Raw genomic sequence first — 72089 nt, 5'->3', positions numbered from 1 at the left:
AGATTTTGTTGTAGGAAATTTCTGCGAACTCTATTCAAATGAATGGAACAGATTTTCTCAGCAATTTCTAGGCACCCAAATTGTACTCTTTTGAATTGCACCCCTGGAGGACTGCAAGCCTCTGTGCAAAACATGTGTGCTCCAGTACTGCGCTTGACAGTGACCTGCATTGAATCTGCTGCTACGGATAGTTGTCCTTTCTTAAAGGGGTCGTCTCACTTCAGCAAATGGCATTTATCATGTAGAGAAAGTTAACAGAAGGCACTTACTAATGTATTGTGATTGTCCATATTACCTCCTTTGCTTGCTTGATTCATTTTTCCATCACATTATACACTGCTCGTTTTCGTGGTTACGACCACCCTGCAATCCAGCAGTGGTGGTCGTGCTTGCACACTATAGTAAAAAGCGTAGGCCTCTCTGGTGGCTGGGAGTGCGCATAAGTTAGTGCTTTTTCCTGTAGTGTGCAAACACGACCACCACTGCTGGATTACAGGGTGGTCATAACTATGGAAACGAGCAGTGTATAAAAGTGATGGAAAAATGAATCCAGCCAGCAAAGGAGGCAATATGGACAATCACAATACATTAGTAAGTGCCTTGTATTAACTTTCTCTACATGATAAATGCCATCTGCTGAAGTGAGACAACCCCTTCAAGAAAGGACAACTATCTGTAGCAGCAGATTCAATTCGAGTAAAGGATATTAGATGACCGCACAAAGTGAAAGTAAAAAGTACGTTTCACACAGCTAGATAAACACCTAACCCTTTGTGACAGAACTGCTCAATATTTTTAGGGTACTTTCACACTAGCGTTATTCTTTTCCGGCATTAAGTTCCGTCCTAGGAGCTCAATACCGGAAAAGAACTGATCAGTTTTATCCTAATGCATTCTGAATGGAGAGCAATCCGTTCAGGATGCATCAGGATGTCTTCAGTTCAGTCTTTTTGACTTTTCAGGATGGAGATAATACGGTTTTATCTCCGTCCAAAATTCCAAAACACCTGCTGGAATGCTGGATCTGGCATTTTTTCCCATTGAAATGCATTAATGCTGGATCCGGCCCCGGCAAAACGGATCCGGCATTGCGGTCTGCGCATGCTCAGACCGCAAAAAATGTGAAAATAAATAAATGCCGGATCCGTTTTTCCGTATGACACGGATCCGGCATTTCAATGCATTTGTCATACGGATCAGGATCCTGATCCGTCTGACAAATGCCATCAGTTTGCATGCGTTTTGACGGATCGGGTAGGCAGTTCCGGCGACAGAACTGCCTGCCGGAAACCTCTGTCACAAATGTGAAAGTACCCTTAATTAAGACGAAATGAAAAGAGATTTTTAGGCGAAAATGAGTAAAATGAAATCATCATTAAAAAAAAATGGCCTCCGAAGGTGTACAATGCCTTGCAAAAGTATTCACCCCCCTTGACTTTTTTCATATTTTGGTGCCTCACAACCTGGAATTAACCTGGATTGTTTGAGAATTTGCATCATGTAATTTACAGAACATGCCCACAACATATATATATATATATTTATTTTTTTATTTATTGTAAAGCAAAAAACAAATAGGAAAAAATAACAGAAAAAGTCAATGTGCAGAACTATTCACCCCCCTAAAGTCAATACTTTGTAGAGCCGCCTTTTGCGGCAATCACAGCTCCAAGTCGCTTTGGATAAGTCTCTAGGAGCAGTTGCCACATCTTACCACTGGGATTTGTGCCCATTCCTCCTTGCAGAACTGCTCCAGCTCCTTCAGGTTGGATGGTTTGCGCTTGTGAACAGCAATCTTTAAAGGGGTTCTACAGTTTGTTTTAACTGATGATCTATCCTCTGGATCGATCATCAGCATCTGATCGGCGGGGTTCCATTCAAGTTAACAGAGTTTAGCCCCGCCCAGGCAAGTTGATACTAGTCGTGACGTCACTGGGCCTGCGGTAAACAGTGAGAAGGCCGCGGCGCTGCTGGAGCGCCGCTGCCTTCTCAAACAGTTGATCGGCGGGGTCTCGGGTGTCGGAACCCCACCGATTAGATGCTGGTGATCTATCCAGAGGATAGATCATCAGTTAAAACAAACTGTAGAACCCCTTAAAGTCTGACCACAGATTTTCTATTGGATTGAGATCTGGGCTGTGACTCGGCCATTCCAACACATTTACATGTTTCCCCTTAAACCACCCAAGTGTTTCTTTAGCCGTGTGTTTGGGGTCATTGTCCTTCTGGAAGGTGAACCTCCGTCCTAGCCTCAGATCACACACAGAGTGGTACAGGTTTTGCTCAAGAATATCCCTGTATTTAGCACCATCCATCTTTCCCTCAACTCTGACCAGTTTCCCAGTCCCTGTAACAGTACAGCCTGGATCACAGCGGCTCCCTGTGATGATACGCTGGCTTGCGCTCCAGCGTGGAACGCAGTGGCTGCTGGGCCCTCCTGTGACTCCGCCCACTTACCGTCCGGCCCTTAAATAGAAGACAGGTGCTAAGCAGGGTGTTCCACTAATGGAGTGCGCACCCTGCTAGCTCCACTGCATCTGAGGACTCTGTCCACATATCCAGACCTGGATCCCTAACAACAGCGTGAAGGACTGTCTACCTTCTTGCCACTGGCTTCCCCACTGCTGGCTTCCTAGCCAGGACCAACTAACCGCAAGTATATGCCTGTTACCTGCTCTGATTAATGTCCTGGAACTCTGAGTGGGGTGGTTCCTGACTGGTGTGAGACGATACTCCCAAACCAACTCTGAACCTACTGCATAATATATACTAAACTGTGGACATGCTCTGAACCTACTGCATACTATATACTAAACTGTGGACATGCTATACTAACTCTGAACCTACTGCATACTATATACTAAACTGTGGACATGCTCTGAACCTACTGCATACTATATACTAAACTGTGGACATGCTCTGAACCTACTGCATACTATATACTAAACTGTGGACATGCTCTGAACCTACTGCATACTATATACTAAACTGTGGACATGCTCTGAACCTACTGCATACTATATACTAAACTGTGGACATGCTCTGAACCTATGGCATACAATATACTAAACTGAGGACATGCTATATACTAACCCATGAACCTATTGCATACTAGATACTAACTCTGAACTGTGCACAAGCTTATACTAACTTGTGACTCCTGTAATACTGGGAGACCTTCCTCTCCAGCAGTAATACTAAATAGATGGATAGCGGTAAATGATTTTGTTACCCCAAACTCTCCGCCCAAGACTGAGAGAGACGCCTGGGGTACATACTGAGTAACCGCGAATCCCACAGCCAAGAACAAGGGCAGTGGGATAATAGTGCATGTCCATTGCTTCCGCAGTTGAGATCCTAACTGATCAACTAGGTGCGTTACAGTCCCGTCCCCCCAGCATGATGCTGCCCCCACCATGTCTCACTGTGGGGATGGTGTTCTTTGGTTGATGTGATGTGTTGGGTTTGCGCCAGACATAGCGTTTTCTTTGGCCGAAAAGTTCAATTTTAGTCTCTTCAGACCAGAGCACCTTCCTCCATACATTTTGGGAGTCTCCCACATGCCTTTTATCAAACTCACAGCGTGCCTTTTTATTTTTTGCTGAAAGTAATGGCTTTCTTCTGGCCACTCTCCCATAAAGCCCAGCTCTATGGAGCGTACGGCTTATTGTCGTCCTATGTACAGATACTCCAGTCTCTGCTGTGGAACTCTGCAGCTCCTCCAGGGTTATCTTATGTCTCTGTGCTGCCTCTCTGATTAATGCCCTCCTTGCCCGGTCTGTGAGTTTTGGTGGGCGGCTGGCTCTTAGCAGGTGTTGTGCCATGTTCTTTCCATTTGGTTATGATAGATTTGATGGTGCTCCTGGGGATCATCAAAGATTTGGATATTCTTTTTATAACCTAACCCTGACTTTTACTTCTCAACAACATTGTTCCTTACTTGTTTGGAGAGTTCCTTGGTCTTGATGGCAGTGTTTGGTTAGTGATGCCTCTTGCTTAGGTGTTGCAGCCTCTGGTGTGTATATGTAATGACAAATCATGTGACATTTAGATTACACACAGGTGACATCAGTTCACGAATTATGTGACTTCTGAAGGTAATTGGTTGCACCAGAGCTTTTTATGGGCTTCCTAACAAAGGGGGTGAATACATCCACACATGACAATTTTCTATTTCTAAACAATAGTTTTATTTATATATTTTTCTCATTTCACGTCATCAACTTAGACTATTGTGTTCTGATCCATCACATGAAATTCAGATTAACAAAACATTGAACTTAAGGCTGTAATGTACCAAAATATGAAAAAAAAAGTCAAGGGGGGGGGGGGGGGGTGAATACTTTTGCAAGGCACTGTATATAGCTTTTAAATCTTGGAGAAATTTAAAGTGTTACTCTGGTGAAAATATTTTGAATGTATTGTTTACATTGATTTACTACTGGAAATAAGACAGGTTGACTGTGAAACAACTCTATGCAGCTACCTGGGCAAACTAGAGACCCCATTGCAGTACCCCAGGTAGGTAAGATTGTATGTGGCAAAAACAAATTAGGATATACATTTTGCTCAGAGATATATATCTGCATAAACTAGAGATGAGAGAATCGATTCTAAATTAATCGGATTTGTTACGAATCTCACAAAAATTTGTCTGCCAAACGAAACCAAAGTTTTGGGGGTTCGTTTCAATTGAATCGTATAAAAATGGCGCCCAACACCACTTTACTGAGCAAAATTGATGAGGAAAACAAGAGGAAGGAAGACGATGAAGGATCACATGAGTTTGGTGGTGGGGGGGGGCTTGCCCTGGTTGACTCAGATGCTGACAGACAATCAGGGCAATATTCAGGTCCTTCTGTACAGAAAGAAGAAACTCCATTCTGTGTGCAGCTGGGGGTGTGATTGGGTGTGTTGTAGCTGTGTCTAACAAAAAAAAAGTTTTTGCTGGGTCCGTCATGGATCAGCAAAAACACTTCCATTAGGATAATACAACTAGCTGCATCCATTATGAACGGGTCCGGTTGTATTGAGTCTAAAATGACCATGTCGGATCCAGTGCTAAAACCATTATAAGTCCATGGTTGGCGGATCCGTTTTCTTTTGTGTCCGAGAAAACTGATCCGGCACTTGCTCCGTATTCTATCATGCTCTCAAAAACTTTTGTGTGCGTCATGGGAATGCATTCTGGTGCCCTTCCGTTCCGTTCACTTCAGTTTTATCCCCATTGACAATGAATGGGGACAAAACTGAAGCGTTTTCCTCTCAATACCGGAAAGGAAATCGCAGATGTGAAAGCTGCCTGAGTGAAGGACTGGTCAATGTCTTAGTAGTTTCATGCTGCTTGCTAGCAAGTTCTGTATTAGGCTACTTTCACATCTGCGCTTTGGTTTCCGGTTTTGAGATCTGGCAGAGGATCTCAAAACCAGACCAAAATGGTTCAGTTTTGATTTAACACATCAGAATGCGTCCCTTCCTTTAGGATGTGGTCGTGTTAAATCAAAATGGAACAATCCGGATCTGTCACTAAAAACAATGTAAGTCAATGGGTGATGGATCCGGATTTTTTAGGATCTGAAAACAACGGATCTGGCACCATTGACTTAAATTGTTTTTAGTGACGGATCCACTTAGTTCCGTTTCGATGACCGGACACAAAACCGCAGCTTGCAGCGGTCACAAAACGGAATGCTGCCGGAACGGAAGGCATACTGATGCATCCTGAACAGAGCATACCTGTCACATCTGTGACAGGTCCCAGAAGGTCTGAAAGATTATCTACCCATTAGTGATCTGACAGCCTCCTTTGGTTTCACTTTGTCTGTGTGTTGCTGGTATGTCCACACCTCTTGTTCAGGTGTGGATCATGTGACCTTTACCTCGCCCTATTTAGTCTGACTTTTCCCATCACTCCTTGCTTGGGATAGCTTCATTTGGTCTTGGAAGAGCTGGAGTGTGGTTCGTATTGAAGTCCTGTTCATCCTTCATCCTCTGAAGTTAAGTGTTCCACTTGTCGTGTTTTGTATTCCCCCCTCCCCCGGTTGTTTACTAGGCCTCAGTGAGACGCTAGTTCCTTCACCAAGGAAGGAACAGGTGGTCTCTGCCCTGTCATTATCTTTAGGGCATCTGAGGGTCACCAGGGTTTTCTAGGTTCCCGTGTATGGGTATTTCTACCATCGAGAGGTGCCCATACAGATAGGAGTTAGGGCCAGGAGCAGGGTTTTATAGGTGGTGACCCTTTTTCCTTCCCTAGCGGTGAGGCCTAGTGTCTTTCCCCTTCCTTCTTGATTGTCTTTTGGTGTTCTCCCCTACTACATCCGTGACAATACCCCATTCAGAGTACATTGGCCCTAAAAAGAACAGTTTTGCCCTGGTTTTGAGATCCTCTGCATCTCAAAACCAGATTGTCAAAAACACTGATGTGAAAGTAGCCTTAAAAATTCCTGTATTTTTCTGTATGAACAACCAGCCAGCATTTTTTTTATTTTTTTTATATAATTCTACAGTTTATAGGCCTATTGCCAGCACCCCAATAGCATACATTATGCAGCATACTCCGGAATTTACCCCTTTTTTTTTTTAATAAAAGTTTCTATTTACTATGTTTATGAATGCTTTGTTTTATTACTTCAAGAAACTGTTCACTGTTATAGCAAAGGCAGTGCAACAATAACGCTATTATTTTACCCGTGTTAGTGAACATGTTGTATATTATTTCAAGAAACCACTCAGCAAACACATTTTACTGCAAAAACTGCATTATTACCCTTGTAACTTGTCAATACCTGTGTGCTTGTAGAGGGAAAAAAGCACTTGCAATTTTGTTAGTGCCGTTTAATAATCTGTGTACCAAACCCGTGGCTTTTTATTTATAGACCTCATAATAAAATGTGTAGTAAAGGAAAAGTACAAAACATCCGAGCTTCAGGATGTAGGTAGTAGAGCAAACTGCAGTAGCAGCACCAGCCATCCGGTCAGCAGTAGCAGGCCACAGTTCTCCCTGGCCTCCGACTGGCACCAAATTATTATTGAGGACAAAGAGGAGGAGATTGTGGATTGGATGGTTCACTCCTCCTCTCTGTCACATCAGAATGATGTGAAGGTCACCTCTCAGTTTGACACCGTCAAAGTGGTCACAGTATTCCTCCTGCTCCTGTTCCTCCTCCTTGCAGCCCCAGAGAAGCCTTCCAGTGGCATCCTCTCTGTCTTCACTGCCCCCTCCTAGTGGGGAACCTAAGAAGAGGTAACAAAACCCTACACGCTGTGGAAGATACTCGAGAGTCTTCCTGTTGTTGAAGACTTATGGGAGAAGCATCAGCATTTGGACTGCCATGAGGAGTAGGTTCAGGTAAAGGTAGGGGACCCCATATATAGCTATGTTGATGGTAGTGGTAGTAGTGGAACTTATACTTGTGGTGGTGGTAGGTGCAGTTGTAGAGACAGTGGCACTCAGGGCAAATACAGAGCAGGAAATTGGGCAGGGAGCCCACAATGACATATCACAGTCTGATAAAAGTGACGGCTAGCGTGAGGACTGTCATGATGATTGTGTGTTGGACAGGACTTGATTGGGATGCTGAGGAGAAAGAGGAGATATCAGAAGAGAAGGGTGGCTGCAGCGGAAATAAAGAGTATAGGCAACATACATTCAAAACCTCCAAAATAGCTGCCAGGGTCAGATCTGCTTCTATTGTGGTCAGCTCGGGTGGCGCAGCTGATAATGTGGGCACAGGCTTAAAACGTGCCAAACCTAGGCCAAGCTTAGCTGCCTCTAGCTCTGTGCGAGCAACTTCTGTAAGGCGGTCTTTCTCCTGGCACACAAAACCACTGCCGTGTGCAAGATCTGCTGGATTAAAATAAGCTGGAAATTTACCAGTGGGCTGATGCCCCAGGGGGCCACCCAAGTCCTCCTCTCTGCCACTGACCTGGTACATAATGCGCTCTCAACAGTAATTAACGCTGTGAGAACCACAGCCTGCAACACATGTCCTCTTGAATTCAACAGCTGTGGCCCACTTCTCACCTCCTGAACCCAAAGCTCCATAGACAACTGGAGGAGGAGGACAGAAGATGGTAGCTGCTGATGGCCACCACAGAAGACCAGCTTTTGGGGCAGTATATTGTGTTATTTGGTTCTTCTGGGATAGTATTTTGCCCTATGGTATTGTTGACCTCGCCTACGTTTGTTGCCCCGCCTTCTGTTAATTTGGACCTGCCTACAAAATGGGGCTACTTTTAGTTTTGTTTTTTCCAGGCCCAGGGCCACTATAAGTTCCCAGTCTGCCCCTGGCGTTCAAACACAAACAAACATAGGTACCAGGACTCCACTGCAGCACATGAGAATTCTGAATTGGAACAAGTCTGTCCTCCTTCTGGGCTTCTTTGTGGCAGTCAGTCCGCAACCCCAAGCAATACAGTGTCCTTGACATCATCATCACCTGCTTCTTCTCCTGCTCAGACACCTTCTCCTCCTGGTCCTCTGCACCATTGTGAGACATCCATAATGGAATGTGAGGCCATGAAAAATGTATTCTCGATCAGCAATTAGCTTGTGTGTAAGCTGAACTCCCACCTGGCCAAGTTGCTGGGGGTACAGCTGCCATACCATTTAGTTGTGGTAATTATGGCACAGTTCCACATCTTCCCCAAAGTGTAATTCTTTTCTAAAATTGATTTAATCTTTATGTCATCTGCCACAGTTTTTGCCAAATCTCGTCAGTTGGAATTTTGGCCAGATGTCAGTGGTGGCACAGTTCGGCACCTTCCCTAAAATTTAATTATTCTGTGTGCCATCAGTTGGACCTTTTACTATTACTAGGTATTGGTCCTTAAATATTGTGTGCCATCAGTTGAACTTTTTGACAGGCTGGTGTCTGTAAAAATTCCATTGTCATTATGGAAATGTGGCGCAGTTCCGCGTCTTCAACAAAATGTAATTCTGCTGTACACTGCGTGCAGAATTATTAGGCAAATGAGTATTTTGACCACATCATCCTCTTTATGCATGTTGTCTTACTCCAAGCTGTATAGGCTCGAAAGCCTACTACCAATTAAGCATATTAGGTGATGTGCATCTCTGTAATGAGAAGGGGTGTGGTCTAATGACATCAACACCCTATATTAGGTGTGCATAATTATTAGGCAACTTCCTTTCCTTTGGCAAAATGGGTCAAAAGAAGGACTTGACAGGCTCAGAAAAGTCAAAAATAGTGAGATATCTTGCAGAGGGATGCAGCACTCTTAAAATTGCAAAGCTTCTGAAGCGTGATCATCGAACAATCAAGCGTTTCATTCAAAATAGTCAACAGGGTCGCAAGAAGCATGTGGAAAAACCAAGGCGCAAAATAACTGCCCATGAACTGAGAAAAGTCAAGCGTGCAGCTGCCAAGATGCCACTTGCCACCAGTTTGGCCATATTTCAGAGCTGCAACATCACTGGAGTGCCCAAAAGCACAAGGTGTGCAATACTCAGAGACATGGCCAAGGTAAGAAAGGCTGAAAGACGACCACCACTGAACAAGACACACAAGCTGAAACGTCAAGACTGGGCCAAGAAATATCTCAAGACTGATTTTTCTAAGGTTTTATGGACTGATGAAATGAGAGTGAGTCTTGATGGGCCAGATGGATGGGCCCGTGGCTGGATTGGTAAAGGGCAGAGAGCTCCAGTCCGACTCAGACGCCAGCAAGGTGGAGGTGGAGTACTGGTTTGGGCTGGTATCATCAAAGATGAGCTTGTGGGGCCTTTTCGGGATGAGGATGGAGTCAAGCTCAACTCCCAGTCCTACTGCCAGTTTCTGGAAGACACCTTCTTCAAGCAGTGGTACAGGAAGAAGTCTGCATCCTTCAAGAAAAACATGATTTTCATGCAGGACAATGCTCCATCACACGCGTCCAAGTACTCCACAGCGTGGCTGGCAAGAAAGGGTGTAAAAGAAGAAAATCTAATGACATGGCCTCCTTGTTCACCTGATCTGAACCCCATTGAGAACCTGTGGTCCATCATCAAATGTGAGATTTACAAGGAGGGAAAACAGTACACCTCTCTGAACAGTGTCTGGGAGGCTGTGGTTGCTGCTGCACGCAATGTTGATGGTGAACAGATCAAAACACTGACAGAATCCATGGATGGCAGGCTTTTGAGTGTCCTTGCAAAGAAAGGTGGCTATATTGGTCACTGATTTGTTTTTGTTTTGTTTTTGAATGTCAGAAATGTATATTTGTGAATGTTGAGATGTTATATTGGTTTCACTGGTAAAAATAAATAATTGAAATGGGTATATATTTGTTTTTTGTTAAGTTGCCTAATAATTATGCACAGTAATAGTCACCTGCACACACAGATATCCCCCTAAAATAGCTAAAACTAAAAACAAACTAAAAACTACTTCCAAAAATATTCAGCTTTGATATTAATGAGTTTTTTTGGGTTCATTGAGAACATGGTTGTTGTTCAATAATAAAATTAATCCTCAAAAATACAACTTGCCTAATAATTCTGCACTCCCTGTATGATATTTGTACTTCTGCCCAGCTTTCTATTTTTTTTCCATAAAAATTGTTTAAGATTGTCTAGTTTTCTTGTTTTTCTGACTTGCCTTTGCCAGGCACATACCGTGTTCCCTGACCCCATGAACTTCTGGGGTGTAAGATTGGAACAGTGGCTCAAACTGGCCCGGTTTGCTCTGTCTGTACTATCTTGTCCAGCTTCCAGTGTCATCTCAGAGAGGGTTTTCAGGGTGGCAAGTGGCATCGCCACTACTGTGACTACAACCCCAACACATCTGTGCACACATCTGCTTGCTGCCCCTACACACTATTGCCCCTACACACTTTACCCTTTTCACATCCACCCTGTACTGCTGCTGCTCCCAAATAAAATAAATGATTTTTCTAGGCTCATTCAGAACAAGACACTGTTTCTTTTGACAATTAACACTTGTTTGTGTGTGTAAATACTGGCAGGCATTCTGCCCCTGTTAACACATAATTTCTGGAGGCTTGTTTAGAACAAGCTACTGTTTCTTATGACATTAAGAATTGTTTGTGTGTGTGTGTGTGTATAAACAAAGGCAGTGATCTACCCCATTGAGGAATAATTTTGGATGCTTGGTCCTAACAAGCCACAGTTTTTTCTGATAGCATCATCTGACAACAAGCTACACTGGAAGTGTTCATAAGAAGGGATAAGTAGATTATATTTCCTGTGGAAGCTCAGGTCCTTTAACATGTATGGAAAGATGTTGGAGATGTTTTACCACATTGTTATGGCCAGTGTTCTGTTTTTTGCAGTGTTGGTATGAGGTACTGGTATGAGAGTCTGTGATTGGAATAGAATACATAAGTTCAATAAAAAGGCAGGAAAGGTAGTGGATTTTCGCTTGGAAACTTTGGAAGATGCTGCTCAACGAAGGATGCTTAAAAAGCATGTAGATCATCCACTACATCAGATTTTAGTTGGACAGTGTAGCACTTTAAGTAAGAGATATATACAGGTTCATTGTAATATGGACCAGTATAGGCATTCTTTTTTGCCTATGGCAATTGTCCTGTATAACAAGGAGTGGGGTGGTTTTATATGGGTTTTTTTTTCTACTGTTGTATTTTATGTGTATTATATTGTATGTAAGCTGTTGTAACTGCACTTTAATTTCCCTTTGGGATTAATAAAGTTGTATAGTGTTGGTATCATTATTGTGTTTAAAAACACCATCTGCTCCCGATAAGGGACAATTTTTGGAAGGTTTCTAATATGAAAAAGTATAATACATGGGACAGCGTTAACGCGCTGTTTGTTAACCCATAGCTATATATGTCATTGTCACTCTGACATTATTTGCTATTCCTTTCATTGCTTTAAAGAACTTAAAAGGGGGTGGGGGGAGAGGGGAAAAAAAAGATAATAAAAACATCTGAGTCCTAGGAGACCTTAGAGTGTCATATACCAATTTTCAGGCCAATTGGACTATATTTGATTTGTGTAGAATCAATTTCAATTTCGGACATGAAATGAATTTCAAGACGTTCGCTCATCTCTAGCATAAGCCTTTTGGATTAGTCAGACCTGTTTAAATGCTGATCACAATAGTATGATTTACATCTTTGGGCATGTTGCTAAGGCTGGTGTAAGACCCCATTGCAGGACCCCAAATAAGATTTTATATGGTGAAATACTGAGCCTCACTAGTCTCACAACAACTCTTGCCCTGAGTCACATATTTGTATCAACCCTTTGGATTAGTCAGACGTTAGTCAATTTAAGAAGTAATAAATATGAATCATAATCGCCCGGCATGTTGGCACACTTACAACTACTACAGGGTACATGAATCTCAGGGAGGAATATGATTCAGACTTACAGATACCACATCTCACATGAAGGTGTATTGGCAGATATATACCTCGCACAATTTGGAACGTGAAATTGGTCAGGAATAGGCTGCACCAATATCTGATAAGCCTTGCCCAAATCAGATGCCATCATTTTTGAAAAATCATTACCAACGTGGAGTTGCTAGGTGTTCAGATGCATCTGGGTTAGATGTATACAGGACAGAAAACTGTGGTAATCACAACCATCGCCAGGACAGTACGGATTACCAGGAGCGAATTAAGTCCATCATAGCCCAGGGCTGTCTACCCAACTTGGGCCCCCTCCCTCCATTTTCTCCTGACACCCACCCTTCTATGTACTGCCCAGTAGTTATTTTTTTTCCAGTATGAAGAGGCTGCAGTTCTCTGTGAATACGTATGCCTCTTCCTAGTCCAGTGACATCACATTCATCAGTTATGTGGTCTAGGCACGGCTCAGTCTTATTCAAGTGAATAGGGCTGAGCTGCAATACCAAGTACAGCCACTATCAAATGGACAGTGCTGTGCTTGGTAGGATGTGAGGAGGCTGCGGTGCTCCTCAAACAGCTGACCAGCAGGGGAGCTAGCAGTTGGACCCCTGCCAATCTCATATTGATGACCTATCCTGAGGATAGGCCAACAGTAAGTAAATACAGGAAAACCCATCACTTTATCTTTCAGTACATAAGAATATTTCCAAACCTATACCATACTAAGTAACGGCGATCTCTGCTGATGACAATCCCCGCTTGTTAGAAGCTCATTATAAAGTGTCCTATTTGTGGGACCGTCATAGTCAGCTGTAATCTGTGTAGAAACATTGCGTAAGGGATCAGATCCCCTGTAGCGCCACCACCAGACTTCATAGCAGGGGATAATATTTTTTTTGTGTGGACTCTTTAGTGAGTTTATTTGAACACCATGATCTACCTAAGTCTAAAATTCTGTGATTGATTATTTTTTATTTTTTTTTATATCTTTTTATCGTATGCTAACCTGTTCCTGGGCTGGTGGGAAAACAATAGTGTATTTGGAGATCCACCGATCCCCTAGACATTGGCCGTCGTCATGTGGGCAAGGTACATAGATGACGTCTTTGTGATTTGGAGAGGGACTAAGAGTGGCTTTGAAAAGTTTGTACAGGTGATTAATCAAAATGACCTTGGTTTGCGGTTTACATTTGAATTAGGTGAGAACACTCTACCCTTTCCTTGACATTGAAATTACAAAGGCACCAGGAGGTGAAGTACATACAAAAACGTATAGAAAACCCACAGCAACCAATTCCCTCTTGGAGTGGGACAGTCACCACCCCGAGCCACTGAAGAGGGGGATACCAGTGGGTCAATACTTGAGGATAAGGAGGAATTGCTCATCCCTTGCCGATTTTAAACTACAGGCAAGGGATTTGGAGCAAAGATTCCTAGACAGAGGATATCCCAGTGCAGCCCTGAGAAAGGCCTATCAAAGGGCACTGAAATGTACAGAACAGAGCTCTTACATCCCCCGCCGCAACAGGTGATTACCAATCCAATACGCCTTATTGGCACATATGACGGAGCAGCCAATGAGATAAAAAAGGTGATCTCGAAATACTGGGAGATATTGCAACTAGACCCCGATATTAAGAATGTGATGACAAGCAGGCCACAGATTACATATCGTAGAGGACGTAGCTTGCGGGATCGGCTGGTACACAGCCATTTCTTAGATTCAACCAGAAACAAAGAGCTGTACTGGCTGAGACCGGTGTGGGGCTGCTACCGCTGTAGTGGATGCGTGGCATGCGAGTATTCCAGTAAGTCTCCATACAGGACTGGTCTCTAAAGAGATTCACCACCCAGTGTAAGCTACTAGGGGTTTCACAAAGACAGGATCATCCTCACTGCTCTAGACCACCCTTTTATTACCTTGCCCTTTACTACCCTAGACTACCACAGAGACTGAAATTGCGATAGAAACGGTCTAAAAGTGGTGGGCTGGATTGGGTGGGTGCTTTATTGACGAGGGGCTCAAATTCTATAAAACTGGCCCAGACTGTAGTATTACAAGACAGCAACAGTGTCAACAAGTCATCTTCTAAGGAATGTCCTATACAGGTACTACATAGAGAGCGGTGTAATAAAGATCGATACCTGCATAGGTGAATAGACCGATATGGAGGCTGAAGTCACCTAGGACTACCTGGTAGATAGTGTGGGTGGAAAAGGCCAAGTTATGTGACCCCTCTAGTCCTCCAGGTCTCTTTGCTGCTGGGGTTATATCAGCCATGTAGCGCATGCCACGATTATTATTTGCATCTATCATAAGAAAGAGATATCAGCGGGAATTCTATCCAGTGTGATGCTCAGTCTCACTGTGTGACTCCATTACTGGCTGGTATGTTCTTGCCTGACCGGATTTTTCGGGAATCTCCAGTCAACTGGATAAACATGTGCATCAGCAAACAATGGGGAGCCCATTACCGCATTGCCGGGGTGTAGATTCTGGACTCTAATTCATATTGCCGATGCAATTAACAGCAGCTCCCTGTGGAGTCCCGCATTCTTTGTGTTACCACTAATTACTGTAATTGCTCCACAACTATTGCAAACAATGCTGTTGCTCTCAGCGGCCAGTGGTTTCATTTCAGAGGAGACGTACAGTACAGACCAAAAGTTTGGACACACCTTCTCATTCAAAGAGTTTTCTTTATTTTCATGACTATGTAAATTGTAGATTCACACTGAAGGCATCAAAACTATGAATTAACACATGTGGAATTATATACATAACAAACAAGTGTGAAACAACTGAAAATATGTCATATTCTAGGTTCTTCAAAGTAGCCACCTTTTGCTTTGATTACTGCTTTGCACACTCTTGGCATTCTCTTGATGAGCTTCAAGAGGTAGTCCCCTGAAATGGTTTTCACTTCACAGGTGTGTCCTGTCAGGTTTAATAAGTGGGATTTCTTGCCTTATAAATGGGGTTGGGACCATCAGTGGTGTTGAGGAGAAGTCAGGTGGATACACAGCTGATAGTCCTACTGAATAGACTGTTAGCTGCCTTTTTCTTGCCATAATACAAATTCTAACAGTCTATTCAGTAGGACTATCAGCTGTGTATCCACCTGACTTCTCCTCAACACCACTGATGGTCCCAACCCCATTTATAAGGCAAGAAATCCCACTTATTAAACCTGACAGGACACACCTGTGAAGTGAAAACCATTTCAGGGGACTACCTCTTGAAGCTCATCAAGAGAATGCCAAGAGTGTGCAAAGCAGTAATCAAAGCAAAAGGTGGCTACTTTGAAGAACCTAGAATATGACATATTTTCAGTTGTTTCACACTTGTTTGTTATGTATATAATTCCACATGTGTTAATTCATAGTTTTGATGCCTTCATAGTCATGAAAATAAAGAAAACTCTTTGAATGAGAAGGTGTGTCCAAACTTTTGGTCTGTACTGTATATTGATAATGGGAGTGCTATGTATCATGCACATTAGTAGAAATTTCCATTGATGTGCCCATGTCCGGCCTTGGGCTGGATGCTACTCTGTGCAGTACTTCTATTGATGCCCCATCACCTTTATGGAGTTCCTTATAGTGCTGAAATAATACAATGATATAGTGTCCATATAAGAGTGCCAGGTAGTTGTCTAATTGTCACTGCCCAATCAATAAATGAGGGAATGGCGCTTGTCCCAGTAGAGACTCCTTCCCATGGTTTCATGGGCGCGAGGCCAGGTTGCCCCTTTCTGTAAAAGTCCATTATGCGCCTTGTGTTACTGCCTGCTCCAGACATGTTGGTACATAATATACTGTATGGATAATGAGTGAACCTGTACCTCACCTGACAAAAGCGATCTGATACAGACTTCTTCCACCAAGAGTTCCCCCTCCTGTGCAGAAGGATGCTGTGACTGGCACTGTATGAAGGACACAGTGGTTGGCACTGTATGGAGAAGGACACAGTGGTTGGCACTTTATGGAGAAGGCCACTATCACTGGCACTGTATGGAGAAGGACACAGTGGTTGGCACTGTATGGAGAAGGACACAGTGGTTGGCACTGTATGGAGAAGGACACAATGGCTGGCACTATATGGAGAAGGACACTATCACTGGCACTGTATGGAGAAGGACACAATGGTTGGCACTGTATGGAGAAGGCCACTATTGCTGGCACTGTATGAAGAAGGACACTGTGGCTGGCACTGTATGGAGAAGGACAATATAGCTGGCACTGTATGGAGAAGGACGTTGTGACTGGCACTATATGGAGAAGGACACAGTGGTTGGCACTGTATGGAAAAGGCCACTATCACTGGCACTGTATGGAGAAGGACACAATGGCTGGCACTGTATGGAGAAGGACACAATGGCTGGCACTGTATGGATAAGGACACTGTGGCTGGCACTGTATGGAGAAGGACACAATGGCTGGCACTGTATGGATAAGGACACTGTGGCTGGCACTGTATGGAGGAGGCCACTATTGCTGGCACTGTATGGAGAAGGACATTATAGCTGGCACTGTATGGAGAAGGACACCGTGGCTGGCACTGTATGGAGAAGGACATTATAGCTGGCACTGTATGGAGAAGGACATTGTGACTGGCGCTATATGGAGAAGGCCACTATCACTGGCACTGTATGGAAAAGGACACAATGGCTGGCACTGTATGGAGAAGGACACAATGGCTGGCACTGTATGGAGAAGGCCACTATTGCTGGCACTGTATGGAGAAGGCCACTATTGCTGGCACTGTATGGAGAAGGACATCTTAGCTGGCACTGTATGGAGAAGGACGTTGTAACTGGCACTGTATGGAGAAGCACACCGTGGCTGGCACTGTATGGAGAAGGACATTATAGCTGGCACTGTATGGAGAAGGACATTATAGCTGGCACTGTATGGAGAAAGACGTTGTGACTGGCACTGTATGGAGAAGGACACTATGGCTGGCACTGTATGGAGAAGGATGTTGTGGCTGGCACTAAATTGAGACAAATACTGAGGCTAGCACTGTATGGCAAAGTTTGCTGTGCTGTGACTGGTACTGTACAGAGAAGGATTTGAGACATGGCAGGTAGCAGTGAGAAGCAAGGGTCACACTGTGCCTGGCACTGTATTTGGCATACACTGGCTGGGACTGTAATGCACACTGTAGCTTCTGCAAACCCTCATTGTGAAGACTGGGTTCATGGTATCCAATCATCAATGCATATGTTATGAACCTTTTATGAAGAAGTTCTGCAGAAGTTGAGTTGGCAGAAATGTTATTTGTCAGGGCATGCTGGTAGTTGTAATTATAATGCAATTATTACTACACAATGCAGTGTGGACATCATTGCCCGAGAACCTGGCATTACTATTGAAAGCTGTGTGATCCCTCTATTAGTATCACCCTTCAGGACAGCATGTGGGTAATAGGCGAGCGTTGATCAGGAACCGGTGAATCCCGTCTGGCTGGGAAAGGAAACGTCTGGACTCTCCTCTAGAGCAGGACAAACATTTCCGTCTGTCTGAGCTACAACCTGTTATTATGTTGCTGGTGCAGTTAATCATGTTCATACTGACCACTTGTCAGACATGGGGTCGACCCTTCCATGGCCAGGTTACTCAGAGCAGGGGATTACTGATATGAGACGGAAGTCCTTAATGTGGTCAAAGTGACCACTTCCCATCATATGTGCTACTGTTGATGGTTCTGATTTTTTTTTCGAATCACCATACGGCACACACATGAGGAAAAGTAATATTTTTCCCTGTCCAAAAAAAAAGGAGAAAGGATGACACACACAGAAAAAAACTGTGAATCATAGATTGTGTCCCTCCTGCCATAAGGTAACCCCATACAGACAGATGAGGCACCAGATGACCCCCAGTCAGGGTGGGACTGGCCCACTGGAGTACCAGAGTACTCATTAATGGGCTCTATAGAGGCCAGCAGAAGACAAACATGTTTGAGGTGACTTTGTAGATAACAACCTGTCACTAGGATCTATTTCTTAAGGGATCAGTCACAAATTACCCATTAGATTTTATTCATCGTATATCCAGTGTGCACAATGGTAACACCAAAATATTACAACTATGACATGCACATGTACAGTGTAGATCGAGGGTGGTTCTACATGTAATGCCTTCTGCTGGATCCAGGAAACCCAGTTCAACACTGAGAAGTATAGTACCAAGCACAGCCACTATACAATGGATGGTGATATGCTTTATATACAGCAGTATGAGGAGAAATGCAAGGTCTTTGGACAGCTTATCGGCAGTGGTACAGGGAATCAGATCTGAGGATAGGTCGTCAATATTCTACTCTTGGAAGAACCCTTCAAAAGGTATATTTCAGTTTCAGTGAACATGGCAGACTTATGTAATAAAAAGTTCCCCGTGTTTTTCGAGACGTCTGCTTGAATGGGAGCCTTCATTGTTTATGTCCAGAGGGCGGGTATTTGTCATCAGGTGATGTCATGATGGTACAGGTACACTATTTGTTACAGTACAGTTTATTTAAACTCGCTCTTGACCGAAAACACACATCAAAAAATTTGGAGTACGTTTTTATGGACTGATGAGTCTGTAATTTAGACCTTTTGATAGAACAGATGCAGAGTTTATGCTATCGAAACAATAAATAAACTCTTCAGATCATGTCATAAGCTAAACATGGTGGACGAACGTATAACGCCTGTAGAGGTCTTTGATTGAAGGCATCATGAATGAAAAAACAGTTCATTGGGATAAAATCATTCCATAGCTTAGATAATGGTCTAAAGCACAAGATCAAGATGGTCTTCTCAGAAGATTGGACTCTGCACCTCAGAGCCTCGAGCTCAACATCATTGAATTTATTTGGGATTACTTGGATTGTGAGATGCCTTCAACTTCTGTTGCAACTATATACACTACTACCAATAATCAAATGTGTCCTAACAGCAAGGATTAGACATCTTAAACTTTTTTTTGTGGCCAAAAGGTGAACACATGAAAGAGTATACTTACTGGAATATTAAATAGATTTTGGTTGTTTAAGAGGTGTATATATTGAAGGAGTTTTCTGGGACTTTGATCATTTGGGGTATGACGCCATGTACCCCCATTGATCATCTGGTAAACAACAAGCCTCCTGTGCCCTTGTTGTTTACCAGGCACAGCTCAGTGCTATTCAAGTAAACGGGGTTAAGGTGTAATACCAGGCACAGCCACTACAGAATTTTTGGAGCTGTGCCCAGTAAACAATGCAGTGCTCACTGGAGCATGGTGGCCCCTTTAATCAGTTGACTGGTGGAAGTGCCAGGAGATGGACCCCCACCAGTCTGATATTGATGACTTACCCTAAGGATAGGTCGTCAGTATTCAAGCTCCCTTTATTTGTATTGTACAGTCGTGGCCAAAAGTTTTGAGAATTACATAAATATTGGAAATTGGAAAAGTTGCTGCTTAAGTTTTTATAATATCAATTTGCATATACTCCAGAATGTTATTAAGAGTGATCAGATGAATTGCATAGTCCTTCTTTGCCATGAAAATTAACTTAATCCCCAAAAAACCTTTCCAATGCATTTTATTGCTGTCATTAAAGGACCTGCTGAGATCATTTCAGTAATCGTCTTGTTAACTCAGGTGAGAATGTTGACGAGCACAAGGCTGGAGATCATTATGTCAGGCTGATTGGGTTAAAATGGCAGACTTGACATGTTAAAAGGAGGGTGATGCTTGAAATCATTGTTCTTCCATTGTTAACCATGGTGACCTGCAAAGAAACGCGTGCAGCCATCATTGCGTTGCATAAAAATGGCTTCACAGGCAAGGATATTGTGGCTACTAAGATTGCACCTCAATCAACAATTTATAGGATCATCAAGAACTTCAAGGAAAGAGGTTCAATTCTTGTTAAGAAGGCTTCAGGGCGTCCAAGAAAGTCCAGCAAGCGCCAGGATCGTCTCCTAAAGAGGATTCAGCTGCGGGATCGGAGTGCCACCAGTGCAGAGCTTGCTCAGGAATGGCAGCAGGCAGGTGTGAGCCCATCTGCACGAACAGTGAGACGAAGACTTTTGGAAGATGGCCTGGTGTCAAGAAGGCCAGCAAAGAAGCCACTTCTCTCCAAAAAAAACATCAGGGACAGATTGATCTTCTGCAGAAAGTATGGTGAATGGACTGCTGAGGACTGGGGAAAAGTCATATTCTCCGATGAAGCCTCTTTCCGATTGTTTGGGGCACCTGGAAAAAGGCTTGTCCGGAGAAGAAAAGGTGAGCGCTACCATCAGTCCTGTGTCATGCCAACAGTAAAGCATCCTGAGACCATTCATGTGTGGGGTTGCTTCTCATCCAAGGGAGTGGGCTCACTCACAATTTTGCCCAAAAACACAGCCATGAATAAAGAATGGTACCAAAACACCCTCCAACAGCAACTTCTTCCAACAATCCAACAACAGTTTGGTGAAGAACAATGCATTTTTCAGCACGATGGAGCACCGTGCCATAAGGCAAAAGTGATAACTAAGTGGCTCGGGGACCAAAACGTTGACATTTTGGGTCCATGGCCTGGAAACTCCCCAAATCTTAATCCCATTGAGAACTTGTGGTCAATCCTCAAGAGGCGGGTGGACAAACAACAAAAACCCACTAATTCTGACAAACTCCAAGAAGTGATTATGAAAGAATGGGTTGCTATCAGTCAGGAATTGGCCCAGAAGTTGATTGAGAGCATGCCCAGTCGAATTGCAGAGGTCCTGAAAAAGAAGGGCCAACACTGCAAATACTGACTCTTTGCATAAATGTCATGTAATTGTCGATAAAAGCCTTTGAAACGTATGAAGTACGTGTAATTATATTTCACTACATCACAGAAACAACTGAAACAAAGATCTAAAAGCAGTTTAGCAGCAAACTTTGTGAAAACTAATATTTGTGTCATTCTCAAAACTTTTGGCCACGACTGTAGAAATAGTCTTCCATGTGAGCCCACCGACCCTCAGCCCCCATGGTAGAGTGGTTAGTTTGAGGGCATGGAGCGTTGTATATAACATATTCTCAAAGTTACAGGTAAAACAGATGTGTCTCACATACCTAAGGTGACTCTTATAAGGAATTACCGTAGGTTAGGTTCTGCTTGCTAAAACATGCTTCAAGAACAAGCCTCTTCGCATTGCAGTAACGTACTGTAAATATTCACCACTCATAATTGTTACTCTGCCTAATGTCTTACAAGTGCATCATACTTAATTACTCACCACGTCTAACCAGCAATTACTTTCACTGCTGAATACACCTGATCTCTGGAACTGGCAAGGGTACAACTATCCTTTTGCGCATAATATACAAGGCGGGAACTATGCCATGCTGAACATACATTGTTTATGACTGTAGACTCTTCGACTTGACAAACCCTACTCTGTGGCCTACAAAAAAAAAATCAGCTGGCACCTTTCTAGTCCTTGTCTCCAACCAGATGACTTGCTTCTTCTCTCAATTATCTGATCCAAAAGGTCCAGCAGAAGACTATCCTATCTGAAGCTGAGTTGGAGCCCATCACTAGCTACTGGTAAAATTGGAGATGGTTCCTCAAATTTTATATCATACTGCGCATGCCGTTAAAGATAAACACACAGTTTTGGGTTGAGCCCTGGACTCCCCATATCAGTGCTTTCATTGACTGCAAATGATCAAGCCATTAATTCCAAATCTCTTCAAGCCTCATCTCTACTTTGGTGATTGCCATCTCCTCTTCCAAGCTCTTCACGCTTTTCACAACTGTTGACTTCTCCAGCCCGTCTCTACTTTGGAATTTCCTACAACAGGTGTTTTGGCACGCCCCTAGTCCAGGGTGTCAAATGCAACCTGAGAACCAAGTATGTAATCTATCATAGGTCATATCATAATAATAATCTCTTTAGCTTTTACCCTGATGGGACCCGGGCACAGATCTCATGGCTTTTGTGAATTTTTCTTTTTCAAACCATGTTTATTGAAGTTTTATCAACTACAACATCAGAGTAAGACGTTGTAAGCTGGTATGAACAGATTGCCACGCAGGGCACAATTGACATTCGGTTGAGTCTGTATACATGGTGTAGGAAATGCAAGATCAGCAAACATAACAGTAAACCAGAGATGAACAAGAGCAAATGAATAAAAAAACTAAAATAAAGTAAAATGGAATAGAATAAAATAAGGTAAAATAGGGTGCCACTTTCTACAGTAAGTTGGATATATCTATATGGGAGTCAGTGTATATTGCTATGTGAATGCTACCAGAGAGAATCTGTGCTTTTGCGGATGGGGGGGGGAGGGGTTTATCAGAAGGTGAGGGAGATATCTAGGTAAGAGAGTATGTAAGCCAAGTAGCTTTGGAGCATTGTTAACATAACATTGTAATGTATATTTACACGTGCAGACGAGCAGCAGATTGTCGGGAAGGAAGAGTTCCTCCCAGACAGTCAGCTGCTCATTCAGTGGAGGAGACCACTGCTATTACATGCAGCGATCACCTCCACAGTATGAGGATGAGAGATCAATATTGTGATCGCTCGTCCTCATACAGCTGCATTGTTTCTGGCAGCAGATCGCTGTTTAGACAGCATGATCTGCTGCCCAGAAACGATAATTTATGTGCCTGCACTAACGATCTGCGGCACCTTTACATGGGCAGATTGTCGAGAACAAGCATTCGCAGGACCTTTGGTTCCAGATGTGTAAATCCACTTTTGGAATCAGTTATCAGATGACCATCATTTTCTTACTTCACCTGGATGCGGTGGCCAGGGGCCTCCTCATCCAGTGCGACCGGCATCAATGGGTCCAGTGGATAAGCCAATATTGTCCGATAATCGAATAGCTTTGTAAGGTGGTATTCCCATCTCATGCATTCATGGCTGAGATCCGAATACCTGCCTTTAACGGCTGTAGTCATGCAAGCTAAACTGTTTCTGTAACTCTGGCCACTCTGGCTGCATAAGATGGGTATTTGGATCTCAGCCATGAATGCCTGAAGTAGTAATATCCCCATTATGTCCTGGGGCCAGATGAATACCAAGACCCTAACTGAAGTATTGGAAAAAGGGGGGTCTTACAAAGGAAATCTTTGATCCAATTTTTTTCTTTAGGTATCTCAGAACCAGGTTTGTTGCATCATGTATCTTCAACCTCTGTTTTTTTTTCTCCATTAGCTTCAAAAACCTTCTCACCTACACAGGGATCACTAAACAATGAATTGCCAAGATCATTTATTTGGTGTCTTTGATTCTCTAACCTCTCCAGTTGTCTCCCAATATAAGAGGCAACTGTCGTGTGACTTGGTTGAAGATGCTTCGGCCAAATTATCCTGCCTACGCCTGGTATAACCACAACTGTGACACACCCATCATAAATGATTGCTCTAAGAAAAAACACCTGTCCCTCTGGATTTAAAATGGAAAAAAACACAAATGTCTTCAACTTCAAATCCAACACGCTAATTTAACTCACTGTGTTCCTTGTGACCAACTCCAGGCGTCACCAACCTGAAATAAATTGACTGGACCGCTACTTCTGGTTGTTGTAGACATAACTTTTGACTTTTCTTGACATTCAGTGTTACCTGAACTGTTGCATGTTTACAACAGCTTAGTTTGCAATTTACAGGTTGTGCTGGGCTAATAAAGTTGCCTATTGCTTAAGTATCCCTGTCTGTACAGGTCAGGTATGGCCAGGCACCAGGTGTTTCCAATAAGGAGAGCCTCAGGGCTCAGAAAACTCTCTTTTCATGTGACACTGGTTATTGGAAGACACATGGTGGCCATATGTGCCAACGTGACTGATCTCAGTAGGGGGAGAGTGTGTGTCCCACTTATCTTTCAGATGAATTAACCTGGCTGAATAAATTAATTTCATAGGACTTCTAACATGCAGTCCAGGAATTTCAGGCAAAGGGTTACTGGAAATTTGGTGAGCAGCCCTTAATTGTTTCATGTTAACATGTACACTAATGAATACTTTCGAGTCTCGTGAATATATAAACCTGTTTGTTTCTCAAGATAACTGCAAAGTTTACAACTTCTGAAGATGAAAAACCATAAAACCATCACACCAGACTAATCTTCAAGCTAATGTAAGATGCCATTGTATGGTCATTTAAACTAAAAAACTTCTAAAGTATTCTTTCTCCAGTCAGCCATCTATCGCATATAAAAATCTTATCCACCTAGCAATGCTCTTTTGGCCTCTTCGATCTGGCCCTCGTTCTTTGACTACAGTGCAGGACATGCATACAACTGGCTGTGGACTCATCATTTTCTGCATTAGGATAGTGCTCAAGGATCCACAAGGTGCAGAATGACCCACGCTTCCTGAGTCAGAATCGTTCATGTTTAACTGTAGAGTCTGCAAAAAAAATACAAGATACGCTATATGAGATAAATGCTGCACAGAGGCACTGTGTTAACCCAGCCCTAGTGTATGATGACTGTGTTGGTTGATAAAGGGTCCATAAGCATTACTGTTTGGAGACCAAGGCCACCCTCAGTCCATCCTTGCATGAAACGATTTTATCACAGACCAATATAGGATGCCACAGTATTGTGTTCTGTACAGGGGTGTAGCTAAAGGATCATGGGCCCTGGTGCAAGAGTTCAGCTTGGCCCCCCCCCCTTCCTTCAGTGCTTTATGGCCAGGGGCAGGGAAGCACATTGCCTTCATGCTGCCTAAGGCAAACATTGAAACGGCACCCCCTGTACAAATTCTTGATATTACCCCTTTCCTTCCAGCCAGAGGTGTAACTTGAACAGCATGCACTTTCTATAATACTGGTGTCTTCTTATGTGGCACAAGGGTCTTTGGGCCCCCTCAGGCTCCTGGGCCCAGTAGCGACTGCTACCTCTGCACCCCCTATAGCTATGCCCCTGGTTCTCTAAAATACACCCAAAATAATCTCGAAACATATATACTTCCACCTGGCCTTGCTCTTTTGCCCTCCTCCTTCTGACTGCAGGTCTCTTCCAGGTGCAGGGACATATGGACCGCAAATGACCCTACAGTACATAATGAAACCAGAGGGATTTTCACACTGCGAACATCAACTAGTCTATGGGTAAGGCTGGCCATACACATTAGATTGTCAATTAAGCCAGGTTCTGCCGACCATTTAATGTGTATGGTGGCCTCCCATCTCTTTTCACAGGAGAACATGATCAGACACATTGGATTCAATTGCCTGATCCTTTTTTTTTAGGGAGATAGACCTCTGACCAAAGAGTCTGGCAGTGGCTTTCACTACATATCCATGCTCAGCCGACCCAAGCACATTCATATGTATGTTAGGATTGGGAGAAATAGCTGTCAGCCGAACAGGTGTACGGTTGACTTAAAAGAAGATCTGGTCAGATGGAAGACCAACTCATCCTAAAGGTGGCAATGCACATGAGATCATTTGATTGTCAGCTATTTCTCCAGGCTCAACAATAAACATTCATGCTCAGCCAAGCATGCATGGTTATTTCAATGGGAAAAGGGCAAGTGGTTTATCTTTTATGGAAACAAAGGGTTAGACACCCTTTGTTCCCATCTCTTTTCTGTCAATGGGGGGGAAAGCCGGGACATCCCAAGCAAAGTTGCCAAGTTGGCCAGTTTACCAACAAAGGTGATGCATAATCAGATATGGCTTGGGTTATCAAACAGTGTTTGATTCCAGTGAAAAGCAACTACTCAAACTAAAGTGCATGGTGGTGTGACGTGACAAACAGTTTGCAGCAACCTCTTGTTTCTCCCAAAATATCAGAGATTGTAAAATATTTCCACTGAAAATATTAGTGAAAGAAAGGGTTTGGTGAGCCAATCCGCATGCAGTATGTGACACTCTTTGGCCAAGGTCGAGGATCACTTGGCACCCAATGGGGTGATGCTCCATCGGTTATACAGGATTCATTAGAAATTAAGACTGACCAGACTGAAATGTCACTGATTCTCATCGAACAGTGACAAGATTATATATAATTCCAAACATGTTCCGAGAACTGCAGGAACAGGAACCAGATATGAAAAAAAATAAAAAAATCAGGCCGGCCACATGACCTATCTTTCCATGACACATGGTATATCGTACTATGCACCACTGGCAGATAAAGACAATCTCTTTGCATATTATTTTCGCATGGAGCATTGCTTGTAAGTCTTCATACGCAGCTGGTCTCTTTATTATGTTTCTTTACTCATTAACAATGTATAAGGCAACTCTTTAGGTTATCAGGTTGATGCACCTGATCCTTCCCCTGGCTAGTTAGTAGAGAGTGTGAGTCTGGCAGAGCAAAGGAGAAAACCTACATGTGCAAGCTCCTGAAAGCTAGGCCCAAGTCTCAGAGAACCTCTGTCTCTGAGACTTCAGCTACCAAGGAAGCAACACCAAAGGACCCCAGAGAGAAAAAGACCAGTCATCGTAGAAAGCCCAGAACCATCCAGACCATGCAAGCTTCAGACAGCTTGGTAACAGGGTGTGCTTCGAGGGAAGAAATAGTGCGCCTTCCAGGGAGTTTCAGTGGAAGCAGGGCCACAACCACTGCTCACATCCTCCCTGCCCTGTGATCCCCCTTCAGGTTGCTGCAAGAGTAAGAAACTAATCGGATAAGTAAGTGTGCGGTCCTTTACCTCTCATCAGTGGGGACTTCCAGCATTTGGAAACATTAGTAGGTTGACTTTCCTTCTTTTTGCTGCATCTTGATACCTGCTTTATTTTGGCCTTTAGTAAAGGACGTTTCCCTTGTAAATTATATATATATTATTTTTTTTTTACTTAAACCGATCAGCCAGTACATTGATTATCTTGTGACAATGGCACTTGTCAAGGGGTGGAGTATATTAGGCAAGAAGGGAACAGTCAGTTCTTGACGTTGATGAGTTGGCAAGTGGATGGATCTGAGTAACTTTGATAAGGCTATGTTCACATCTCCATTGTGATCTCCGGCATAGCCGAATAATGCTGCGCACCACCGGATCCCCATTGTTTACATATGTCATAATGTCTGATAGGGATCTGTCGGATTCCGCTATAGTCAGTGGGGATCCAGAGGTGTGTAGCCCTATCAAGCGGTGCCGGATACAGTGAACTCCAGAAGGCTGTTCCTCTGCTGAAACAGCAGTGATGTGAACATAGTCTAAGGGCAGTGATGTGAACATAGTCTAAGGGCCAAAACTGACTGGTTCAGAGCACCTCCAAAACAGCAGGTCATGTGGGGTGCTCCCGGTGTGCAGTGGTTAGTACCTACCAAATGTGGTCCAGTGAAGGACATCCAGTGAACCACTGGATGACCAAGGTTCATTGATATGTCTGGGAATGGAAGGCTATCTCCGTGGCCCAATCCCAGAGAAGAGCTACAGTAAAGCAATTTGCTGAAAAAACTTAACGTGGACTGTGATAGAAAGATGTCAGGACACGGAGGGTATTGCAATTTGCTGTGTATGGGGCTGCTTAGCCACCGACTGGTCAGAGTGCCCCTGCTGACACTGGTAGAAGCGAGTACAATGGGCACATGAGCATCAGAAGTATAATGCCCAATATTAGGTAGGTGGCTTTAATGTAATGACTGATTGGTGTATCTCTTTCTGGAAAAGCTGAGTAATAACCTACATGCCTGCCATTACAGTTCCCACTGGGCTTGGTACTCAGCTTGTTTAGGATCAGGTGTAGCTAAGAAACGGCTGTGATATTGCAATTCATCTCTGTTCACTGCAATGGAATGAAACGGCAATACCAGACACAACCTGCGGACAAGAGTGGCGCTATTTCTAGAAGAAAGCAGCCAAGTTATTCTACACCCAGGGATAAGCAACCACTGGCACTCCAGCCGTTCTGAAACTACAACTCCCAGAATGCTCTTTATTTCTATGGGAGTTACAAGAACAGACCAGCAAGTGTGCATGCTGGGAGTTGTAGTTTCACAGCTGTTGGAGTACCAAAGGTTGTTGACCCCTGTTCTACACATACATCTGTACAACCCCTTTAACAAAAGAGGACAACTCTGAGACACCAGAGGTACGCAGTACACTAAAGAGTTAATGAAAGTCTGCCACAATTTCCCGGGACCTCTTGCAGTCCTACCGAATCGGACTTAGGTCACCACAGGATCCCATGTCTGGTTGAAGTGAACTATGGGAGGTCTGAGAATTGGGACCGTAATAAAATTAAAATGCAAAAATATGTCAAGGGTTAATAAGTTATTGCTGGGTCTCACTCATGTCTGGTACAATGTAAAGGGTTAATATCCCCTGTAGATGGCGAAGATCCTGGGATATCCCACCCAGCAGACGGGGGATGGCAGAGGGTTAATAAGCGCTGCTCTTGCATTGCTGGGTGTGAGAGGCTCCTGGGATATGTCAGCCCGCAGGATCCCTTTTCTAGAGCTGTAATAAAATCTGTTCTAGACACATGATCTGACATGTGTTGGTGTGTGCCCGGCCCAGGAGAGCTGATCCCACTAATTTAGAGCCCCAAATCTAGACGGGCGTCTTCACCCTGTGAGCGAGAGGAACAGGAGGTGCCAGCTCGGACCCGGGTAAACCCACTAATCCGCTGCCAGCCATTGACAACTTATGTTTCATAGGCAATTTGGATCAGACTGATGGACGAGGCTCTGGCTCATTATCCGTGGTTACTATATGACTGCAATGCATGTGTAGGGGGCAGATATATTTCATGCCTGCGCTGTGTATCGTATTACCGGACCGCAGAGGACACATGCCTGTGTTTTCCCTGGGATGCAGTTGGACGTACTGTAGAGAATACAACAGTAATACAATGACAATTGATTTTTTCCCCTAGAAACAGCGCCACCCTTGTCCATGGGCTTCGATCGGAACTGCATCTCAGCCCCACTTCAGTAAATAGTGTTAAGCGGCAATACCAGCCCATGGACAAAGGTGGCGCTATTCTACTACATGTAGACACTGAGGCATCTGAGAAAGAAGCATGCAAAGAACTTATGGCATTGTCCTCGGCCTGCCATGTTCTTCTCCGGGATTCCCATGATCCACAAAAGTAGATTAACTGTAAAAACATGGATACTCCCATCATAGGTTAAGGGATCCCCTTTTTGGTATCCCTTTTTTTGGTATCCCTTTCTATTAAGGGATCCCCTCCAGGGATCCCTAATGATCAACTGTAATCTGTGGAGAAACATGGCAGTACAGTAAATGTCAAATTCCCTACAGTGCCTCCAAAGGGGAGATTATGCATTACACAATGTCCATTTACGATAATGCAGGACAGGACTGGTCCTCCAGAGCAACAGACGTTTTTTGTAGCCTCTCTCCACTATGGCCGAGAGATAAGGATCCTGACCACTGTGCCCTGTCTATTAAGGAGGGTTTTCATATTGATGCCCTATCCTTAGGATATTTATCAAAGAACCACGGCACTCTATAACTGCTTTAAGTTGCTTGTTTTATTTAATTTAATTAATTCTTTAACCATCCAAAAATTAGCCACTGGCCAACGTTTCGGTCTAGTCTTAGACCTTGTTCACGGCCTTAGTCTGCATAGTAGGGAGTATATAGGATGGTGTCACCATCCTATATACTCCCTACTATGCAGACTAAGGCCGTGAACAAGGTCTAAGACTAAACCGAAACGTTGGCCAGTGGCTAATTTTTGGATAGATAAAGCGGTCCTGTCGTCTCACTGTGGAAGAGTCTAAATAAGACCCACACTAAAATCAAAAAAACAAGGTCACCGCAAATGCATAAAGAGAATTGCACCAGATAAATCAGGAGCTATAGTGGAATCTATTTACATCCTGAAGGCCTCCCCTCGGTAAACGCTCCCCCTGGTAGGCGATCTGCTAACATGTTGCAGCTGTATTTAAAGCCCTACCTATTAGCGCCACTAACTGAACTGTATTCAATTACCCCTTAATTCCACATTTTTGTTCCCTGTACTGCCTACTTTTACCTGTGCTTAAAATAGGGTTGCTAGGCATGGTCCGTCTATCTGTTGATAGACGGAGTACGCTGCGTGCAGGGTCAGATTACTGACAGCCAGGGACTGTAAGTAAATGATTAAAGCGAGGTCCTCCCCAGCAGCTGATAACAGTGCCTGGGCTGTGTGCACTTCTCCCTGTCCCTGCGCTTGGCAGACGCTCCCTCACTCAGTAGACTTGGAGAATGCAGAGTTGAAGCAGCGCAGACCAGGGGAGGGAGATCTGCCGTCTGCTCAGTGTATAAATGAAAGCAACATGTGGTAAGAGGACCCCTTTGTGCTGCAGGAGATTAACCCTTTAGGGGGGAGGGCTCTGGTTACTGACACTTTTGGGGGGCTATTGTTACTGGCTAGTGAGGGCAGGCGGGATTAGCCTCAGGGTGAGGGCAGTGGCGGCCATCTTAACTGAATAGTGAAATTGCAGTTTTATGCAGCAGACTGGTTGCTAAGGGCTGAATCTTATTAAATATGGGGTAAGTCAGTCTAATAGTAACTGATTCTGGAATATCATGTTATTAGTAACTACATAGATGAAAATTGAAATTAGGGTCTAAATGTGACAGTTATCCTTTAAGCTGCAAGGAGGCAGCAGCGCTCACCGAAGCACCATACCCTCTTCAAACAGCTGATCAGAGAGGGTGCCAGGTGTCAGACCCCCACCAATAAGGTATTGATTACCTATCCTGAGGATTGGTCATCAATATTAAACACCCAGAAAACCCCTTTAAAGGGGATTCCCATCCCAGACAATAGGGGCATGTCACTAGGATGTCCCACCTCTGGGACCCGCACCTACATCGAGAACAGATCCATGAAAGTTGTGGAGGGTACACTGCGCATGCGCAGCCATCCTCCATTCATTTGTAGGCGCTGCCGAAAATGAAAGAGCACTGGCTTGGCTTTTTCCGTCGGCCCTATAAAAATTAATGGGAGCGGTGGCCGTGCAAGCTCGTTGTGCTCCCATTCACTTCTGTGGGGAGAGCGCTTGGCGGTGGCCGGACCCCGGAAAACCCTGGGTCCTCCAGCCACCACCCTCCCTGCTCTGTTCTTGGTGTAGGTGCGGGTCCCAGAACCTATCAGACAATGGGGGCGTATCCTGAGATGGGAAAACCCCTTTAATTCATATTCTTCCATAAGTCTAATACAATTTGTAGAAATAATTCTCTGGCTCATCCTGCCATGTATCCTAATTTAGTCCCTATCACAACAGATACTTTTCTCCCTGCCAAACGCTCTCTCCCTTCTCAGAATCCAGTGAATTTTGTGAAATTGTATATTCCAAGTACGAGTACCTTCTGCCTTGAACATTTCTTAATAAAACATGATCAGATTTCAGCTTTAACCCTCACTACCACCCCCAGGACTTCGCTGCAGTTCCTTAAACTACTCTGTGTGTCAAACTTAAAAGTACCATCATATCCTGGGTGGAGCCTGAAGTTACAGAAAAAGCATTAAAAAAAAAACCCTGCCTGTTACTGCACACAGGAGGAAGGAGAGAGGGGGACGGGAGAAGCATGTTCTAGCAAGCTGAGAGACAAGGCCGTCAAATTGCATAGAGAGTGTGAGGACAAGCTACACAACTCAAAGAAGACATCTCAGAACTCAACTCTCCCACCAAAAGAACCTTCCTACAGGACCTTAGCAGGATTTCCACCTCCTTAGTTGTGATGCAGGTCTGAACTTTGTGTAATTTTTATTTTATTTTTTGTTTTGTTTAGTTCCTCACGCTATGTTTTGGTCAACCAGTTGCTGGAGAACATCAGCTTGTCTTTGAACATGGACTTGTCTTTATGGATGGGCACACTTTGAGAGTATTTAGGTAATGATCTCAGAGCACTTGAACAAAGCCTTGATATAGATTGGTCCAGGACGTGAGTGACCATACGGAAATCCTGAAGGTTTGAAAGAAGCTAACAAGAACCCCCTTTCAAAACCGAGAACATGAAAGTACACTTGATGCTTTTGTTGCTGGATCTTCTTCATGTGGCCATGTCAATGTCAACGTGCAAGGCGGTGGATATGGAAGAGGTGAGAAAAAGAAGAATTGAAGCCATTAGAGGACAAATTCTTAGTAAATTAATGCTTACTGAACCTCCAGATGTAGAGAGTGAGGAGATGTCTATCCCAGAGGAGATCCTCTCTGCTTACAATAGTACCATGGAGGCAATTAAAGAAAAAACTGAAAAAGAGAGGCCTGTTGTAGAGGGATATTACTCCGAACAAGTGAAGAAGATTGAAATGATCAAACTAAGTAAGTAACAACCTACCAAACATTCTGGCAATGCATATTATAGAAAGCCAAGTGATGTCCATGATTGTTACATGTACTAAGATTTACTAAAGGTCTACTTATTACAACTTTACATTACATAGTACATTTTGTGGTAGAATTTGTTTGCTTAGTGTGGCAGAAAAGATTATACCCCTGGCAAATGCATTTTTTCTTCCTAAAGGTGTTGGCTTATCGAAGACATTGGTGGTATATTGCTGGGACAGGACACTAATGTCTGCTCAATGGTGGTTCCTGATATGGAAAATGAAATGATGGTGATGCCAGGTAAGCACAGTGCCACTTTGTCTCCTGCTGGCTCTGCTCAGATTTTTCCAGGGGACCCCATTAAGCATGAATATAGTCAATGGAGAATCGGAGCAAAGCCAACAGAAGATAAAGTGGTACATTGCTTACCTAACACCACTGACACTTAAACCTGAGAATCTATGAGCGCCACAGATCAGACATTGTTGTCATGTTCTAGTGATATGCCACCAATGTCTTTGATGACCCTCCATTGACTTTCCATCATGGTGGAAAAATTCTCCCACCTGTAATATTAACACATTGTGTTATTGAGTTATGTTAATATAATAACTGAAGCATTGTTGTAGGCTAGATACTCCTTTGAGAAGAAACAAATTGAGCATCTTGGATCTAGAAGCTGCACATTATGGAGAAGTTTAAAACATTAAGGGCTGATTCACATGACTGTGATCGTCCCAGGAGAAACTGTCTGTGTGTTGGCCGCATCTCCTGAGCCAATCATGGCTGCATCATAGTGTACAGTACAATAGACTCGCTATCACATATGAACTGACTGTATCATAAAACTACATGATACTGTCAGTTTGGGTCCGGGGAGCCGCGGTCAGCCCGGGAGATGTGGGTGACACACAGACCACGTTTCCCGGGCCAATCACGGTGGTGTGAATCATCTCTAACATAGGCAACTTTAATTCAGTTTTGCTGCTTCCGTATGAAAGAATTAATGAGCCAGATTGTAACCACATTGTATCTCTTCCTGTATATCCTGTCACAACTTCCAGATCATCTCCCCTTCCGCTCAGTATGGCCTCCTTGTATTCCACCCCCATCCTTGTCCAGATTTGTGACCCTGCACCTTTCCTTATCTCCTACCATCCTCTCTCATCCCTCACTCATCCTGCTCATTCTCTCTTTGTCATAGTGTGTACTCTTCTCTAATTTGCTGTCATATCCTTCATTATCTATGTCTCCAACCTCTCTGTTTACCTATTCCTCAACCCCATTACCCACATCACAGCCTCTCTTGCTGTTAACAATATCTGTCCAGGTTCAATGTGGCTCTCTGATGTCACTCCTAATTACTTGCTTTGACATTGTTTGCTTTCAATTTCTTCTATTCAATCTTATTCCAGTGTCTCTGCTGTCTTCATTCTTGTCTTATTCCATCACAACTCTTTCCCCTTGATATTTTAAGCCTACTTCTCATCCTCTTCTCTATACGTTGTCTTATCATTGTTGTCGATATTACAGACATAGTCTCAAAACCAGAGCCCAATTCTACTGATCATCTGGATCTTGAACCTTCCTTTATTCACTTTTTACTGCACCCTTTTGCTCTTCTAATTTTCTGTAATAGTTCAACATCTCTATATTACAGTAATTTCCCTGTATAATCTTCCTCGGTCATCACCGGCTCCCCACCATTCATGATCACATTCTCTGTCTATACTATTCATTCCTCCTTACCTTCTGCCTCTTCCATACCCTTCACATCCTATTCTCTACAACCTAGGTTCTCAACCTGTAGTAATTGTACCGCTCTTGCACTCAGCGTAGTGTTTGATCATAGCCTTGGGGGCACTGTGATGTAATTTGTTTTAGTAGGGGGTACTTGGCTTAGGAGCACTGCTCTACAACACTCTCATTATGTTCATATCAACGTCACATTCACATACTTGAGCTCTCTGTTCTTTCCCTCTTTACTGAGCCGTCTTTGTAATTCTCTCCTGTATCAATACCCGTACACAGTCTCTGTTTTTAGATGTGTTTCTCATTCTTGTATGCACTCTTTTTGGTTTCTTAAGGTCGACATACACATTAGTTCTTGGCAGGTTCAACCGACAGTCTAATGTGTATGGGGAGCTCCTAACTCTCCCCAACAGATGATGTTACAAGAGAGAAGGTTTAGGTGAAGTGAATATTTTTGCCTGATCCTTTTGTTGTCCCGGGAGATAAGCCATCTCCAGAGGTGTCTGGCAGTGGGTTTCTTCCCTCCTCCATTGAATACACATACATGTTCTGCAGAACGAATGTGTATGGGGGAGTCGGGAGAGATAGCATTTGGCTAATGAATGTGCATGCAGCCTTTAGTGTCTTCCTTCACAACCTTCCTACATTTCTTCTATTTTCACCCATGCATATATTTTCTAGGTCCCTCTTTTACACCTGCCTTCTATTTTCTTTGACCCTCTACCAAACAGCATACTTACCCTACAGACCTATGTATCTGCTGGGGCCATGAGTAAGCCCCAGTTGACTTTATCAGGTGGTGAAAACCTGTGCATGCCTTCCCTTTGTAGAAGAACTGCATTATACAGAATTATTTGTAAGCAAGGGTGTTAGAATGGGCACAAGGGCAGGGAAGGCCATGTAGGAGAAAAGCACCAGGCTCTTCTATACCAGTTTGCAAAACCTATTTCTATGAGGGTCATTTTGATCTTTACTATGATGTCCCCTTTTTCTATGTACTCCACTGCTTCTGCCCAATTGTTTATCCAGGGTTCCCTCCCCATCCAAACAACTTTTCCCTTTCTGTGTCCTCCTCATGACTTTACCCATTCCTCCTTTTAAGTTTGTCCTTCTCCTCATGCACTTACCCATTGGTTTATTCCCCTTTTCTCTCTTCTATTTCCTCATTCCACCTTGTGTACTTCTCGCACTACTTCTTCAAGTTCATCTTCGTATATTATTCAATCATCTTCTCATCCCATTCCTTGGTGTCTCTATCCCACTTTCCTTATTTTCTCCTTGTCTCTGTCTCTTCCTAATCTCTGTTCCTTCATTCTGTACTGACTTCTTATCATTTAATCTTCTCCCTCCCCTATACTTTCATTCTCTCTCATCGTCTCTTTTCCAATCGTCTTCCTCACCGTGCTTGCCTCTAGTTTCATCTTCTCAGTATCTCCTTAATTTTATTCTCTGTTCCTTGTTTTCCTCTGGATTTCCCCTCCTATTCTTGGTCTCTATCCCATTCTCGTCAGTATTTCCTCATTCGTAGTTTTAGGCCCTCTCTCCTTGTTCTCTCTTCCTCTCCACTTTTGCTGGCACATGATCAGGAAATGCACCGTCGATGCTCTCGTCATTGTACTGTGTTACATGTCAGATCGTGTGTGTAGAGTATTACTAGTCCTCAGTCAGACCTTTGAGTCATTGTGTTATATACAAGCCACATATTCTGCAGTACTTGACTATGTTTAACAACAATGCTATCCATATACACTGGAGTCATTTCATATACAGGGCAGACGTTAAACTGTGTCTACATCCATAACCTCAAAAAGTCCTATATTAATTCATCCCTTACAATACTGAAACACACACTTCTACTTACCCAGTGTAGTAAAAGTCCTCTTCTACACTGAGGATGTTAGTGACACATGGGGGCCTTCTAAAATTCTTCATTGCCATAGCTAAATATATGTTCTCCTAACCATTATTTTTACATCGGCCAGCCATAACATTAAAGGGGTTGTGCAAGAATGGTGGATTTTGGCAAACCCCTCCAATTGGCTGGACCTGTAAAGGGAAGCTTACTTACCTGCTTCCTGGCGCTGTCTTCCCGCTCCTTCTTCTACCAGCCTGCGATGCTCCGCTTGGCTCCCTCTCCATAAACATCCGCTGCGGTGGTGATCGGGTCCCATTACGTCATGACAAATGGTCACATAATGCAGGGGGATCTGGTCTCTGCCGCGGCCAGTGATTGGCTGCGGCGATGTCAAAACAAATGTTTTCAGAGAGGGAGCCCAGCAGAGCATCATAGGCCTGGAGGAGAAGGAGTGAGTCACCAGTGCCGGGAAGCAGGTAAGCTTCCCATTACAGGTCCGGCCAAGTTTGGCAAACACCCCTTGCATAACCCATTTAAAGCTAGGTTTTAGCCAAAAACTACGGACATGTGAAGTGAATAACATTGATTATCTCATGACAATAGCACCTGTCAATGGGTGGGATACTTTAGGCAGCAAGAGGATAGTCCATTCATGAAGTTGATGTGTTCAATCTGAACAACCCTGACAAGGACCAAATAGTAATGGCTGGACAAATGGGTCACAGAATCTCCAAAACTGCAGACCTTGTGTGGTGTTCCTGGTATGCAGTGGCAAGAAGCAGTATGTACCAAAAGAGGTCCAAAGAAAGACAACTGGAGAAATAGGAGCAAGGTCATGAACGTCCAGGGGTCATTGATGTGTGTAGGGAATGAGATCACACAGAAAAGTTATTGTAGCAAAAATAACCGAAAAACTTCTGACTATTACAGAAAGTTGACAGAACACACATGGCATCACAACTTGCTGTGTATTGAGCTAGGTAGCCACAAACCAGTCACAGCGCTCATGCTGACTCCTGTCCACTGCCAAAAGTGCCTATAATGGGCCTTGTCTGATAAATAAGGTTTTCTTTTACTTCAGGTGGATGGCCCAGTGCATGTGCGTCACCCATGGAAGAGATAGCACTAGGTGCACTATGGGAAGAAGGCCAGCTGGAGGAGACATTGTGAAGCAATGGGCAATATTCTATTGGGCAACTTTGGTTCCTGGGATTCATGTGGATGTCACTTTAACAAGTACCACCTGCCTAAACATTGTACCGACCTATTACACCCTTTAATGGCAGTATTCCCTAATGACAGTGGCCTCTTTCAGCGGGATAATGCTCCCGCCACACAGAAGGAATTGTTCAGGAACCATCTGAGAAACATGCAGATAGTTCATGGTGTTGACTTGGCCTGCAAACTTCCAGATCTCAATTCAATCGAGTATCTGTGAGTTGTGCTGGAGAAGCAAATCCAATCCACAGAGGCTGCATCTCACACTTCACAGGACTTAATATATCTTCTGTTAATGTGTTGGTGTCAGTTACCACAGGACATCTTTAGAGGTCTTGTGGGGTCCATGACTCAATGAGTCAAAACATTTCTAGTGGCACAAAGAGGACCTACACAATATTGTAGTGGTTGTCATGTTATGGGTGATCAGTGTCTAGCACCAACCTGTTTGGCAGTGCTGTACCTAGAGTTCACGCACAACATTATATTCCCTAGGTGGATCTCACAATCTTATGTCCTTATCTCGGTACATATTATAGGTTTGATTGAATAGAAACTGATACACTACTGCATTTTTTCTTGCTTGGAAAGACTATAGATTACCTGGAAGAAATCCAAGCAAGGAACATACAAGCATCAGATGATGCTACCTAGTGTAATTGAAATGCATGGTCCTACTGCTACATTGCTCTAAGGAATGAGCCACCATGCCTTCTCTTTTTTTGGAGACATAGATAGAGCCCTGCTTGAACATACTTAGAGGGCAGAACATTAAATATAATACTTTCTAACAACTATGACCCCATGCTGAGGGCAATATGGCAGTGTTGAACTTCCCTTGAACAGAGGTGGTCAATAGTCCCTTATTTAGTCACTCCTTGAAGATAAAATATAGGGCCGTCAAAGAAGCTTAAGCACTGAAGCATATTAATGAGTACAGTGGTTGGTAAATGACCCATGCCCCTGTATGGCCTAGGGGCCCAGAGTGTTCTCAGTTTGCAAATCCATCATTGACCAATACATCATCCTCCATAAAATGATTCATAAGGCATAGTGGAGAAAATAGTACTAAAAGAGTACTACCCCTAAACATTTGAAACCCTAAGAATACCCATAGTGTTGTCTCTGTAATGTATGCAACCCAAATTTCCCAGTTGTACCCTCACAGTAGCAATGATCCTTAGCCACACTCTTCAGTGTCACTGACCCACAATTCTCAATACTTTATGATTTATCCAAATGAATGTATTAGAATTCAGAGTAAGAGGACATCCTCAAAGATTGTATGATTTGTATGCACAATTACTCCTCACCACTAATTTCTTTATTAATACCTTATGGTAACCTTCTTCAAAACAAGACTTAAAAGTTTTTTTTTTCTGGTTTAGAATAACATCTGCCTTCTTCAGAAAACAGTGCCGCACCGATCCACAGGTTGTGTGTCGTATTGCAGCTGAGCTCCGGTCACTTTCATGGAACTAAGATGCAATACCAGACACAACTCATGCATATGTATATACAAGAAGAAAGGTGGCTCCAGCCTCTGTTGAGAAGGATATGGTGCTCTGATCGTGACGGTGCTCCTAATCACTGAAAATACTGGACAGATAGATAGGCACTCAAACATCCGAGGTCACAATAAAAACACTCGTTTAATATAGATTATAAAAACACAATAAACTCTTAGAGAGTATCTCTAATAGAACAAAAGATCTGTATCATAAAATCGTACAAATAAAATAATAGATGCAATATTTGTCGTAGAAAAACCGCACGCAATATTGAAAATTGTACTATGTACACATAGTGTGGGTTTTGACGCAAACTATCTTGTCACAATGTAACTATTGCCCCTATACAGAATAGTAAAACACTTTTTATCTATATTCTTTGTCCGTTGATAGATTCATATATGTACTGTTACGGGACTGATACTCAGAACTATCCAGGATTTAACAGTACATATATAAATTTATCGACGGACCAAGAATATAGATAAAAAGTGTTTTACTATTCTGTTTAGGGGCAATAGTTACATTGTAACAAGATAGTTTGCGTCAAAACCCACACTATGTGTACATAGTACAATTTTCAATATTGCGTGCGCTTTTTCTACGACAAATATGGCATCTATTATTTTATTTGTACGATTTTATGATACAGATCTTTTGTTCTATTAGAGAGTATGGAAGAGTTTATTGTGTTTTATAATCTATATTAAATGAGTGTTTTTATTGTGACCCCGGATGTTTGAGTGCCTATCTATCTGTCATGCATATGTATGGCTCTGCTTCTGGAAGAAGGCAGCCATTATTTAATCCAGATATTTTTTAAATGGGTTCTCCTGTACTTTCATATCCTCAGCATTGGTCCTCAGTATGAGATCAGTGGGGCCTAACACACAGCACATCAACGATCAGCCATTTGAGAAAGTAGCTGCTCTCACCGGAGCTCTGGTGAACACAACTGCCTCCTCATAGCTTACCAAGCACAGTTTCATCCATTGGATAGCGGCTGTGCCTGGTATTGTGCTCAGCCCCATTTATTTGAATGGGACTGAGCTGTGCCTAGGCCATGTGACTGATGAACGTGACGACACATGGCCTAAGCGATCATGGGCCTAAGCGCTCATGGGGCCAAGTGTCAGAACCTCATGTTGATGACCTATTTATTAATATGGAAATCCCAGAAAACCCCATTAAGAGTTTATGAATGGCATTCACATCCAAGGACGGACTGGTCCTTGACTCGACAGGGAAATTTCCTGGTGGGTTGAGCCCCAGGGGGCCGCCTGAGACCTCCTCAAGGACACCAGCCGGGTACATAACAATCTCGTAGCGTCAGGTACTTATGCACCTGGCAATTGGCTGCAGGTGCACTCTTGAATTCAGCTGTACCCTCAGGGTGGTGATACAGTTGAATACTGTGGCAAGGGTAGCAGTATTGTGTTTTTCACCGTGATATTAAATTCTGAGGCAGTATTTTGTGCTGCACCGTGGTATTTGGTTCTGCAGGGGTGGTATCTTGTGCTGCACTCTGGTATTTGGTTCTGCAGGGGTGGTATATTGTGCTGCACTCTGGTATTTGGTTCTGCAGGGGTGGTATTTTGTGCTGCACCATGGTATTTGGTTCTGCAGGGGTGGTATCTTGTGCTGCACTGTGGTATTTGGTTCTGCAGGGGTGATATCTTGTGCTGCACTGTGGTTTTTGGTTTGCAGGGGTGGTATCTTGTGCTGCACTCTGGTATTTGGTTCTGCTGGGATGGTATTTTGTGCTGCACCGTGGTATTTGGTTCTGCAGGGGTGGTATATTGTGCTGCACTGTGGTATTTGGTTCTGCAGGGGTGGTATCTTGTGCTGCACTACAGTATTGCTGCCCCACCTACTTCTGTTTCACTGCCTACTTATATTGGCCCACTTCAGTCAATTTGAACCTGTCTACAACATGGGACACTTTTAGTTTTTTTTCCAGGGCCCAGTCCACCTGTGTTCACCTCCATTAACTTTAAAGGGGGTCAGGTTAGTTATTGTGTTTTCATACGCCCCATTAATAAGTAACCTATGAACCTAGTTTGTAAAGGTCCCTTTAGACGGGACGATACAGCAGGTGATTGTTGGGAAGGAAGCGTTCCTCCCCAGCAATCGCCTGCTCATCAGCAGAGGAGACCGCAATATTTACATGCAGTGATCTCCTCCATAGTACTGGGAGGAGCGATGGCTAATGCCAACGCTCATCCACATACTGACTCGTTGTTTGCCGGCAGCAGAGCGTGTTTACGTGTTTACACAGCCCCTACTGCCAATTTTTGTGTCCGCACAAATGGTCTATTACCTGATGAACAAGTGAAATCGGCGGCACCAAAGTGAATTTTCCTCATCTTTGGGGAAAAAAATTCCTTCTCGTCTCCAAATCTGCGCCCCCCCCCCCCCCATCCTTTTCTCTAGGCACTGGACAACCGCGGCCATTATGGAAACTGTGGTTCTCACAATGATGTCCTCCTTTCCCCAGTATCAGCTCCTGGGAAAGGCAGTCCCAATATAGTCAGCAAATTTCAGAATTTTTTTATTTTTAATTTTTTTTGCAGAATATCATGGGAAAAGCGTAAATAGGAATCAGATGAGGGTCTGTGCTGTCCTGAATCTTCCCTCCAGGGATGCATTTTCTGCAGATATGACAGACAGTATCTTTCAGTATGAAGTGTGGAGTCTAAAGCAATGAGTCAAACGTTGAGGAGATTATTTTTACACCGGGGGTGTTTGCGTCAGGGAACTCTATAATCGGTGGAACCTGAAAATCAGCCAGCCGAGCAGTTGTGCAGCAAAGTGCCTTCCATCGCTTGTTCCAGGAGGCGACCTGGGAATAGTAAACTATTTATTTGACTGTCTGTCTGAGCCCCCATGCCCTGTGCCCCATAGGGCTTCAGACTATGAAGCGATTGTTACAGAGACTTCCCAAACCGCCCTCATTATAAACACACGGGAGCTACCGTCTGATCCACACCTGAAACATGAGCCCGTCTGGAGCGCACGTGTGGAGCAGCCCTCGAACAGTGACAACCCAGTATGAACACAGCACAGATTAAATTACATTTTCTGAACGCCTCGCGGTTAGCGATAGGTTTCATATATTCAAAACCGCTTAACGGTAAAAATGTCTTAGTTGCCCATAGCAACCAATCAGCACTCAGCTTTCATTTTTCTGAAGAAGTTTAAGAAATAAGAGCAAAGCTCCCATTGGTCTTTATTTGCCCATAGCAACCAATCAGAGCTCAGCTTTAATTTTTCTGAAGCAGTTTAAGAAATGAGAGCTAAGCTCTGATTGGTTGCTATGGGCAACTAAGACAGTTTTGATAATTGAAGCCCAATTGTCTCTAGGCAGAGGCGTAACTTGAAGCTCCTGGGCCCCAATGTGAACTTTATAACTGGGCCCTTCATGTACCATGTACTATTTATAATACTGGTTTCTTCTTATGTGGCAGAGGGGCCTTTGGGCCCCCTTAGACACCAGGGTCCAGACACGACTAGCGACTACTACCTCTGCACCCCGTACAGCTATACCCCTTATCTAAGCATAGATACAGGGTGTCAGGCATTAGAGTTGACAACAATGACCTCATTGACCAAAACCGCCTAACAGTAAAACTCTCTTAGTTGCCCATAGCAACCAATCAGCGCTCAGCTTTCATTTTTCTGAAGCAGTTTAAGAAATGAGAACTGAAGTCTGATTGGTCTTAGTTACCCATAGCAACCAATCAGGGCTCAGCTTTCATTTTTGTGAAGCAGTTTATGAAATCAGAGCTGAGCTCTGATTGGTTGCTATGGGCAACTAAGACAGTTTTGATAATTGAGGCTCAGTTGTCTCTAGGCAGAGGTGTAACATGAAGCTCCTGGGCCCCAATGTGAACTCTATAACAGGGCCCTTCACGTACCATGTATTTTTAATAACACTGGTGTCTTCTTATGTGGCAGAGATGCCTTACGGGCCCCCTTAGACACCAGGGTCCAGGTGCGTCTGCTCTGCACCCCCTATAGCTTCACCCCGTATTTAGTGGTTACTAATCCCGATCATAAAAATACAAAACCCTTTTTGTACTCTGACATGGTTTAATGCAGAAATAATCACCTAAACGGGAACCGTACCAAATGGCAAGAGAGGGATGTTTCTGTGCAGATCGTAAATTCGGGAACAGGGACATTTTTAGGAAAAACATGTTTCAGGAACACATCTTTAGAAATCAAGTTTCTTTCTGGAAATGTGGATTTATAGACTTTACTAAGAAGGAGGGGGGTGAGAAATATTTTGAATTGTTAGTAAATTTATGCACAACTTAAGCTTTTCATTATTGGAAGCTAGTAGTAGCTGTTTTTGTGGTAAAAAGTATGTAAATAACATCCATCGAAATGAAAAAATAAATAAATCTCTGCACCAGGGGCACATTGGCATCAGGAACTCGAAGCATCACTTAACTGGGCACAGTAAAAGGAGTCGTACTACCACGCTACTTATTCAGCATGAAAAACGAGTTACTTTGTTAATTTACTTTCTGTTACAAAATTGCCCCCATTGTGAGATATAGCTGTATACTAATGTGCGCGTCCATCTACTGTGGTGGTCGCACATGCTTAGTTCCATCATTTAGTTGCCACCAGCTGTATCTACTGTTAGATGCTGTGATAGTTAGGCCTCATGAACATGAACGTGTTTTCTTTCCGTGTCCGTTCCTTTTTTTTGGCGGACCGTATACGGAACCATTCACTTCAATGGGTCCGCAAAAAAAAACGGAAGTTACTCTGCGTGCATTCCGTATCCCTATGTCCGTATTTACGTTCCGCAAAAAAAGTAGAACATGTCCTATTATTGTCCACATTACGGGCAAGGATAGTACTGTTCTATTATGACCAAGCTGTTCCTTTCCGCAAAATACAGAATGCACACGGAGGTCATCTGTATTTTTTGCGGATCCGTTTTTGGCGGACCGCAAAGTACATACGGTCGTGTGCATGAGGCCTTACAAGGAGAGAGCTGCACTAGAGCCGTGATAGGGAGAGACCTGCAGCAGAAAGGACGCACTCCCTGAGAAAGGACACGTCCCCTGAGTGACCAGCCTGAAATAAATCTAGCAATTAGAACAATGAGTGGAGAGATCTCTGGATCCATGTGAGGTCCAGGGCTGGTTCTAGCTTTGTTAGAAAGAGATTGTCATGTATTATATGATGTCCGATTTTCATTTTTTACATCAATTATGATAGCCCAAGCACGGGGGGTGGGATGGTGGGGGGGTGGGGGGGTGGGGGGGGGATTCGGGGCTGATAAGGTAAGTATTACTAGGTTTGTGATTTTACACCACAAGATTTCAAAGGGAAGGACAACCCCTTTAAAAGGATGATCTGGTGTTTCACAATTTGTTTCTTAAAGGGGTTGTCCATCCCTTTGAAATCTTGAGCCCCCCCCCCCCCTTGCTGGCCCTGCAATGATGACGTCTTGAACACGTGACTGCTGCAGCCAATGATTGATTACAGCGGTCACATGTCTTTGTCAACATGTCCCATCCTCGGAAGCAAGGATCCAGAGACTGGGGAGGAACCCAGGAAGCAGCTGCACAGGAGAGGCAGGGGACTGGTAAATTGAGAATAACACAGTTTATTATTTTACACCATAGTAAGCTTTGAGTCTTAAATTCAAGAAGTGGCCCCCAAAATACGAAAAGAATATAAGAATGCAAAGAAACCAAAAGGGATGCAATTTTCCCCCCGCTAGAATGATGATAAGCATGATGTCCTACTAATGAAACCCCTGAAGATCAGCTGCAATCTATGAGGGAACCTGGCAGCAAGTCTTTAATTTCCCTGCAGCGCCACCACAGGGAAAATGAAGCATTACATTGTGTCCATGGTCTGTCATAGTCTGATTGATTGCCTGAATGATATAAGGTGACACAGCTTTGGACATCTCCGTCTTGTTGCTGTGTCCTTCAGGTGAGGGCACCATCATCATCTCTGAGGGACACAAGTAGGGCCTATGAGAGCCATGAACTACAAGGGGCTCAGACACGATATAACTGTTTAGTCCACCCCAGTGCTGCATGTGATACATGAGCAAAACAGGAATCTGGGATTTATGTATTTCCAGTAGGAAGGTGTCATGTAAGATTAGACATTGCATAGCAATAGTATGGTCATGGTATGTGGTCACATAGGATATGTCTCTCATGGGATGCATGCATGCAGATCTCTGTACCTGAAGTAATTGTATCTGCAACACATACAATATGTGACGATTACTAAGCTCCAAGCACGAACAAGATCAAATGACTTCAGGGCCCAGAACCTAGTCCATCCACTCCCTCACACTCTGTTCTTTGTCAGGCTGTTGGAGGGGGTGGATGCCATTAACTAGCGGAGTCTGTGAGCAGATAGGTGCTACAGAAGACTCACGTCAATAGAGGAAGCATAAAACCAGGCGTAACTGAGGAGTATGGATTCTTCATTGCTCCATAGTAATCAATAATCTCTTGAAATGTTTGATACATTTATTACCAATCCGCCACCCACCGCTGCCAGGTCAAATATGAAAATGGATCAGGAGCCCACGATTTTCAACCTAAAAACAACATGATGTTCATAGCTGGTACAATTTCGTTCTGCTTGCTGCAGTAACTTACAATCTTCTTTCTTCCCTGCCATGTCTTACAAATTTCTATCCTAAAACCAGGCGCGGACTGGCCATAATCCCTACAGGGCAATTTTCTAGTAGGCTGATGCCCATGGGGCCACCTGAGTCCTCCTCATGGCCACCAGCCAGGTACATAAAGATCTGATGCTCTCAGAATTATGCATCAGGCACTTATGCACTTGGCTTGCGGCTGCAGGTGCCCTCCTGAATTCAGTACCGCTGTCCTTAGGAAGGTAATATAGTTGAATACTGCGACGGGGACCGTATTTTGTGTTGCATTGTGGTATTTGGTTCTGCTGGGATGGTATTTTGTGCTGCACTGTGGTATTTAGTTCTGCTGGGGCGGTATTTTGTGCTGCATGGTGGTATTTGGTTCTGCTGGGGCGGAATTTTGTGTTGCACGGGGATATCTGGTTCTGCTGGGGCGGTATTTTGTGCTGCACTGTGGTATTTGGTTCTGCTGGAGCAGTATTTTGAGCTGCACTAAGGTACTATTTCTGTTGTCTGCCTACTTGTGTTGCCCCACCTTCTGTCAATCTGGATCCACCTATAACTTGAGTCCACTTTTAGTTTTTCTTCCAGGGTCACTTTAAGTTCCCAGTCCAACCCTGCCTGAAATGGTCTGATTTCTTATAATGACTTTTGAAGCTGTCGTTGGATGCATTAGAGGAACCTAAAACAAGTCTGTGCTGCATGGAGGAGCAGTCTCTTGTAGAGCAGATACAATGTTCTATGACCACTACAAGTAATGGTAGAGTGACTGCTACGCTAAATGAAATCCTGTATAAAATAACTCCTACCCCTGGGCTAACGATAAGTAAAATGTAAAGTATTTACCCCAAAATGTACATAATAAGAACTTTACCATGGGATTGACTAATATTATTACACAAGATAATAGAAATGTGGTCACTCTTGCCCCCTCCTCCACAACGTCCAATTCTAGCCAAAATTTTGGACTTGTCCAAAAACCCAGGCTACGGCTACGTGTGCACAGCTTTCTGCTCTGGATTCTTTCTTACTTTTATATTGTCAGAGTAGATCTCGGAGAAGTGGCGTTTTGTTTGGTTTACGATTTAGTAATTTTACTCAAGATGTGCCTTTAGTTGCAGGACAAGGGTTTCCCTTCAAGACATTATCTATGAGAGACAAGAGGCTGATGCATGGATTTCCCTGGAGTCCACGACCTTCATCATCTCGGTGGTTCACTAACATCCTGACTAATCAAGGATGGAAAAAGAGAAGCAACCTCCTTGAATCAACTTTTTCTTTTTCCACATTGGGTTGTACCGGATGGAGGAGAACGCAGATTTGCTAAGCTGGTGAAACCAGCTGGCTTCAGTAAACCTTCTTCTTAACCTTTTCATTGCTGCTCTGTCACTGGGTTGGTAGTGTGCATCTTGTAAGGAAGAAGTCTATCACTTTATTTAGAGATCAAAGAAGTTTTAAAAAGACAAAAAAAACTCCCAAAATCTTGGATTTATTGTGTTCAAATTGTAGAAAATGTTAACTTTTTTTTAAAAGGGCTTGTCTCATGATAGACAACCCCTTTCGGAATGCAGTCATCATAGTGATCAGCTGATCGCCATAGGTCCAGCTCCTGGTCCTTCTGGAGGAAGCAGCCCATTTTGTCAAGGAAGCCTTGTGTGTCTAATATTATATTGTATTTTGGTTTATTATGTTGAAACTTATATGTTTATGAAGAAGTTAATGTCTGGATTTGTCGATTCTTTGTTTAGATGAGAATGAAGATGAATCTCAAAGAAGTTACGAAAATGAACATGTCTTCCCATTCAATGCATCTCTTGCAAGGGAGCTTGTGGAAAGCCCAGACCAGCTACACAACGCAGAACTGCGCATATTTCGGAAAGAAGATCAAAATAAGGATCACCAAAAAGAGATCAGGCTGGAGCTGTACAGGGTAAGCTGGAGGTGACTGGGGTGGCATTTATACATGAACCAAGAGAGTCCAGAGCGACAGAAGACTACATAGAACATCAATACCAGTGTGTTTAGATGGTCAAATGCAGTAGTACTCACAGTTCACGGTGGCAATCTTCACCCTGGCTCCCCCTGGGCTGTACACAGTGAATGGAGGGAGCATCCGTTCTTTCCTCGGGACACTCCCTGACTTTCTGGGACTCCTGCCTGATGGTAAACAGGGTGCTCTTGATGTTAGGTATTTGGCAGGATGCAAGGCAGGAGTACAGATGCAGGACCGGCAGATGGATAATGGAGTCAATACTCAGGCCCGTTGATTGCAATAAAGGAAGTCTTTCTTTACTACATTGATGATGGGAGTAGTAGTACATATAGCAGCAAAAGGCACAGTTCCAAAGTATATCACAGTATAGTCTCCTCCCAATAACTGTGTATGGGCAGTGACAATTATGGTAATAGTAGTGCTCCCTGACGCTCCTTCTAAGGACACTTTACACTTTCCATACCCTACTATTCCATTTCTTCCATACCTCTGTCCACACCATCAGAATCCTGAATCACCCAACCGCCATTCATGTAGCCTTGAATCAGAACAAGGGCTTGGCCAGAAAAGACCTCTCCAGCCTGAGATCAGAACTGCTGTTGGGAAGTGATGTGCTACATGGCCTGCATATATTTTAAGGGCAACTCAACACTGAGATGTCACCCAGAACCCTATAGTTTGGCTTTGGCACGCTGTATAACTATAACTATGGTATGCATGTCATGGTCACTGTTGTCTCTTGGTCTGAGATGTCACCGAGAACTCCATAGTTTGGCACAATTTAAAACTATTGTATGCATGTCACAGTCAATTTGTCATCTCTTAGTCTGAGATGTCACCTAGAACCCCATAGTTTGGCACGCTGTGTAACTATGGTATGGATGTCACAGTCACTGTCATCTCTTGGTGTGAGATGTCACCTAGAACCCCATAGTTTGGCAAGCTGTGTAACTATGGTATGCATGTCATGGTCACTGTCATCTCTTGGTCTAAGATGTCACCTAGAACCCCATAGTTTGGCAAGCTGTGTAACTATGGTATGGATGTCACAGTCACTGTCATCTCTTGGTCCGAGATGTCACCTAGAACCCAATAGTTTGGCAAGCTGTGTAACTATGCTATGCATGTCGCGGTCACTGTCATCTCTTGGTCTGGGCAGTCTTTCTCAAGTTTATCGCTGACATATATATGAATGATATCTTTGCTGTTGCATCAAAATAGTCAGCTATGTCTAAAATTTAGACAGGCTTAGGGATATATCGATCCTTCAAGGCTCGTTGCCTAATTCAAGGTCATTGTCTCACTCTAGCTGCACCCCCTTCCTAGGTTCTCCTGAAGAAGGATGAATGAAGTAATTGCCACTTTTCATATGATGCTAAAAGCCAAGAACCGTGCCTGTACTAGAGTGCTCCATGCTGATTGTGGGTCCCCATACTAACAGTCCCTGATGGATTCCCAAGCAGTGTACCCACTTTGGGTAGGGAGATTTACAACACCAGATGGGGTTATAGAAACAAGACAAACCTAGAACAAAGTTTTGATGCAGTCCACAGAAAAAAAGAACACAATAACATATAATTTCTAAAGCAATCTTTTTCTGCTTCCTACTGATTGAATGGGAGGGACTGAAACAAGTCTGTGTATGATGGAGGTGCAGTATACTGTATAGCAGACACAAGTTCCTATGACCTCTGAATGCACAATGTGTATTTAGGGATTAACATGACCACAACTTCACAAAGTAGCTGCATACTCTGTACACCGGCGATAAGTACGGTTTATTTTGACCCTGTCATATACACTCACCTAATGAATTATTAGGAACACCTGTTCTATTTCTCATTAATGCAATTATCTAGTCAACCAATCACATGGCAGTTGCTTGGTCAAGACAATCTCCTGAACTCCAAACTGAATGTCAGAATGGGAAAGAAAGGTGATTTAAGCAATTTTGAGCGTGGCATGGTTGTTGGTGCCAGACTGGCCGGTCTGAGTATTTCACAATCTGCTCAGTTACTGGGATTTTCACGCACAACCATTTCTAGGGTTTACAAAGAATGGTGTGAAAAGGGAAAAACATCCAGTATGTGGTAGTCCTGTGGGCAAAAATGCCTTGTGGATGCTAGAGGTCAGAGGAGAATGGGCCGACTGATTCAAGCTGATAGAAGAGCAACGTTGACTGAAATAACCACTCGTTACAACCGAGGTATGCAGCAAAGCATTTGTGAAGCCACAACACGCACAACCTTGAGGCGGATGGGCTACAACAGCAGAAGACCCCACTGGGTACCGCTCATCTCCACTACAAATAGGAAAAAGAGGCTACAATTTGCACGAGCTCACCAAAATTGGACTGTTGAAGACTGGAAAAATGTTGCCTGGTCTGATGAGTCTCGATTTCTGTTGAGACATTCAAATGGTAGAGTCCGAATTTGGCGTAAACAGAATGAGAACATGTATCCATCCTCTGATGGCTACTTCCAGCAGGATAATGCACCATGTCACAAAGCTCGAATCATTTCAAATTGGTTTCTTGAACATGACAATGAGTTCACTGTACTAAAATGGCCCCACAGTCACCAGATCTCAACCCAATAGAGCATCTTTGGGATGTGGTGGAACGGGAGCTTCGTGCCCTGGATGTGCATCCCTCAAATCTCCATCATCTGCAAGATGCTATCCTATCAATATGGGCCAACATTTCGAAAGAATGCTCCTTGTTGAATCAATGCCATGTAGAATTAAGGCAGTTCTGAAGGCAAAAGGGGGTCCAACACCGTATTAGTATGGTGTTCCTAATAATTCTTTAGGTGAGTGTATAAAACTGGTACGTTCTGCAGTATTTGTATGGATTGGGAAGAAACGTTCATATTGACTCTGTTGCACCCATGAAAGGATTTGTCTATGTATTTTATTCCTCACACAGGTAGAAAGCAACACGTCCTCTCGATTCCTGGACAGTAGGTTTGTCTTTCCTGGAAGGCAGGGAGAGTGGATGTCATTCGATGTCACTGATACAGTAAAATGGTGGCTGACCCGACAAGGTGAGAGGCCACTGGCTACAAACGTTTGCATTTCTTTGTTAAGCACCGTATCATACTTTTTCTTAATTCTGTAGTTATAGGGTTATACAGGGTCACCACCAGACGTGTCTGAGCTGGGGATCGCACTGGGGTTCCTTGGGCCCACCAGAGAAAATTATTCTCGGGCCCCAAACCCCATATCATCAATAAAATCTAATGAATTATGATTCAAAGAAATAGACCCCAGATGAGTCCAGCATGAAGGAGCCCAGCACCGCCCCCCATCCTCAGAATCTCCTTCTTGCTCCACGACGCCAGAAAGCTAGAGCGCCGTAATCTCGTGATGCGCGAGCTAGCGCATGCGCAGTTCCTTCCCTGAGGCTGATGCCAGCACAGGGAAGGAACACTATTCCGACACTGCGCATGCGCTAGCTCGCGCATCGCGAGATTACGATGCTCTAGCTTTCTGGCGTCGTGGAGCAAGGAGGAGATTCTGAGGATGGGGGGCGGTGCTGGGCTCCTTCACGTTGGACTCATCTCAGGGACAGGACACATCTCAGGGTAATTTGCATAAGTATCAAATAGTTTTTTTTACACAATAAAAGCACACAGAGCAATGGGGACTGGATATTGCGGATGTGCTAGCGGCCATCTAGCAGCCTATGTCCTCAGCTCTATACACAAAATCCAGGTGACATGTTCCCTTTAAGTTGCATTACTGAAATAAATGAACTTTGTACGATATTCAAATTTTTCGAGTTTTACCTGTATATAAGATCAGCTCTTCTTGGTGAAAATGAATCTGCCCGTATAAAAGGACCCTGGGGCTCAAATCATCTCTCGTCTATAGATTGAGAACTAACAATGTCTGAAGTCTGTCCTTGTTCTGTTTACAGCCAGCAGCGAGAACTTCACATTAAAAGAGCCGTGTTCCTGTACTAGCCAGGGAAATAGGATACAGGTGCAAATAGGGGGTAAGTAAAAGATGGATATAACACATAGATAGATAGATAGATAGATATGAGATGATAGATAGATAGATATGAGATGATAGATAGATAGATAGATAGATAGATAAACATATTTGATAGATATTAGATAGATAATTAGATAGAAATATGTGAGATAGATAGATAGAAAGACAGACAAACCGATAGATATCAGATAGATTGACAGATAGATATTAGATAGATAGACAGACAGACAGATATAAGATAGACAGATAGATTATATTACTTAGGTACCCCACACCCTAAAGTGAAAATGCACATTATTTTGCTTTATTTCAGGTTTTTCTGACACACGAGGCGACATGCAAGTTCTCAGCAATGATGGGAAATACAATCCATATTTACTAATCACATACACCCCCAAGGGTCGGATTGAGGAAGGACACAGCAGCCGCAGAAAGCGAGGAGTGGACGAGGAATACTGTCGCACGTCAGTATATCTTAAGACAATTTTAGCACAGCCACTGGATATACCATAAGTGTCTGATAGGTGGGGGTCACACTTCTATGGCCCCCATCCTTCGGGAGAATGGGGGTCCTTGATCCTGGTTCTTCTAGGTGTGACGCAACCAGCTGCCACATAAAGATGGAGTTTGAATGTAGAAGTGTCCTCGTAAGCTTTGATCTGTTCAAACTCCACCTGGATGCAGTAGTTGGTGGTTGCCTCTCATGGGTTAATGTGGGTCTGGGAAGTGAGGGGGGGGGGGGGGGTTAAAGATGTGGGGCCCCAATCATTTGTGGCATATCCAGTGGATAGACATATTTTAATTTTCTGCCACAGCTTCATAGCAAAGATCATGTATCTAAAATCCAACATTATCAGCATTGTAACTAGAAGCCTCCACAGCATTTTACCATACCACAACAGTTGTCATTTGTAGCTGCATGATTTGTTTTATGTACCAGGAAGCCCAGGATGAACAGTGTAATAGGTCCTACCCACATAGAGAGGCGATGCCGAGTAGAACTGTTGTCAGAGGACACATTGATTTAACCTTGAGTCTTTAATTTACAGGAATACGGGAAAAAACTGCTGTGTGAAGCCTCTCTACATTAACTTCCGTAAGGACCTCGGATGGAAGTGGATTCATGAACCAAAAGGCTATGAAGCTAATTATTGCCTAGGGAACTGTCCCTTTATCTGGAGCATGGACAAGCAGTACAGTAGGGTAAGTACACAGATATCATAGCCATTGATTAACTAGGTATGTGTGTATGTCCGACTGCAGGATAACATAGACGCAAGGATAACAACATTACACCCTATATTGACCCTGACTCTAAATTTTACAGGTCCTGTCCCTCTATAACCAGAACAATCCAGGAGCATCCATCTCCCCATGCTGTGTGCCAGATGTCTTGGATCCTCTCCCTATCATCTACTACGTTGGTCGAACACCAAAAGTGGAGAAACTGTCAAACATGGTGGTACGGTCTTGTCAATGCAGCTGAGACTTAATATTAGAGGTCATAGGTTAAGGAAACAACATGGTACTGGACTCTCCCACAACATACTTTAATCAGAATGACCTGTGGTCAACACTTGCCCTCACCCTTCTCTCCTCTACATTTGAACCTGAAGTCTGAGGTCACCAGTGAGGTTCTTCCTGGATGTCCAAAATCAGTAAAGACTCTTCTTTTACACAGAGCTCTATATCAATGGTTCCAGTGCTCCAGTGATAGTCCACCACCACCGTCATCCCATATATGAGAGAGAACAATGATCTGCCTCCCAACACTCAGCAGGACTTGCCATGCTTGAAGAACAGACCCTCATGCATTTCATGTGGTATCAACCAGAAAGTCAATTAGCACAAGATGGTGGATTGTACCACAACACATATATTCAATGCAGACTTTCATTCAGCTTGGTGCTTTTCGAACCCATCACAATAACATTTGCAGCTCATCACCAGCCTTCACATGTCGTGTGGTATCTGGAAACAGGACCTCTCTAGCGCTGCTGACCCTGTAGTTATCAGTAGACGTCCCTTCTTCCCCTTCATATCTATATATTTACACATTTTTTTACATGAAATAACAATGCCATATTCAATGCTGTTGTATGCATAGAGTGCTACAGGTACAGTAAGTCCGGCCTTAACCAGTATACAAGACTTGACACCTGGGATACAGAAGAAAGTAAGTCTAATATAGGAGCAGATCTTTGGTCTTCTTCCACAGTAACCATAAGCAGGGTTGACTGCTCAATCCAAAAATCTCTTGTTCCTTCTCAGGTAACGGGAACCTCTCAAGTTGCGTTCAGTTATGGTCCGTGGTGGCCCCAATATTTGCCTTTTTTCTCATTTGCAATCATTTGGTAATGTGGCAGCTCCAGGAGCCACTGGATTGTTACAAGATTATTGGTGGTGTTAGCGTTCCCTGAACGACTTAAAAAAAGATGGCTACTTTGGCTTGTCCATAACATTAAGTCAATCACAGGGCATACTGCTGAGACCCCAAGTGATAGGCCAACATCTGTTCATTTTTGGCTTTGTTTTCTTGCAGCAACCCTGCAGGTGAAATGCAGCCATTGAAATGAGTGGACTCTGTGTGCTTGGATATGCTTGTTCCTCCAGAGTAAGAAGCTCCTTATAGCTATTTTCATGGCTGGTTAAACCCCTTATGGTGTGAGGCACATCTTCATCCTGAGAGGGCCCAAAGGTTCCTCTGCCACAGAACAAGACACTAGTATTCTAAATGGCATATGGTGGTGAGGGTCCCCGTTACAGCCTTCTTATTGGGGCCTAAGAGCTTTGAGTTATGCCTCTGCCATTCACTAGCTATGGAGGACCAATAAGCCTAAAATACAAGGTGTCTCGCGGAACAGAACAGCTAATCACAATCACAAATATCCAAACAGAGGTTTCCTGAAGTGGAAGCGCCAGCAGACTTCCTGCCGTTGAAGAACACAGCATGGGCCCATTGATATTGTCAAAAACGTCTACACAGAACACAGTGGAAAGCTGTTCGTAGCCCGTTATATTGTCTATACGTGCCTCGGATTGTATTTTATATCATGTGGTTAGGTAGTGATAAAAGAAGGGGGGGCGTGACTGAAAATGGGCATGCGCCATCACACAACTTTTTTTGGTCCATCATTCATTCCGATAAATAAACTCTTGACATGAATTATGGGCATGAATTCGAAACTACTGATCTGAAGTGACTTCATGCCCACTATGGAGTGGGCAGGTCCTTATATGAGTCAGCTGGCCTTTAAAGATGACCTATCACCTCTCCTATCATGCCTAAATACTATTCTCCTCCATGTAATAAAGTTTCTGGAGCATCTCATCATATAGATCTATGTTGTTCCATTCCTCAAGTTTATGAATAAATTGGCAACAGTCTACAAAAAAAGTCCAGATGGGTGTCACCGGTTGGGGGTGTGCCCCTGCACAGTCTGATACTGGCAGCATAGATTGGATAGTGTCAGGGGGACACACTCCAATCTGGTACCACTCATCTGGAATCTGGACCTGACATGTCAGGAGAGGTGACAGCTCCTCTTTAAATTGATATTTCAGTGGTTGTTTCTTCCAAGATTGATTCTTTTGATGCCCTTGGGAGCTGCTATTATAGAGATCCCCCCCCCCCTTTTTAAAAAAAAAAAAAAAAAAAAACAGGGTTAAATGATAACATGTAGTTTACAATGAAAAAAATTAAACAGGTTGAACAAGTTTAGAAAAAAAGGGGTCTATTTGTTTTCCAAAAACAGTGCCCCTCTTGTCCGTGGGTTGTGTCCAGTATTGCAGCCCTGCCCCATTCAGCACAAGGCAGCTTTTTTGGTGTTGCAGGCATGGATGGAGGGATGGGGTGAACGGCAAATAAAATGGTATCTACTCAGGGAAAAATAAAAAAAAACTAATTAGGAACAAATAAAACCGTTGATTTTTAGTGGCGGATGCATTTCGGGGTGGAATGTAAACACCCGGTAGAAGTCTGTAAAACTTCAATGGATAAGAAAGCAAATAATTTCTATGATGAATCATTGTTGTCTTTTTTTTATGTGTTTTTATATAGTTTGTCTTTCTTATTTAAAGAAAATGTTCAAAAGTTCATAAATAAAGAGGTACTTGGAAATGAAGAAATATTCCAGCAGTTTCCTTGCTTCTCTTTACGGGGTGATGGAATAGCCCTCTGTTATCAGTAGGGATCATCCACCAATCAGCAGATTGAAATGTGTAGCTATAACCCCCACCCTGTGTTGCTTGGCTTCCTTGTTTAGAAGCTAGACTGTTCAATGATTTATGCAAGTGCTGAGCTTCCTAAGCAGTTCTATCAGTGGGGACCAACATGGTGGCAGTTCCACTCCTTGTATACACAGAGGTTTTGGCAGCACTACTGATCCCATAATGGGGAAAACCATTAAAGGTACCTAAAGGGGGTGGTGCACGCAGATGGGGATCCTGGCTAATGGTCCCAACGTCTAGGAAAATGCAAAAAATTCCGCAGCACTCGCCAGTGTGGAAAATCAGGTGGTGATTTATTCACACATCAGCATGGTAAAAGCGACGTTTCGACCTTCATCGCTCTTTCTCAAGCAATGAAATAGGTTAACAAACATGTGCCTTATGTAATGCAAAACTGGGTGGGGATATCCCTCCCCCAAGTGGGACGGTACACCAGGAATTATATATCCATATATCTTCGTATATACATAAAAAGGGGTTATACCCAATCCAAAACAGTGTAGTGTTAAAACATTCAATACAGTGTGTGATCTAATATAACTTTAGAAATACCTCATAAGCAGAAATCGTGTCTCTGAAGTCCCGCTCCATGTCCGCATAGTCCCTAGAGAGCGCGCAAAATCTCGGCGTACCTGAAGCCACAGTGCGCATGCGTTCGCGTCTGCCATCAGCCAATAGAAAAAATTCCCCTGTGACGTCAGCTGTTGCCAATGCCCGAAGAGGCAGAAAACTCCGCTCCGCGGCACTGCATCCAGCTGAAAGTGTCGCATGGGGATAACGTCAGTGGTTGCCATGGGGACGCGGACGCCCACAAACCAAATCGTGAGCCATCCGCGTCGCCAGGCATCCTCCCAAAGTTGTCTCTAAGTGGCTCAAAGATAGGGGTAAGTGGGGGGAGGCCCAATTAAGAACCTTTATCAATCCTCTGGTGTTTGAAAGGGGTCAGATTGGGAACCCAGTCATTGATTAGATCACTGGTTCCATATCCAAATATACCCTCAAAATTATATGTGGTTCCTCCAGAGCGAACACCGATTTCCCTCAGTTATGCGCCCCTATAAGGACACCACATACCCATACATGCTTCCCCTTCCAATGATGACCATGTCCCATCCGTACCGTCAGATGGGACACATGTCCTCAATCAGGGGGTCACGGTCGTGAAAACTGTCTCCCGGGCCGATCATTAATAAAATGACACCAGCCCCGGTGACAGACCACGGCCGTCCACTCACCCATCAGTATACACTCAGAGAATTTAGGCTCTAAAGTTGGACTCACCCCCCACAGGCCGTAACTGGTCACCACATGTAGAGAATAAATAGAAGGCTGAACTGCATGACTATGGAGGCATCCGAAGAGGAAGTAATGTGGAACATGGAGGACTTCAGGGAGACCATTCCTGAAAAAGGAGGGTTAAATATATCTAAAAATAGTGTAACCCATAAGTTTAGATCACACACTGTATTGAATGTTTTAACACTACACTGTTTTGGATTGGGTATAACCCCTTTTTATGTATATACGAAGATATATGGATATATAATTCCTGGTGTACATTTTTAATTATATGCCATTTCTAAAATATTCAGATCCAGGTGCTGGTTTGAAAAATATAGATTTTTTCTCGAGGGACAACCCCTTTATCGTTATCAGTCAGAAAAACTGCAGTAATCTTCCTACAGTGCCCCCACAGGGGAATCAAAGTATTACGCATTTACAGTTCAGTGGAGTGTCTGAATAATGCATGGATGTGCTGTTTGTGGTCCCCCTAAAATCTAATAAAGAAACACTACTACACTGTCTGTGATGATAATTATCTCTGATGGTCATAATGATATCCACAAAGTGAAACAGCCGGCACTCCTTTCTCATTTATACGCGGTGCACGTGTCCAGGGTCGGCGTCCCACAATCACATAAAGAAGAAGACAGGCACTCGCTGGATTAGATGAAAAAAGCTTCCTTTTTATTGCCACATGGAGGACAACAGGTGACGCGTTTCGACTCTACAAATCGAGTCTTTGTCAATAAAAAGGAAGCTTTTTTCATCTAATCCAGCGAGTTCCGGTCTTCTTCTTTAGGTCATAATGATATGACTACTGGAGAAATAGAGGATTTGAATTGTAGGTCTACCTGAACATTCGTGTCCTGCCCTATGATTGTACTAATCGAGGTCCCTCAACCCTAACCCAAATCAAGTCCTTAGATGGGTTTTTCACTCTGTGATCAGCTTGTTGTCTGGTAGGGACAGTCCAAAGTGTCTCCCTGATCAGCTGTAATCTACTGGGAAACTGAGCAGTAAGTGTTCAGTTTTCTTTGCAGTGCCACCACAGTTTCTAGCAATGCCAGACCCCTTACTGCTTCTTTAGTGATCTGGCAAAGCGCTCATACAGCACTTTGCTGGATCAATGAGTGAGCTGTGCCTCTCCCCACTTCTTTCTTGTGTGATCAGAGCAGGCAGGAGAGGAAGGTGAAAGATCATTCAGCTCATGGAGGACTCTGTAAGAAACACCTCCCTCCCCATGCTGAAGGTCCCAAGGTAGCAGGGAAATACATGAAAGCTCTGACGACTTAGGGTCCATTCACACGTCCGCAAATGGGTCCGCATCCGTTCCGCAATATCGGGAACGGGTGCGGACCCATTCATTCTCAATGGGGCAGAACGGGATGCGGAGAGCACACTATGTGCTCTCCGAATCCGCATTTTCGGAGCACGGCCCCGAGCTTCCGGGACGCGGCTCCGCAAAAAAATAGAACATGTCCTATTCTTGTCCGCAATTGCAGACAAGAATAGGCAGATCTATGGGGTGTGCCGGCCGGGTGTATTGCGGATCCACAATTTGCGGATCTGCAATACACTACGGACGTGTGAATGGACCCTTAGTGTAGCTAAAGAACCTTTTATGATGTCACCAGTGGGAGGAGTCAGATCGGTAAGAAGAGGACTACAGTGTGGGTGCTGTAATGTACTGTACATTGCCTAGCAGTGATTCCAGTGACTTTACTGGCACTAATGGGCAGTCTTTAGCACTGCCCTAGTCTGTAAAACAGCCTAGGGCAGCACTAAAGACCGCCCATTAGTGCCGATGACATCATCGGGAACATGGCTAGGCATAAGCGTCCACCTAGCAGTGTAAAAATGTAAACAAACAGCCCTTGCCCTCATGCTCCAATGCTGCACTCAGAGGGGCTGGAGGGGTAAAGAATGGGTTATGCCTGGGTTCAGCTCTGCAATGTTCTGAAAATGCCGGCCTGGCCTGAAGAGACCGGTGCTGTGTTGCTGGCAACAGTGAAATCGGGGGAAGGTAAGTATTATAGGGTGCACTGAGAGACCATGGAGGCACATTAAGCATGGAGGCTCAAAGAAAGCATGAAGAGCACGGGAGAACATTGAGCATCAAGGCACAGAGGAAGCATGGGGGCACATTGAGCATGGAGGCCCAAAGAAAGCATGGCAGCCCAGAGAGAGCATGGGGCACTGAGAGCATGGGGGCATAGAGAGAATGCGGGCATACAGAGCATAGGGGTACAGACAGAGTGTGGGGCACCAAGAGCATAAGGCACAGACAAAGCATGAGGGCACACAGAGCATGGGGGCACAGAGCAAGAGAGCACTATATAATGGGGCACAGAGCATGTAGTGCTATATAATGGGGCACAGTGTATGTGGCACTATTGGGGCACAGAGCATGTGGAACTATATTTGGGGGCACAGAGCATGCGGAACTATGTGTCTAGGCACAGAGTATGTGGCACAGTATGAGGCCACAGAGCATGTGACACAGTATGGGGGCACTGACCATGTGGTACTATGTATGGAGGCACAGCCCACGTGGCACTATATATGGGGGCACAGGGCATGTGGCACAGTATAGGGGCACAGACTGTGTGACACTATAGGGGGCACTATCATTAAGGGCACTGTGTAGTGCATTATTTTCAAGGGGCACAGACCACAGTGTATGCTACTAAATATAATCAAGGCACAGTGTGTGGCACTAACAGGAGTCTGTGTTAGTATATAGGGCGTGCAGTCGTGTTGATGCGAGAAGCTGAAGACATATGGGTGTGTAACGGATCACCTGGCACCCCGACCGGGTACCTCCGTTGAATGAATGCTCCTAGTGCTTTCCGAGGACTCCAAGCACTCCACTTGACACCGTACGCACTGCAGACCCCACGAACCGCCGAAGCTTGGTGGAGGTCTCGCCGTCTCCTACCCACCCTGGACCTACGACAAGGCTCCAGGCTCCAGTGGGTGGACCTCTCCTAAAACCCAGTGGCGAGGTCGGTTTCGCCACACATCTCCCCCTCCCAGGGAAGACTAACCAGATACCTGACCTCACGGTCAGTACCTGAGTTAGTCTGGCAGTCCAACCACAACCCAATACTGGACCTGTTGAATCTTGGGGCCTGGCTCTGTTCTGTATGTCCCCAGCTGTTGAGTGGGCATCTGCTACTCCTCGCTTCCTTGTGGTTCTCCAGCTTGGAACTGTAGGTACTTGGTGGGCAGAGGCCGACTGCGCTCTGCCCAGATGCCAGCTCTTCCACTGGGGTAGCCTGTGGAAAGTCAGCCTCTGGAGAAGAGGATAGGGGAGGGCAGAGGCCGACTGCGCTCTGCCCAGATGCCAGCGCTTCCACTGGGGTAGCCTGTGGAAAGTCAGCCTCTGGAGAAGAGGATAGGGGAGGGCAGAGGCCGACTGCGCTCTGCCCAGATGCCAGCTCTTCCGCTGGGATGTGGTCAGGGAATCCTATCCCCAGGACCTTGTTGCAGATCGGCTGTGGAGAGGAGGAATCGCTTACCTCCTCCTCCTGGCATTCCTGCAGGGTTGGTGGGGGATCTGAACCGGCCGTCCAGCATCCCGGTAGGCCTGGTGCAGAGACCGCGGTCCCATCTGCACCATCGGAGTTAGGGGTGCTGTCTCCCTCCTCCTCCTGGTATCCCTGCGGAGATGGCTGGAGATCTGGACCGACCGTCCAGCATCTCTGTAGGACTGGTAGAGAGACCTCGGTCCCATCTCCACCTGCCATCTGTGGGTCCTCCCAGGACCAGTCTGTGAGGTCCCTCAACATTTGCGAGTAAGGACCACCTGCGTCCACACCTGGCAACTCCGGCTGCTGTTGAGGGTCTGGGCCAGCTGCCCAGCATCCCGGTGGAGAGACCTCGGTCCCGTCTCCCCCTGCCTGTTGTGGTTCCTCACAGGACCAGTTTATGAGGACTTCTACCTCTGTAGCTGGTACTGAAGCAGGGGATACTTCAGTCGGGTCTTCCCAGCTGTAGGGTTGTAGGTCTGGGACTGCCACCCAGCTCTCTGGCAGTGTATATTGGGACCGAATTGAGCTGAAGAAGTATTGGTAGTCCTGCTCCAGCTCCCACTCCTTTGTCACTAGAGATGCCAGGTCTTGTCTCACCTCTCTCGCTGTAGCCCAATCATGCATAGCCTCCCTGTAGTCATAGATATCCCAGAACCGGGACCCTCCAGCATCTCCGAACTCCGGTTCTGCGAAGGCCTCAAACAACAGGCCAGGGCCATCAGAATTCTCACCCTCGGGTCTGTCGTGCTCAGCCATCCAGGGGGAGTGCCGAATCACATACCACCAGAGTGCCTGGTAGGCGTCATCTAGCCAAAGCTCCTTCCATACCAGGCTCTCCAGTTCTGTCACCCACTCATTCAGGGGCTTCTCTCCCAGAAGGGGCATTCGCAGGGCCACTCGCATCCGCAACTGCTGTTCCTCACTGGGGAGACACTCGCCCCGCCGCCGCTGGGCATTTTCCAGGGCATCATACCAGACGCCTTTCCGGACTGCATCCCTCCAGTCCGGGTCATCCTCATCCTCGTAGTGGAACGCTGTTTGAAGACTAGCCGATTCCATCCTGCTGTAGCCAGGGGCGCTGTACGGATACTAGCGTTACCCTCAATTTAGTAAATCCACGAACGGTGTCTCCGAGCTGCTTCTCCTCACACTAGGACGCCATCCCACTGCTTGCCACCAATGTAACGGATCACCTGGCACCCCGACCGGGTACCTCCGTTGAATGAATGCTCCTAGTGCTTTCCGAGGACTCCAAGCACTCCACTTGACACCGTACGCACTGCAGACCCCACGAACCGCCGAAGCTTGGTGGAGGTCTCGCCGTCTCCTACCCACCCTGGACCTACGACAAGGCTCCAGGCTCCAGTGGGTGGACCTCTCCTAAAACCCAGTGGCGAGGTCGGTTTCGCCACAGGGTGTCAAACTCAGAAAAAATAAATGGTGGCCTGGAGATGCTGACTATGGTGGTCTGAACTGGATGTAAAGAAAACAAAAGAGAAGAACTCTGGAGGAGACATCACCTGTAAGTCACAGACTCTGATCAGTGCTGTAGTCACTCGTATGGTCTACAGTCTGATGATGGGTGGTAGCATTGTGTCGTGTGAAACAGCCCCCAGCAAAACTTTAGACCGGTTCAGGACCTACTGGAAACTGTAGTTTCACACCATACAGTCCTTGGTTCTGGTACTGTATTTATATAACGGGCTTGTTTCTGGCACTGCACTTATGTAACCAGCTTGGTTCTGGGGCTGTATTTATGTTCCATGCTTGGTTATGGTTCTGTACTTATGTAATGAGCTTGGTTCTGGTGCTGTATTTATGAAGTAAACTTAGTTCTGGTGCTGTATTTATATAATGAGCTTGGTTCTGGTGCTTCAGTTATGTAATGAGTTTGGTTCTGGTGCTATATTTATGTTCCATGCTTGGTTCTGGTGCTATATTCATGTTCCATGCTTGGTTCTGGTGCTATATTCATGTTCCATGCTTGGTTCTGGTACTCTCTTTATGTAATGAGCTTTGTTCTGGTGCTGTATTTATGTAGTGGGTTTGGTTCTGGTGCTGTAGTTATGTAATGAGTTTGGTTCTGGTGCTGTATTCATATACTGTTCTTGGTTCCGGTGCTGTATCTTTATGTCATCAGCTTGTTTCTGCTGTTGTATATATGTACTGTGCTTGGTTCTGGTGCCGTATTTATGTAATAAGCGTGGTTCTGGTGCTGTATATATGTAATGAGCTTGGTTCTGGTGCTGTATATACAGTCATGTGAAAAAATTAGGACACCCTTTGAAAGCATGTGGTTTTTTGTAACATTTTTAATAAATGGTTATTTCATCTCCGTTTCAACAATACAGAGAGATTAAAGTAATCCAACTAAACAAAGAAAACTGAAGAAAAGTCTTTTCAAGATCTTCTGTAAATGTCATTCTACAAAAATGCCTATTCTAACTGAGGAAAAAGATAGGACACCCTTGCCCCTAATAGCGAGTGTTACCTCCTTTGGCTGAAATAACTGCAGTGAGACGGTTCTTGTAGCCATCTACCAGTCTTCGACATCGGTCTGAGGAAATTTTACCCCACTCCTCAATGCAGAACTTTTTCAGCTGTGAGATGTTTGAGGGGTTTCTTGCACGTACAGCCCTTTTCAAGTCACCCCACAGCATCTCAATGGGATTCAAATCTGGACTTTGACTTGGCCATTCCAGGACTCTCCATTTCTTCTTTTTCAGCCAATCTTTGGTTGATTTACTAGTATGTTTTGGGTCATTGTCATGTTGCATGGTCCAGTTCCGCTTCAGCTTTAATTTTCTAACTGATGGTCTCACATGTTCTTCAAGCACCTTCTGATACACAGTAGAATTCATCGTGGATTCTATGATGGTGAGCTGACCAGGTCCTGCTGCAGCAAAGCAGCCCCAAACCATGACACTTCCACCTCCATGCTTCACAGTTGGTATGAGGTTCTTTTCTTGGAATGCTGTGTTTGGTTTACGCCAAACATGTCCTCTGCTGTTGTGTCCAAATAATTCAATTTTGGACTCATCTGTCCAAAGAACATTATTCCAGAAGTCCTGGTCTTTGTCAACTTTATCTCTGGCAAATGTCAGTCTGGCCTCGATGTTTCTCTTGGAAAGCAAAGGTTTCCTCCTTGCACACCTCCCATGCAAGTTAAACTTGTACAGTCTCTTTCTGATTGTAGAGGCATGTACTTCTACATCAACAGTAGCCAGAGCCTGCTGTAGTTCTCGAGATGACACTTTAGGGTTTTTGGAGACCTCTTTTAGCATCTTGCGGTCTGCTCTTGGGGTGAACTTGCTGGGGCGACCAGTCCTGGGCATGTTGGCAGTTGTTTTGAAAGCCCTCCACTTGTAGACTATCTTCCGGACAGTGGAATGGCTGATTTCAAAATCTTTTGAGATCTTTTTAAATCCCTTCCCAGACTCATAGGCTGCTACAATCTTTTTTCTGAAGTCCTCTGACAGCTCTTTTGCTCTCACCATGGTGCTCACTCTCACTTCAACAGTCAGGAGCACACCAAACTAAATGTCTGAGGTTTAAATAGGGCAAGCCTCATTCAACATGCAGAGTAACGATCTACTAATTATGTGCACCTGGTGTGAGATCTGAGCCAATTTAAGAGGGAATACATGTGAGGGTGTCCTATCTTTTTCCTCAGTTAGAATAGGCATTTTTGTAGAATGACATTTACAGAAGATCTTGAAAAGACTTTTCTTCAGTTTTCTTTGTTTAGTTGGATTACTTTAATCTCTCTGTATTGTTGAAACGGAGATGAAATAACCATTTATTAAAAATGTTACAAAAAACCACATGCTTTCAAAGGGTGTCCTAATTTTTTCACATGACTGTATGTAATGAGCTTGATTTGGCACCACTATTACTGCATGTTAAATAGCACGCTGTGTATGCACTGTGTCCTCTCCTTTCACTGCTGTGAGACTTCAGAAAATAGCGGAGTCCGTGCACAGGTATTTTCGGAGGTCCCATAGCGGTGTATGCAGGGGTGGCCACACACATGCGGCTTGCTCTCCATTCACTTCAGGGCCCCGTTCTTGAGATAGGAGAGGCTGCCAGAGGTGGGATTGCACCATCGGACATTTATGGAATATCCTATTGATATGTTATAAATGTCCCAGATAGGAATACCCCTTTAAGCATTAGCTGTGCATTCTTTTCTCTAGAAAATAAAGTTACATTTTAAATTTGATGGTACTAGCCTAGTGTATTTAATTCCCTATAATGGTTGCGGAAGTGTGCGTATGTGTGGGAAACGAAAAAGACGTCCCGCACAAGGGCGCCATGTAACCAAAGGCTATCAGTTCCCTCTGCTCTTAGTCCCCTCCATTCCATTAAACTACCAGGGAAGTTTTAATTTGTAGAAAATATTTCCTCTTGTCTGAAACCCAGTGGTCAGGTGTGTCTTGTAATCCAAAAAATACGGTATATGCACAAAATAGCTGAGGACCCCTAAATAAGGTGATGGGTTCTTATAAGTTCTTACTGTATCAGCCTCCACTACCTGAGCTCCTAAACCTTGTATTGGTAAGATCCTTTGCTTCCTGCCAGTGACCTCATCATTCTGAAAGTCCCAGGTACTGTACAGGGTGACTAAGCAATGATAAGGATAAAATATATGGCTGAATTTTGGGATTTCCCGTTTTGATGAAAGTCTGCATGAGACATTAAAATGTTCCCTCCTTGACACTAATATCTAATTACACACATTGAATCCATACCATGTCTACAATCACTCCCTTGAGACTTTCACAAAAGCTTTTTTTCATCTTGTTCCATGTTTACAATCCAATCTTCAGACCCTTTACATTTTATCACATTTTGTTCTGTTGTGGCCTTGTGCTAAAATAAAAAAAATCCCATCAATCTGCACTCAATACCTCATACCTCAAGTGAGAACAGAAGGTTAGAAATCTTTGCTAATTTATTGAAAAGGAAAAAGTAAGCCTTGCATTGACATAAGTATTCACACCCTTTACTCAGGACTTAGTTGAAGCCCCTTTGGTAGTAATTACAGCATCCAGTCTTCTTGGATATGATGCCACAAGGTTTACACCTGGGGATTTGGGGATTTTCTGCCAATGTTCTCTGCAGATCCTTTCAGGCTCTGTCAGTTTGGATGGGGACCCTTGGTGGACAGCCATTTCCAGGTCTCTCCAGAGACTTTCAATTGGGTTCAAGTAAGGGCTCTGGCTGGGCCACTCAAGGACATTCACAGCGTTGTCCCTAAACCACTCCTGTGTTGCCTTGGCTGTGTGCTTATGGTCTTGTCTTGTTTGAAGGTGAAACTTCTGCCCAATCTGAGGTCCAGAGAACTCTGGGTCAGGTTTCCATTAAAAATATCTCTCTACTTTGCTCAATTCAGCTTTTCCTTAACCCTGACAAGTCTCGCTGTCCCAGCTGCTGAAAAACACCCCCACATCACGATGCTACCACCACCAAACTTCACTGTAGAGAAGATATTTGGTAGATGAGCGGTGCCTGGTTTCCTCCAGACATGATGCTTAGAATTGAAGCCAAAAAGTTCAATCTTGGTTTCATCAGACTAGAGAATCTTGTTAGGTGATTTTTTGCAAACTTCAGGTGGGCTTTCAAATGTCTTTTACTGAGGAGAGGCTTCTTTCTGACCACTCTACTATAAAGCCCAGATTGGTTGAGTGCTCCATTTAAATATTACGGAGGCCACCATGCTCTTGGGAACTTTCAGTGCAGCATAAATCTTTTTGAACTAATTTCCAGATCTGTTCCCTCTCACGATCCTGTCTCTGAGCTCTACAGGCAGTTTGTCTTTCCAAATCATATCTAATCAATTGAATTTACCACAGGTGGACTTGGGTCAAAATGACCAAACGATATGGGAGCCCCCCAGAGCTAAATGTCACGTGTCATAGCAAAGGGTCTGAATACTTATGCCCATGCAAAATTTTAGTTTACTTCATGCCTGATCATTCCCCTCTTGTTAGCTGCAATTACATATTTACATGCAGCAATGATCACTGTTGTCAGGGGATGAATGATCACTCACTCTCATACAGTTTCAATGTTTGTTGGCAGCTGTTTACACAGGGCGATGTGCAGCTGACAAATGGGGATTTTAGGTGGCACATGAAACGTGCAATCAGCCGACATACAGAGACTTGCTTGTTTGTGGGGTGATCGGCGGCACCTTTACATGCGGCAATTATACCAATAATTATCTCAGTCCTCGGTTGGAATTGGGCCTGATGACGGGAGTAGTGACCCTGAGGTCCATGGTACAGTTACGGACTGCTGCCAACGCCATGGACCTGCTCTGGACCGCTGTTGCTGATTGGGCCTGTTGGAGTCAGCACCCGCCACCCCTCCCTTTGCAAGTCGAGAAGTCTGTCCCTTTTGCTGCGGGGTAACAGACAGGAGGATGCTGAGACATGGTAATTGAGACCTGGCAACGTTACCCGCTTTAAGTGCCCGTCATTGCTACATTGTGACTCATATGCTTCATGCCCATGGTTTGTTGGATCTAGTACAATCATGACAAATATGACAGATGAGAATCACAGGCTATTCATGTTCCCGGATCGCTGGCATTCCCTGAAAAGTACAAAGCCAGCCATGCCAGCTCTCATTCCTCCCTGACACCGAACCCTCCACATTGCCCGCATCGACAAATATCGCTCTTCAAAGGACAGAGAAGCAGCTGCGGGATCTAAATATAGATCCAGAAGGGATATGACGGCCTTTATCTGCCTCCACATTCAGGAGCATCCCCTCCATCTGCTGATTCATCCCTCATGTTCACCTCCCTGTCAGCACAGTGCAGGAAATGGTGACTTTCTGCAAAATCCTGATATGCTGACAGCACAAAAGGCGCCCCCCCCCACACACATTACAGGCTTTCCATGACATTTTCTCAACATTTTCATGATCTCTGCTTGCTGTCAGCCTTTGTAGCAGAAGCATAATACTGTTATAATTGCAGTGTTGTAGGCCAGCTTTGTTATGTGAGCACTGCTGCAGGGTGGAACTGTTATGGAGACACTATAGAAGGCTTTATGAGGGAGGCCATGTGATTGGTCAACATGACTGATACTAATCAAGACTGCACAGCAATAAATACTGTATAAGTGCACCGCTGAAGGGTGGATCACCTACAGTGGCACTGGTGGAAGCTGACACTGTTATAAGAACACTGTTACACACTGGATCCGGTATAGAGGCGCTGGTAGAAGATGACACTGTTAGATGTGCACTGTTGCAGGCTGATTCTGTTATGGGGGCAGTGGTGGAAGCTGACACTGTTAGATGTGCACTGTTACAGGCTGATTCTGTTATGGGGGCACTGATGGAAGCTGACACTGTTATATGTGCACTGTTACAGGCTGATTCTGTTATGGGGGCACTGATGGAAGCTGACACTGTTATATGTGCACTGTTGCAGGCTGATTCTGTTATGGGGGCACTGATGGAAGCTGACACTGTTATGTGTGCACTGTTGCAGGCTGATTCTGTTATGGGGGCAGTGGTGGAAGCTGACACTGTTAGATGTGGACTGTTGCAGGCTGATTCTGTTATGGGGGCACTGACGGAAGCTGACACTGTTATGTGTGCACTGTTGCAGGCTGATTCTGTTATGGGGGCAGTGGTGGAAGCTGACACTGTTAGATGTGGACTGTTGCAGGCTGATTCTGTTATGGGGGCACTGACGGAAGCTGACACTGTTATGTGTGCACTGTTGCAGGCTGATTCTGTTATGGGGGCAGTGGTGGAAGCTGACACTGTTAGATGTGGACTGTTGCAGGCTGATTCTGTTATGGGGGCACTGATGGAAGCTGACACTGTTATGTGTGCACTGTTACAGGCTGATTCTGTTATGGGGGCAGTGGTGGAAGCTGACACTGTTAGATGTGCACTGTTGCAGGCTGGATCTGTTATGGAGGCACTGTTGCAGGGTGCATAAGTTACTAATAGAATCAGCACAGTAATAATAGCATCATCAAAGAGTAATATAATATGAACTGAGAGTCTATTTTCAAAGTCACGGCCGAGCATAGTCCCGGGGGTTGCAGTTTTGCATGCTTGACTTAGAAATGTTGAGTAATACTGTTTGAGACCCCAGATAAGAAACAGATCCGTATTCTCACTTGGTTCCATATCACCTCCTGACCTTGCGTGATATGATATTTTCCATGCACAAATCCCCTCAACCAGTCTTTTGAGTGTCAGCTCTAGAAGGAACACATTACCTCTCTCTTGTGTGTAAAAATGAAAGCGTTTCTGCCATGTTCTCCTGTGTTGTAATAACCTGATTCCCTGTACACGTTATATAGTGGGATGTGGGGCTGGGAGAGGTTAGGCCCTCTGGGTCCACAGAGAAGAAGCAGCTGTTTTTAGCCACAATAACAGAAGCGTCACGTGGTGGACTTCCTGCCTCTGGCTACAAAACCGCAAAGGGAGGGGGTCAGTATGTTACTGGAGATATTCCATACACATGGGTGCTACTAGTGCGAGTATCTACTGGACTGTCCAAGTATGAAATCTGCCTAGAGTAGTAGTAAATGAACTGAACTGCGGTAGCATGTACTACTACTCATCACTGTAGTAGTGGTACATGTATAGTACACGGGCAGTTAGTACACAGCATACTGGAATATATTACATTGACAGAACAAATTCTGCCCCAAGCAGGAGTTGTTGGAATGGAATGAAACCTTCTATGTGTGAATGTAATGATGATATATGTAGGTGATTACATTATTCGAGCAAAAGAATAAGTTTATTGGGGAAAATTATACAATTGAAGGGAGCCTCTACTGCTGTTAGGCAACCTCTAACCTGGATACAAGATGAGATACGGCCTCTAGCCTGGATATAAGATGAGATATGGCCTCTAGCCTGGATATAAGATGAGATATGGCCTCTAGCCTGGATATATGATGAGATATGGCCTCTAGCCTGGATATAAAATGAGATATGGCCTCTAGACTGGATACAAGATGGGATATGGCCTCTAGCCTGGATATAAGATGAGATATGGCCTCTAGACTAGATACAAGATGGGATACGGTTGGGCATGGAGGCATACATTTGCCCACAGATGTCACAGCTGGGCCTGTAGATCCTGCAGGTTTGTCGGTTGCTGAAGCTGGCGTGCTAGCTGCTCCCAAAATTGCTCAATTGGTGATCGGGCAGCCAAGGAAGTGTAATCTGGAGGAGACATTACTAGGAAACCCTTGCTGTGTGTGTGAACGAGCATTATCTTGATGAAAAATGCCAGTTGGAAGCCCTGCCATGAGAGGAACACATGTGGCCGCTTGATGTCCTGCACATATCACTGAGCTGTTAGTGTCCCTCGTATCACTAATAGGGGTGACCAACTGTCGTAAGTGATGGCTCCCCAGATCATCACACCAGCAGTTGGGGCAGTGTGTGACTCCACAACAAAGGCAGGATTTAAGGGATTACCACAAGGTCTCCATACTGGAACCTGAGTGTCGTCAGGACCCCAAAAAGAATCTGGATTTGTCGCTAAAGCAATACGGTTCTAGTCTGTAGCAGTCCAGGTTTCTCGATCACAACACCAAAGCGAACAAAGAAAACAGTGGCTGGCTGTGAATGGTAGGACACATCATGGGCAGGGCTGGCTCCAGGTTCATCTGGGCCCTTGGGCGATAAATCTCAGTGGGCCCCTTGTGGCATTTGTCAAATGTCACCACGGCATCTGAGAGTGTTAAAAAACGGAAGCGCGGGCTTCCTGCTCGGGGAAAGCACCTTGTTCTAAAAATGAGCCGCAGCCTGTACTAGGCTTCCAGGCTCATTATTAGTATATCCCAGTTGGGGCCACTAGGTGGCAGCACTAAACTGTGATATAGGATTTCTATAGAGAATAATGGAGCAATTTCCATTATTCTGTATAAGTTGCAATCTGATGAAAAGTAATTTAAAAAAAGTTTAAAAAAAAGTATTGAAAATATAAAAAAAAACTTAAAACGTAAAATCACCCCACTTTCTCCAAAAATGAAAAAAAAATAAAAATAAAATTATGGGCATCGTTGCATGCGAAAACACCCATACTATTAAAATATAAAAAAAAGTTAGCCCATATGGTGAAGGATGTAACAGAAAAAAATAAAAAAGGCTGATTTGTAGTTTTTTTTATCACTTTATCTTTCAAGAAAATTGAATAAAAAGTGATCAAGTCATACACACCCCAAAATGATGTATTTCTCTCAAATACGGTAAGCCCCCACACAACTCTGTAGATATAACTATAAAAAAAAAGTTATGGGGGTCACCGGGGAGCAGGGGTTCTGTTAGGGTTGCCACCATCCCCAACAAAAAATAATAGTTACACAAATTAAAAAGGTTGGTGTGTCTATTTAAGTTTTATTTAGCCTCTATTTTTTAAATGATTATGCTGGGATTTGAACTCACAGCCTTCTACATTAAAGTCAAGAACCACTGGGCTGTAGAGCTTCATGTTAACCTGCTGTACATATATTATGGCTAAAAACCTCAGTAGTAGTCTCCCACATATTATGCATTCATATTTATCAGAAGTATGATTATATATATATATATATATATATATATATATATATATAAAAGGTTCTTTCCTCTAATGTAGAAGGTTGTGAGTTCAAATCCAGGCAGAAACATTTCAGAAATAGAGGCTAAATTAGACTTAAATGCACTGGGTATCCCCAAGGATATTGATAATGCTTGGGGATACCCCCTTTGTGTTCATAGCACGACTCCATATATGGACATAGCCATATATGGAGTTAGAGCAGGGACTTGAGTCCTGACTGTTCAGTAACACTGGGGGATTCCCCATACAGCAATCTTTAGTAGCACTGTGGGATTCCCCGTACAGCCATCTTCAGCATAGACCTGAGTGGGCCCCCTAGGAGCAGTGGACCCCGACACTTGCCCGGGTTTGCCGGGTGCTGATGCCGGCCCTGATCATGGGCACCATGATACTATATTTCCTTCTGCTAAGCACCTAGAAATGGTCCAGGCAGAGACAAGGGTGTGTGTAGAAGGTTCCACCTCTGTCTGGATGGTGGACAACAAAACTGGTCTTGCTTGTTGGCAGATCAAATGATGCTCTGTACTGGTGATCTGTCTGTGCCATCCAGAGCAAGTTCACCATGTGGGCATGCCCTCATGTAACCACTGCTCCCAACACCTCCTAATAGCTAGTTAGAACGGCCTAGAAGGTGAGCAATTTGTCAAAACGACCATCCTGCTTCTTTCAGCCTAATGAAGTCTGTCAACTGAGCAAAATGTCTTCAAGTGCATTGTAGAGGCATATGTAGCAGTCAACGATCTCTCCAAGAGGTACACTATCTAAAAGTAGCCTCTAAGAGCCTTTTTATAGGGCAATAGGTGAAGCATATTTAAGCCCTCTTGTGGGAAGACCCAGTGTCTAATCAGACCAATCTGCAATCTTTTACAATGCATTTGGAAAGGCATCAGGCCCTTTCACTTTCTATGTTGTA

At 44.2% G+C, this 72089-nt stretch overlaps 1 protein-coding gene across 2 annotated transcripts; it reads left to right on the top strand.

Moving 5' to 3' along the window:
• The first annotated feature begins 31761 nt into the window (after window positions 1-31761).
• On the top strand, window positions 31762-54887 carry TGFB1 (transforming growth factor beta 1). Of its 2 annotated transcripts, XM_040442201.1 has the most exons (8): window positions 31763-32323; window positions 32394-32546; window positions 47289-47470; window positions 50460-50577; window positions 51453-51530; window positions 51846-51996; window positions 52582-52735; window positions 52860-54887. In XM_040442201.1, exons 2-8 carry the CDS (start codon window positions 32411-32413, stop codon window positions 53016-53018), a joined length of 978 nt encoding a protein of 325 aa, XP_040298135.1. In that variant the 5' UTR covers window positions 31763-32323; window positions 32394-32410; the 3' UTR covers window positions 53019-54887. The 2 variants fall into 2 exon arrangements, with proteins under 2 accessions (XP_040298134.1, XP_040298135.1); XM_040442200.1 differs by having other exon boundaries at window positions 31762-32546.
• Window positions 54888-72089: the final 17202 nt, after the last annotated feature.

This window comes from Bufo bufo, chromosome 8 (genome assembly GCF_905171765.1).
Source record: "Bufo bufo chromosome 8, aBufBuf1.1, whole genome shotgun sequence".
Taxonomy (NCBI): Eukaryota; Metazoa; Chordata; class Amphibia; order Anura; family Bufonidae; genus Bufo; species Bufo bufo.
Note: the sequence above shows the minus strand (reverse complement) of the source record. Positions and strands in the feature narration are given on the sequence as shown.

Excerpts from the sequence above, each read along its gene's own strand:
- TGFB1 (XM_040442200.1), top strand. The coding sequence starts at position 32,237 with ATGAAAGTACACTTGATGCTTTTGTTGCTGGATCTTCTTCATGTGGCC. Across the intron at positions 50,578-51,452 it reads ATGGTGGCTGACCCGACAAG|CCAGCAGCGAGAACTTCACA; the intron begins GTGAGAGGCCAC and ends TTCTGTTTACAG. Across the intron at positions 52,736-52,859 it reads TGGACAAGCAGTACAGTAGG|GTCCTGTCCCTCTATAACCA; the intron begins GTAAGTACACAG and ends TAAATTTTACAG.